Here is a 72,089-nt window from a genome sequence, read left to right as displayed (position 1 = left end):
GGAACTCCTCTTTCTGTTTTGATTTTTGGCCCCAAACTTCTTTCCCCTCCTAGTCCTTTGAACCCTCAACCTGGAACCATGAAGATCCACTGGTCTCCAGTTCAAAATTTTCAAACTACATCAGCTGCAAGTTTGGACCAGATTTGCCAAATTTGGTGAAATTCATTCAAAACTTTCTCCAAAAATTCCAAGTAAATTCATGCAGCCCCTGGGTGCTTTGAGTGATCATCTCACCAAGTTACAGCTCCAGCAAAATTCATCTCTTTACCAAAACCTACTGTCGAACACCTGCAATGCTTGGTCACTGTCAAAGTTCAGTTAACTTCAGAGTTAAGTCAGTGCTCACTGTCGTTTTCTTCAGAACGTGACATCGATCTCACCAGTGCCATCGCGTCGCCTTGCTCCTCGTCCTCGCCCTCTCGTTCCTGCACCGCACGAGTGCCTGGCATCTTGCGGGCGTCGGCGACGAGCAGCAGAAGGTGCGCCGCCCCGTGACCGATGCCGGCGGCGGCTTTGCGGACGCCAGCGGGAGACACGGCGCCGCCGACTCCACCCAGCGCCGCCCAAACCACCGGAGCCCGCCGCGTGGCCGTCCACTCCCCCGAATGCGCTGCCGCTCTCGTCGTGAACCCCAGGGCACGGAGCGCGCTCTCTGCCGCCGTTGAGCTCGTGCGGTCACCTCACCGTGGACAGACGCCGTTACGCCAAGACTAACCACGTTCAGCTGCAAATCAAGTCCAGCAACATCCACTGATGCTTCTCGACCGCTCAAACCCCCTGCCAACCCACTGCTCCGCCGTAATCGCTCGCCGGAGGTTCTCCGTTCACGGCCACCCCGTCGAGCTGCCTATAAATAGGGGCCCCGAGCTTCAACTCGAGCACCCACCAGCCCTACACTTCCCCTAGAGCACGCCCAGCCACTGGAAGAGCCGCGAGGGGGTCTCCTTCCTCGACTCCGGCCGCCGCGATCCGCCATGGGGTCCAGCCCGATTCGCCCCCATGTGTGCTCCGCAACCCCCATTCTCTTGCCAGTAGCTTCTCCTTGCATCACCCGTTCTGACCCGCGCCTCAATTCGTACTTTGCAGCCCTCCACCGGAGTTCCCCAACCTCACCCGAACCGCCGTCCGCCGGAGATAGTGTCGCCGTCGACGTGGTGCTCCCCGTTGGACGAGTCCACCACCCACCGACGCGGAAGAAGACACTGAAGCTCTTGGTACCCTCCGTTTCTCCTAACTCGCCGTGGTTCGACGCCGGCGTCCACCGCCGTCTTCGGGCGCCGGCGAGCTTTCAAACCTGACATGCGGGCCCCGCGTGTCAGCCTCTGTTTTATTTCCCCCGAACCGTTTTCTGTTGGCGCCTTCGGGCAAAATACGTTTTCTCCTTGCGCTTGCGCATTCCCAGCCGAAGCGTTTTCTGTTTTCTCAGTTAAAACCCTGGAACTTTTCTGTTTCATTACAGAAAGGTCCCTGGACAGAAATCTTTATAACTTTTTAATGAAAAGGTATTTTTGAGTGATTCTTTTTCTGTCCATCTCCAAATTTTGTCTAGTCTTTTATGGGATTTATTTGAAAAATATTTGGCAAAGTTTCTGTGCATGTGTTGGTTTTCACGTTAGTACCCCGTTTCGTGATTGCCGTAGGTTCCGGGAGAGGGGACGGAACCGCGAACTTCGCCGAGCTAGACTCCGACTTCTCCGAACCAGGCAAGCATGTTTGAACATTTGATATGGCAGATGTTTTGCATGTTCATGTGAAAGTTTGTGCGTGACATGTGAGCGTCGGTAAATACCTCGTTGCTTGTAAGGCAACGACCCGGTTGTTCCAAAGTGGCGATGACCTCTGATGAGAGGTGGCCTAATCATGTAGTGACATGAAGGGCAGCAAGGTGGTACTGTTGTAGCATGCCAGCCTTGCGTCAGCCGACTCTCCTCGGCGTTAACGTGGTTGGAGCCACGTTATCGATCTTTTTCCCGCATGTCCCAAAGTAGCGATGACCTCTGATGAGGGGTGGCCTAATCATGTGGTGACATGAAGGGCAGCAAGGTGGTACTGTTGTAGCATGCCAGCCTTGTGTCATCCGACTTTTCCGACGTTAACATGGTTGGAGCCGTGTTATCGTCCCTTCCCCTTTCCGTGCTACCACATGTCTCATTGCCAGGATACGGTTTAGTAAGTTGGTAACCTCTTTCCGTGTACACACCAAACAGAGAGGCCGGGATGATGGTACCTTGACCCAGGATTAAAGCCAGTCATTCGGTCAGGGGGCATGGGTGTTTCCGGTTGGGACCGAGAGGGGGGGCACCCCCTTATAGCGCGCGTATAGAAATTTGATCCCATGCTACGCGAGGTTGTAGCCTCCCCGACTCAGGGTTTTTCCTGAATGTTGCCGAGAGTGATCCCTGGCTTCGGATGGTTAAATTGGGTGTGTACTGGTTAGACGTGTTCCTTCCAGAACACCGTAGACGGAACTAGTCCCCGTGACTACTGAAATCCGTTGGCTGTGGTTAAGTACAAACTCTGCAGAGTCAATTCTTTCCAAATCATCGTATCCATAGTCAGAAATGTAGATCTTTATATCCAAATCTATCCGTGTGAAAAACTTGCCCCCGGTGAACAAGCTCAAGCGGTAAAGTCTCAGATTTATTGTTATTCCTGTGGATGGACCAACATTATATTTATCTCGTGCTTGTGATAAGTTATATTCCCGAATTATTGTATTGTTGTGTTACAATATAAGCCCTTTATGTGGTGTCGCCCCGACACCCGACTGCGGCATTATTATTCCGCATTTTCCTCTCGAGGAGTCTTTCAGACACTCGTTTGGCACCAGTATTATTATTCCGCATTTTCCTCTCGAGGAGTCTTTCAGACACTCGTTTGGCACCAGTATTATTATTCCGCATTTTCCTCTCGAGGAGTCTTTCAGACACTCGTTTGGCACCAGTATTATTATTCCGCATTTTCCTCTCGAGGAGTCTTTCAGACACTCGTTTGGCAACAGTATTACTATTCTGCAGTTTCCGCTCGAGGCGTCATTCAGACCCTCGCTTGGCACCCAGTATTTATTATCTCTATGTCTGATCGCACTGGTTAACTTATTCATGTGCTTCATGTTTGCATTTGTTATACCTTATGCCCGAACTGTCTTGCGAGTACTTTCATAGTACTCACCTGGCTTGTTGATTTGGCCAGATGTTGACGAAGGCGATCTCTTGGATGAAGAGTTTGATAGCGCGTCCGACGCCTAGAGGAGTCCCAGTCAGTCCTGCGCGATCCCGGATATTGGTCACTTATGTTGTTCACGCTTCCGCCACCCGCTATAAGTCTTCTCGAGCCTCACTCCGACGCTCGAAGAGCTGTAGTCTTCTGGAGTCATATCACTCGCCCCGCGGTGATATCTCCACCATCGTTATTATCGTGAGTTAGTAGTTTGCCACCCTATCCGCCGTATTATTTTATCGGCGTGCATGTAATAAATTGTTGGGCAGTCTCTGCTCAACTTTGTATTATATTTAGTACTCCTGGTACTTTTTCTTCTGTGACCAATGTTTTGTCTATCAGTGAGAAGGAATTCTTCCTCGCTGGTCCGTATCAGGGATTGGTTTCTCAATAATTATTTTATTGAAAAACCGGTCGTGACAAGCTTGGTATCAGAGCCAGGCTGACTGTAGGAAGCCACTAGGTGCGATCGCTAATCGGTTATTAGCGTCTTTAGTGCTTCTTCAGCATTTTGCAATTGTAGCTATTTTCTGTTGGTCATCATAAAATTTATGACATGACTACTCAGAATTTTTGCCTACTTTTGTAGATGGCTGGCAGCGGCTGTGAGAATCGGGTGTTCACCAACGTGCCCGAGGGGTTTGTCAAGCTCCTCGTCTCCATCACCAAACTCGCAATCGGGCCAGCAGCTCGCCCGGAGTTCACCCTCTATCAGCACAAGCTCAGTGACGACGTGTCTATGCACCAAGCCGTGGTGCAGTTCAGGGGAGGACGATCTGCTGCTCGCCATTTCCGTTTTACGGGAAGGTCCATGCCTACGGAGAGGCATGCTATGCAGATGGCTGCCCGCGAGGCGATAGCTCGCCTTCGGGACATCCTTCCTACGATGAAGACTCGTCGCTACCGCTACCTCCCATGCCATGTGCCTTACACCAGCCACTATGCGTTTGCCTGCCATCGGGGAGAAAGAGACGAAGCCATCGAGATGGTTGTGGAGTATCTCAAGGCTCTGGAGGAGTCTTTCGACAACCTCGTAGATGATCTTGTGGCTGCCCGCATGGACCTAGTCCGGGGCGGTCCTGCCAGCCGGAAGGAGCTCCTCCACACGGCGCCGCCTCTGACATTCGTCTCGTCTTCAGCCTCGTATGCACCGGCCGTTTTGGCCACTGCTCGCCGTCTGCCTACCACTGAGGAGTTCGACCGAGTCATCGCTCCTACTCCAGTCAGAGCCGCACCGCCTGCCGCACGCGCTCTACCACCAGTCGCCCCCGCGCCATCACCGCAGCGCAGCATCACGCGCCAGGAGCCAGCTAGAGAGGAGGAGGTTGATTCTCCTGGACCGCTGAGCCTTGCCATCGGCAAGGGGAAGGAGATCCTCACCATCTCCGACTGAGAGCACCGAGTAGCCGCGTGTTATGTCTGCTTGTATGATGTGCTGTTTTATCTGTACGCTAGTTTGTATTGGTGTGTTTGCTGCCTTCCGGAGTAGTACGCTAGTTTTAAATAACATGTCAGGATTGTGTACGCGCATCCTGAGTGCTGTATCTTGTGTTTGCTTTCGCATGTAAGATTTTATGTTAAGCACTTCTTCTCCGTGAAAATCATTTGTGTTGCCTTTGCAAGGGTTTTCCTCGTGCTACACAGTTTTTCTCATGGGTTTTGCAAATGATACCCCAGACTGGAAAAATGTCTCGCCCATGGACTCGCTCCATGCCCAATCAGCCAGAAGAGGTTTACGGGACACAGACCAGCAACAATTTCACTCAGGGTCAGTCCAGCCAACAAGACAGCGAAGCAGCACTGTCTCAAGTGTGCCGTCTCTTCGAGCAAAGCCAGCAACAGCACCAAGAGATGATGAACCATGTCATCAACATGGGAAACCACCGTGAACACTATCAACCACATTCCAAGTTATCCGAGTTGCAGAAGACTCGCCCCTCAACTTTTGCTCACACCGATAGGCCGCTGGAAGCCGATGATTGGCTTCGTGAGATTGAAAGGAAACTGATTATTGCTCAATGCTCAGATCATGAGAAAGTGCTTTATGCACCACACTACCTTACTGGAGCAGCCGCCGCATGGTGGGAGAACTTCCTACACATGCATCCCAGGGAACACGACATCACCTGGGAAGAGTTCAAGGAAGGTTTCCGTGGGGCACACATCCCCAGGAGCATCCTAAAGCTCAAGAAAAGAGAGCTTGATGACCTGAAGCAAAGAGGCATGTCCGTCACAGAATACAACGGCCAGTTTACCCAACTGTCTCGTTATGCCTACGACGAGCACATGACAGAAAACAAGAAGATGGAAAAATTCCTGGACGGCCTGGCACCAGCACTAAGATGCCAGCTGATTGTACACACCTTTCCGGATTTTAAGACGCTAGTGGACAAGGCCATCACCTTGGAAAATGAGCGCCGTAGTCTGGAAGATATCCGCAAGCGGAAGAGGGACAAGACGACTCTTGCCCGCAGCAACCGAGGCAAGGCTGAGGCCCCAAGGACAGACACAAGGAGATCCACGACTACTGAGCCAAGACCCGTCGGATATTTTCATGCCAGAGACAAGGAGTTCACATATCGTCCGGGAGTCACCTGCTATGCTTGCGGTCAGCAAGGGCACTATGCTAAACAGTGCCCGAAGCCAAGAGACTCGGCACCCAAGCCGAACAATGGTGGAAACAATCCCGCCCCCAAGCGCAACAACTTCAATCCCAACAACAACCACAGGAAGGGTCACCTGAACCATGTGACCAGGGAAGAAGCGCAGAATGCCCCAGACATCGTGCTCGGTACGTTCCCTGTCAACACAATACCTGCCATGGTTTTGTTTGATTCTGGTGCTTCCCATTCGTTCATTTCGAAGAGTTTTGTTTCGCAACATGGTTTTCCGATACTCCCCTTGGAGAATTCTATGATCATCAAATCCCCCGGAAACAAGCAAATTGCTCAGGGTTACTGCCAAGGAGTGGTCATTGAGTTCGAAGGACTACCATTCCACGCAAATCTCATCGTGTTGGAGAGTAAAGGACTGGATGTCATTTTAGGAATGGACTGGTTAACCGCCAACAAAGGATTCATCGACTGCTTCAATCGGACAGTGATTCTCACTCACCATCACGGCAAGACAATAAGAGTCTCCGCTCAAGAAAGGCCGCGGTCACAGAAACCAAAACTGAACAAGATGGGCATCGCAGAATTAAGAAAAGTGCCAGTGGTATGCGAGTTCCCTGATGTGTTCCCGGAAGAACTACCAGGTATGCCACCAGATCGAGAGATCGAATTCAGTATTGAATTAGCACCTGGCACCACTCCCATTTATAAGAAACCGTATAGAATGGCACCCTCAGAGTTGGTGGAGTTGAAGAAGCAGATAAAGGAATTACTGGACAAGGGGTTTATACGAGCCAGCTCCTCACCATGGGGTTCGCCCGTATTGTTCGCCAAGAAGAAGGATGGGACACTGAGACTGTGCATAGACTATCGAGCCCTCAATATGGTCACCATCAAAAACAAATACCCGATGCCACGGATAAATGATTTGTTTGACCAGCTCGCACAAGCTAAAGTATTTTCAAAGATTGATTTGAGATCAGGATACCATCAACTGAAGGTACGAACAGAGGATATCCCCAAGACAGCATTCACTTCCAGATATGGGTTATACGAGTTCACAGTGATGCCTTTTGGTCTAACAAACGCCCCCGCATTTTTCGTCCACCTCATGAACAAAGTGTTCATGAAATTCATGGACAAATTTGTGGTGGTATTCATTGACGACATTCTGGTTTACTCAAGGACACCAGAAGAACATGCTGAGCACCTCAGAATTGTTTTGGGAGAATTGAGGAAACATCAGTTGTACGCCAAATTTAGCAAATGCGAATTTTGGCTAAGACAAGTTGGTTTCTTAGGCCATATACTGAACCAAGAAGGCGTAGCCGTAGACCCAGAAAAGGTCAAAGCCATACTGGACTGGAAACCACCAGCCAACGTCACAGATGTGCGGAGTTTCCTAGGAATGGCCGGACATTACAGGAGATTTATTGAAGGATTCTCCACTGTGGCAAAACCTATGACCCAACTGCTCAAGAAGGACAGGAGATTCGTATGGACGGAAGCATGTGAGCAGAGCTTCCAAGAACTCAAGAAGAAACTGACAACCGTACCAGTTTTAACTGTGCCAGACATACACAAGAGTTTTGAAGTATATTGTGACGCGTCCCAAAAAGGTCTCGGATGTGTACTAATGCAGGATGGCAAAGTTGTCGCATATGCCTCCAGGCAACTGCGAAAGCATGAGGAAAATTACCCAACACATGACTTGGAGCTAGCAGCGGTCATACATGCACTCAAAGAGTGGAGGCACTTTCTATTGGGAAATCGTTGTGAAATATATACGGACCATAAGAGCCTCAAATATATCTTCACACAGCCAGAGCTGAATTTACGCCAACGACGCTGGTTGGAACTGGTCAAAGACTACGACGTCGGCATCCACTACCACCCAGGAAAAGCAAATGTAGTAGCCGATGCCCTTAGTCGAAACCCCAGCCCGGACAGTAACGGTCAGCAAAACTTGAGGCCTGAGTTTCAGCGAGAGTTCACTCGGCTCAACATGATGTTAGTCTCCGAGGGCAACGTATCGAACCTGGAGATACAACCCACCCTAGTGGAACAAATCAAGAAGGCTCAACAGGGACATCCCAGTATCGAAGGCATAAAGAAGAAAATGAACCGTAGTAAGACTTCAGAATTCGTCACGGACAGTGAAGGAACATTGTGGTACCGAAACAGACTTTGCGTACCTAACATTGAGGAACTCAAGCAACAGATCTTGACGGAAAGCCACACCGCTCCATATTCGATCCATCCTGGAGGGACCAAAATGTACAAGGACATCCAGGAAAGATTTTGGTGGCACGGTATGAAAAGAGATATAGCCACATTCATTGCTTGTTGCGATTCATGTTAGCGTATCAAGGCCGAGCATCAAAAGCCAGCAGGGCTACTCCAGCCAAACAGAATACCGGAGTGGAAATGGGATGAAATAGGAATGGACTTCATTGTCGGATTACCCCGGTCACAACGCGGAAATGACGCCATATGGGTCATCACAGACCGACTAACCAAGGTTTCTCATTTCATTCCTGTAAGGACTACCTACTCCACACAAAGACTGGCAAAGCTCTACCTATCTCGTATAGTTTGCTTGCATGGAGTCCCGAAGACCATAATATCAGATCGAGGCACCCAATTCGTCTCCAAATTTTGGGATCACCTACAACAAGCTCTGGGCACGCAACTGGCTTTCAGTACAGCATACCACCCTCAGACAGATGGACAAACAGAACGTGTAAACCAAATCCTGGAGGATATGCTAAGAGCCTGTGTGCTCACCTATGGAATCAGTTGGGAGGAGAGTTTGCCGTATGCCGAATTTGCGTACAACAACAGTTACCAAGCCAGCTTGCAAATGGCACCCTTTGAAGCATTGTACGGACGGAGGTGTCGTACCCCATTGAATTGGTCAGAAACAGGTGACAGCCGTATCTTCGGCCCAGATACGCTTAAGGAGGCCGAGGAAAAAGTTAAACAGATCAGGGACAGACTCAAGACAGCACAGAGCCGACAAAAGAGCTACTATGATCAGAAGCATCGTGAGGTCAGCTTTGAACCTGGTGATTCCGTATACCTCCGAGTATCTCCTATGAGGGGTCTGCAACGGTTCAAAATAAAGGGAAAACTAGCCCCAAGGTTTATTGGACCATTTTGTGTAAAGGCACGTAGAGGCACGGTAGCCTACCAACTAGACCTACCCAAGGAGCTGTCAGACGTCCATGACGTATTCCACGTCTCGCAGTTGAGGAAGTGTGTGAGTAACCCGGAGAAACATGTACCCCATGAGGACATTGATGTGCAACCAGATCTCGCCTACAGAGAAAGGCCAGTAAGGATTTTAGAAGAGTCTGAACGGAGGACCCGTCAGAAAACGACAAAATTTTTCAAGGTTCAGTGGAGCAACCACACTGAGGATGAAGCTACATGGGAAAGGGAGGATTTCCTTCGAGCAGAGTATCCATACCTGTTTGAGGATCAGCAGAAATCTCGAGGACGAGATTTTTCCTAAGGGGGTAGGTGTTGTGACACCCAAGTTTTTTTATTTGGATTTTTCAAAAAAAAAATTCAAGAGAACTCTCACTCTCAAATATCTTTCTTTATGGCAAAAATTTTATTTGGATTCACCCAAGATCTGCCTTTGACCTTGGAGGTTCTTGCTTTCTTTAGGACTCAAGACAAAATGGTTTTCATTTGGGAAAATAACTTTTGAAAACCTTTTCTTGAATTTGCACTATGGCTTTTGGAAAGCCTTTTGCCACTTTCAACAATTCCTCTTTGCCATGGCCCAAGTGCAAATGATCTCTCCTAACTCCTCCCTCACCTCTGGATCATGATTTACATCAAATCCAGCAAGTTGGACCTCCCCATGTATTTATTTTCCATTCAAATTCTATTCAAATATTTTCTGCCTTCTATTCTACCACTTGGAGATTTACAAAGGAACTCCTCTTTCTGTTTTGATTTTTGGCCCCAAACTTCTTTCCCCTCCTAGTCCTTTGAACCCTCAACCTGGAACCATGAAGATCCACTGGTCTCCAGTTCAAAATTTTCAAACTACATCAGCTGCAAGTTTGGACCAGATTTGCCAAATTTGGTGAAATTCATTCAAAACTTTCTCCAAAAATTCCAAGTAAATTCATGCAGCCCCTGGGTGCTTTGAGTGATCATCTCACCAAGTTACAGCTCCAGCAAAATTCATCTCTTTACCAAAACCTACTGTCGAACACCTGCAATGCTTGGTCACTGTCAAAGTTCAGTTAACTTCAGAGTTAAGTCAGTGCTCACTGTCGTTTTCTTCAGAACGTGACATCGATCTCACCAGTGCCATCGCGTCGCCTTGCTCCTCGTCCTCGCCCTCTCGTTCCTGCACCGCACGAGTGCCTGGCATCTTGCGGGCGTCGGCGACGAGCAGCAGAAGGTGCGCCGCCCCATGACCGACGCCGGCGGCGGCTTTGCGGACGCCAGCGGGAGACACGGCGCCGCCGACTCCACCCAGCGCCGCCCAAACCACCGGAGCCCGCCGCGTGGCCGTCCACTCCCCCGAATGCGCTGCCGCTCTCGTCGTGAACCCCAGGGCGCGGAGCGCGCTCTCTGCCGCCGTTGAGCTCGTGCGGTCACCTCACCGTGGACAGACGCCGTTACGCCAAGACTAACCACGTTCAGCTGCAAATCAAGTCCAGCAACATCCACTGATGCTTCTCGACCGCTCAAACCCCCTGCCAACCCACTGCTCCGCCGTAATCGCTCGCCGGAGGTTCTCCGTTCACGGCCACCCCGTCGAGCTGCCTATAAATAGGGGCCCCGAGCTTCAACTCGAGCACCCACCAGCCCTACACTTCCCCTAGAGCACGCCCAGCCACTGGAAGAGCCGCGAGGGGGTCTCCTTCCTCGACTCCGGCCGCCGCGATCCGCCACGGGGTCCAGCCCGATTCGCCCCCATGTGTGCTCCGCAACCCCCATTCTCTTGCCAGTAGCTTCTCCTTGCATCACCCGTTCTGACCCGCGCCTCAATTCGTACTTTGCAGCCCTCCACCGGAGTTCCCCAACCTCACCCGAACCGCCGTCCGCCGGAGATAGTGTCGCCGTCGACGTGGTGCTCCCCGTTGGACGAGTCCACCACCCACCGACGCGGAAGAAGACACTGAAGCTCTTGGTACCCTCCGTTTCTCCTAACTCGCCGTGGTTCGACGCCGGCGTCCACCGCCGTCTTCGGGCGCCGGCGAGCTTTCAAACCTGACATGCGGGCCCCGCATGTCAGCCTCTGTTTTATTTCCCCCGAACCGTTTTCTGTTGGCGCCTTCGGGCAAAATACGTTTTCTCCTTGCGCTTGCGCATTCCCAGCCGAAGCGTTTTCTGTTTTCTCAGTTAAAACCCTGGAACTTTTCTGTTTCATTACAGAAAGGTCCCTGGACAGAAATCTTTATAACTTTTTAATGAAAAGGTATTTTTGAGTGATTCTTTTTCTGTCCATCTCCAAATTTTGTCTAGTCTTTTATGGGATTTATTTGAAAAATATTTGGCAAAGTTTCTGTGCATGTGTTGGTTTTCACGTTAGTACCCCGTTTCGTGATTGCCGTAGGTTCCGGGAGAGGGGACGGAACCGCGAACTTCGCCGAGCTAGACTCCGACTTCTCCGAACTAGGCAAGCATGTTTGAACATTTGATATGGCAGATGTTTTGCATGTTCATGTGAAAGTTTGTGCGTGACATGTGAGCGTCGGTAAATACCTCGTTGCTTGTAAGGCAACGACCCGGTTGTTCCAAAGTGGCGATGACCTCTGATGAGAGGTGGCCTAATCATGTAGTGACATGAAGGGCAGCAAGGTGGTACTGTTGTAGCATGCCAGCCTTGCGTCAGCCGACTCTCCTCGGCGTTAACGTGGTTGGAGCCACGTTATCGATCTTTTTCCCGCATGTCCCAAAGTTGTGATGACCTCTGATGAGGGGTGGCCTAATCATGTGGTGACATGAAGGGCAGCAAGGTGGTACTGTTGTAGCATGCCAGCCTTGTGTCATCCGACTTTTCCGACGTTAACATGGTTGGAGCCGTGTTATCGTCCCTTCCCCTTTCCGTGCTACCACATGTCTCATTGCCAGGATACGGTTTAGTAAGTTGGTAACCTCTTTCCGTGTACACACCAAACAGAGAGGCCGGGATGATGGTACCTTGGCCCAGGATTAAAGCCAGTCATTCGGTCAGGGGGCATGGGTGTTTCCGGTTGGGACCGAGAGGGGGGGCACCCCCTTATAGCGCGCATATAGAAATTTGATCCCATGCTACGCGAGGTTGTAGCCTCCCCGACTCAGGGTTTTTCCTGAATGTTGCCGAGGGTGATCCCTGGCTTCGGATGGTTAAATTGGGTGTGTACTGGTTAGACGTGTTCCTTCCAGAACACCGTAGACGGAACTAGTCCCCGTGACTACTGAAATCCGTTGGCTGTGGTTAAGTACAAACTCTGCAGAGTCAATTCTTTCCAAATCATCGTATCCATAGTCAGAAATGTAGATCTTTATATCCAAATCTATCCGTGTGAAAAACTTGCCCCCGGTGAACAAGCTCAAGCGGCAAAGTCTCAGATTTATTGTTATTCCTGTGGATGGACCAACATTATATTTGTCTCGTGCTTGTGATAAGTTATATTCCCGAATTATTGTATTGTTGTGTTACAATATAAGCCCTTTATGTGGTGTCGCCCCGACACCCGACTGCGGCATTATTATTCCGCATTTTCCTCTCGAGGAGTCTTTCAGACACTCGTTTGGCACCAGTATTATTATTCCGCATTTTCCTCTCGAGGAGTCTTTCAGACACTCGTTTGGCACCAGTATTATTATTCTGCATTTTCCTCTCGAGGAGTCTTTCAGACACTCGTTTGGCACCAGTATTATTATTCCGCATTTTCCTCTCGAGGAGTCTTTCAGACACTCGTTTGGCACCAGTATTACTATTCTGCAGTTTCCGCTCGAGGCGTCATTCAGACCCTCGCTTGGCACCCAGTATTTATTATCTCTATGTCTGATCGCACTGGTTAACTTATTCATGTGCTTCATGTTTGCATTTGTTATACCTTATGCCCGAACTGTCTTGCGAGTACTTTCATAGTACTCACCTGGCTTGTTGATTTGGCCAGATGTTGACGAAGGCGATCTCTTGGATGAAGAGTTTGATAGCGCGTCCGACGCCTAGAGGAGTCCCAGTCAGTCCTGCGCGATCCCGGATATTGGTCACTTATGTTGTTCACGCTTCCGCCACCCGCTATAAGTCTTCTCGAGCCTCACTCCGACGCTCGAAGAGCTGTAGTCTTCTGGAGTCATATCACTCGCCCCGCGGTGATATCTCCACCATCGTTATTATCGTGAGTTAGTAGTTTGCCACCCTATCCGCCGTATTATTTTATCGGCGTGCATGTAATAAATTGTTGGGCAGTCTCTGCTCAACTTTGTATTATATTTAGTACTCCTGGTGCTTTTTCTTCTGTGACCAATGTTTTGTCTATCAGTGAGAAGGAATTCTTCCTCGCTGGTCCGTATCAGGGATTGGTTTCTCAATAATTATTTTATTGAAAAACCGGTCGTGACATGCCTCTCTTATCAACTTCAAAATGAGAAGAGTTTGTGCCGCCCTCAGACACTTGAAAAGGAACAGAGCGGGCTTGGACTTGCTGATAAAAACCAATAAGGATGTTTTGGATTATCTCAATGCTGTGGAGGAGCGACGCCTTCTGTCCTTGCTCGAGACAGTTTTGAGAAAGTTTGCGGTAGCCAAAGCCGACTAGTTAATACAATGGCAATCTGCCTTATGGTGAAGGAGAGCTAAATTACGATGGTGTGTCTCAGGTGATGAGAACTGCCGTTTCTTCCATGCTGCTGCCAATGGGCATGCCAACCGCAACAAGGTCTGTGTCCTTGTTCAAGGGGGAGTGGAGCACTTCGATGATCAACAGAAGCTACAACATGCCACCGCTTATTTCTCTTAGCTGCTGGGTCAGTCATCCCCCTCTCTACCTACTGTTGATGTCACTGCTATATACGAACCTGCAGATTTGTCTTGCCTTGCTAGGGAGTTTTCTTGGGAGGAGATTGTTCAAGCAATTAACCACTCGCCCAACAATCGCAGCCCCGGCCCGGATGGTTTCACGAATGAGTTTTACAAGGCTTTTCACAGTGTGATCAAGGAGGATTTGCAACTCTTCTTTGATCAGTTATACCACAACCAAGTGGATCTCTCTGGCATCAATTAAGCTCACATTTCCCTCTTACCCAAGAAGGAAACACCCCTGGAGCTGCGCGATTTCAGGCCAATTTCTATAGTTCACAGTGTTCCTAAGTTGGCTAGCAAGGTCCTTGCCCAAAGATTACAAGTGCAAATCCCTTCCCTGGTTCACTCTTTGCAATCTGGTTTCATCAAGGGCCGCTCCATAGTTGAGAACTTTGCTATGGCTGCTGACATGGTTCAAATAGCTCATAAGAGAAAATTGCCGATGGTGGTCCTCAAGTTGGATTTCCAAAATTTCCAAAATTGCCGATGGTGGTCCTCAAGTTGGATTTTCAAATAGCTCAAAAGGAGATGTACATAGCTGTTACGGCTTCACTAACATTAGCGCGAGAACAAGCCGATCATTAACATTTGCACTATAAAAAGATCTTAGATTTCACTGTAAAATCTACTACTACAATAGTAGCTCAAGAAAAAATTAGCGCGAGAACAATTAAATTTGAGCGGCACTAAAACCAAATCTGTGCAAAAAGGATGACATCGAATTTGAGCCTAAATTACAAAAAAAAATCCTAAACACTGTAACACAAGTAACATTTCAAGTCAGTGGAAAGTATATGAATGATTATATTGCACAAATTCTGATTTGCAGTTTACTATTACAATATGCGGATGAATCAAAGAAACGAAGCATACAACATTGATAAGCTGCTGCATGTAGGAAATTGAAGAAAGAACAATTTCTGAATGCAAGTAAAACTCAGCCGATAACAGTTGAAATTTTTATGAAATATGGATTGGGCTTGTTAAAGTAACTAACTAATTGTTGCTGCACGGTGCATGCTCACTGCTGAGCTACTGCGATCATACTCCGGTACAACCGTACAAGGTAATCACTTCATTCATTCATGTCAAACAAAAAACATAGAACTAGATTTCCTGGAAAAGTACCTGAAGAAAGTGAACGATGCACTTGTAACAGGATCAATTGTCAGCTACACCTCCTCAAAAAAAAGTTGTCAGCTACGCAGCCACGATTGCAGCAGGGCAAACAATACTATAAGGACAATCACTCCGATGTGATGCATGTGCGCGCGGTAAACGTCTTACCCTGTCGAGGGTGATGTGTCCATGTTTATATAGTAGGGGATCCAAACCCTAGATGGCTTACACATGCGGTTTGAGAGAGGGAGAGATAAGAGAGAATCTAAGATACATCTTGGGAGAGAAGAAAGGAGAAGATGGTTACAAGAATATCTCATACAAACTACCTCCTAGCCATATCTCTAGCCATATCTCTAATATGTGCCGTGACACACATATGTACCGCATATGTATGGTGTTTGGCACCCCCCCCCCTTAATCACAACTTCATCAGATTGAGATTATGCCTGAATTCTTCAAAGCTTCCGATAGGCAGGGCTTTAGTAAACCCATCTGCAACTTGATCTCTGGAATGAATGAACCAAATATCAAGCTATTTCCGTGCAACTCTTTCTCTAACAAAATGAAAATCTATCTCTATGTGCTTTGTTCTGGCATGAAAGACTGGATTTGCAGATAAGTAGGTAGCACTAAGATTATCACACCACAAACATGGAGCTTGAGAACTTTGTATACCAAGTTCTTTTAACATTGATTGAACCCATATGATTTCAGCTGTGGCATTTGCTAATGCCTTGTACTCTGTCTCTGTGCTAGACTGAGACACGGTGGCCTGTTTCCTTGCACACCATGAAATCAAGTTAGGTCCAAAGAATATTGCAAATCCACCAGTAGAGCGCCTGTCATCCAGACAACCTGCCCAATCAGAATCAGAGAAAGCACTGACAAGAGTTGAGGGTGACTTGCTGAAACTAAGGCCAATGCTCAAAGTGTGTTTGACATATCTGACAATGCGTTTTGCAGCAGTCCAATGCACGGTGGTAGGAGCATGTAGAAACTGACATACCTTGTTGACAGCAAAAGAGATATCAGGCCTTGTTAGGGTCAAGTACTGTAGTGCACCTACTAAACTCATGTACTTTGTACTGTCCTCTTGATTCAAGAGTTGCCCTTTTGTGAGAAATAGTTTTTCTGAGCTGGATAATGGAGTGAAGGAGGGTTTACAACCTTGTAGACCTGCCTTTCTTACCAAGTCAGTTGCATATTTCTCTTGAGAGAGATGAAGTCCATCCTTGTGTTTCTTCACTTCAATCCCAAGGAAAAAATGCAAATCTCCAAGATCTTTGAGAGCAAATTCTGCACTTAAATCCTTCAACAATGATGCAATGGCCTCACTGGATGAACTTGTAACAATAATATCATCAACAGATGAGAACAAATATGCATGTATTGAGCTTATTGTAAATGAACAGTGAGGTATCTGACTTGAAAGGGACAAAACCAAGTGATTGCATCTTGTGACTAAGACGGGAGTACCATGCCCTTGGGGCTTGCTTCAAGCCATAGAGTGCTTTATCAAGTTTGCACACAAATGAGGGATTAGATTTGCTCTCAAACCCAGGAGGTTGTTTCATATACACCTCTTCTTCCAGAACACCATGGAGGAACTCGTTCTGTACATCTAACTGTCTGAGACTCCATCCCCTAGAAACAGCAATAGACAGAACAAGACGAATGGTGACAGCTTTTACAACAGGACTGAATGTGTCCTCATAATCAATACCATATCTCTGTTTAAACCCTTTTGCAACAAGCCTAGCCTTGTATCTATCAACAGTTCCATCAGATTTTCTCTTAACTCTGAACACCCACTTGCAATCTATAAGTTTTTTACCTTGCCGTGGGGGAACCAAATGCCATGTTTTATTTTTCTTCAGTGCCACATATTCTTCCATCATTGCTTTTCTCCACTTTTCATCTCCGAATGCCTCATCCAGAGTTCGTGGTTCAGCTTGTTCATCTGTAGAGCAAACTAGGCCATATTTGCTTATATTTTTATAATTGAGGGGTTGAGTTACACCTTTTTGCAACCGTGTGAGTCGTCGAGGTTGCACCGCAGAGTCGGCCGGCATAGAGGATCCGGAACCACGCACAGGAGTTCCTGGTGCAGGTGATCCCGAGGTAGATCCGCCCGGCACCCGCACCGGATCCTCTGTGGCTTCAGCACGTGATGGCGAGGTTGCATCTGCCGCATAAGATCCCGGGTTGCCGACCGTTTCATCATGAGCGCGTGATTGCGCGGGGCCACGCGGATCAGCACCAAAGTCCGCGCCCTCCTGGCTGGGTGGGTCAGCGCTGGATCCTGCATCGGTCGGCCTCGCCTGGGGGCGCCGCTTATAGCAGCGTGATTCGTCGGGGAAGCGCGCACCGCCCAAGCCACCAGGACGTCGCCACGTGGCGTCTGGCGATTGGAGCGGAGCCGGCAAGGGGCTAGCGCCACCCGAGGGCTGGCGCGTGGCATGCGCGGAGCCGCGGGAGCCCGCACGAGCGGCAGATTCCGCTGCTGTCAGGTCTGGCGCATCTGCCAGCGTTGATCCCGGCGCGGATCTCCTGGACTGCTGCTGATTCGGCGACGATCCCGAGGAGGATCTGTTCCCCAAATTTGGACACAGCAAATATGGCACTTGGAGGCCAATTTCTTCATCATTTTTCTCGTTGTTTGCATCATTTTGCTCGCTGTTTCTTCCTGCAACATCACCAGAGGACTCATGTGTGAAGGAAATATGCCCTAGAGGCAATAATAAAGTTATTATTTATTTCCTTATATCATGATAAATGTTTATTATTCATGCTAGAATTGTATTAACCGGAAACTTAGTACATGTGTGAATACATAGACAAATATAGTGTCACTGGTATGCCTCTACTTGACTAGCTCGTTAATCAAAGATGGTTGAGTTTCCTAGCCATGGACATGAGTTGTCATTTGATTAACGGGATCACATCATTAGGACAATGATGTGATTGACTTGACCCATTCCGTTAGCTTAGCACTTGATCGTTTAGTATGTTGCTATTGCTTTCTTCATGACTTATACATGTTCCTATGACTATGAGATTATGCAACTCCCGTTTACCGGAGGAAAACTTTGTGTGCTACCAAACGTCACAACGTAACTGGGTGATTATAAAGGTGCTCTACAGGTGTCTCTAAAGGTACTTGTTGGGTTGGCATATTTCAAGATTAGGATTTGTCACTCCGATTGTCGGAGAGGTATCTCTGGGCCCACTCGGTAATGTAGATCACTATAAGCCTCGCAAGCATTGTAACTAATGAGTTAGTTGCGGGATGATGTATTACGGAACGAGTAAAGAGACCTGCCGGTAACGAGATTGAACTAGGTATTGAGATACCGACGATCGAATCTCGGGCAAGTAACATACCGATGACAAAGGGAACAACGTATGTTGTTATGCGGTTTGACCGATAAAGATCTTCGTAGAATATGTGGGAGCCAATATGAGCATCCAGGTTCCGCTATTGGTTATTGACCGGAGACGTGTCTCGGTCATGTCTACATAGTTCTCGAACCCGTAGGGTCCGCACGCTTAAAGCTCGATGACGATTGTATTATGAGTTTATGTGATTTGATGTACCGAAGGTAGTTCGGAGTCCCGGATGAGATCGGGGACATGACGAGGAGTCTCGAAATGGTCGAGACGTAAAGATCGATATATTGGATGACTATATTCGGACATCGGAAAGGTTCCGAATGATTCGGATATTTTCGGGGGTACCGGGGAGTTACGAGAATACGAGGAAGAAGCAATGGGCCTCATGGGCCAAGTGGTGGAAGAGAGGAGGCAGGGCGCGCGGCCCCCCTAGCCCAAACCGAATTGGACTAGGGGGCGGCCCCCCTTTCCTCCTTTTCCTCCCTCTCCTTCCTTCTCCTTCTCCTTCCCTTCCTTCCCCTCTCCTACTTGGACTAGGAAAGAGGGGGGAATCCTACTTGGAGTAGGATTGCCCCCCTTGGGCGCGCCTCCTCCCCTTGGCCGGCCCTCTCCTCCTCCCCCTTTATATATGGAGGAGGGGGGCACCCCATAGACATAACAATTGATCTCTTGATCTCTTAGCCGTGTGCGGTGCCCCCCTCCACCATAATCCACCTCGATCATATCGTAGCGGTGCTTTGGCGAAGCCCTGCGTTGGTAGCATCTGTTGGGTAACGTATTAATTTCAAAAAAATCCTACGCACACGCAAGATCATGGTGATGCATAGCAACAAGAGGGGAGAGTGTTGTCCACGTACCGTCGTAGACCGAAAGCGGAAGCGTTAGCACAACGCGGTTGATGTAGTCGTACGTCTTCACGATCCGACCGATCAAGTACCGAACGCACGGCACCTCCGAGTTCAGCACACGTTCAGCTCGATGACGTACCTCGAACTCCGATCCAACCGAGTGTTCAGGGAGAGTTTCGTCAGCACGACGGCGTGGCGACGATGACAATGTTCTACCGATGCAGGGCTTCGCCTAAGCACCGCTACAGTATTATCGAGGTGGACTATGGTGGAGGGGGGCACCGCACACGGCTAAAAGATCAAACAATCAATTGTTGTGTCTCTAGGGTGCCCCCTGCCCCCGTATATAAAGGAGCAAGGGGGGAGGTGCGGCCGGCCAGGAGGGGGCGTACCAGGAGGAGGCCTACTCCCACCGGGAGTAGGACTCCCTCCCTTTTCCTTGTTGGATTAGGAGTGGAGGGGAAAGAGGAGGGAGAGAGGAAGAAAAGGGGGGCGCCGCCCCCTCTCCTTGTCCTATTCGGACTAAGGGGGAGGGGCGCGCGGCCCTGCCCTGGCCACCTCTCCTGTTCTCCACAATGGCCCACTATGGCCCATTAAGCCCCCGGGGGGTTCCGGTAACCCCTCAGTACTCCGGTAAAATCCCGATTTCATCCGGAACACTCGACATCCAAATATAGGCTTCCAATATATCAATCTTCATGTCTCGCCATTTCGAGACTCCTCGTCATGTCCGTGATTACATCCGGGACTCCGAACAACCTTCGGTACATCAAAACTCATAAACTCATAATATAACCGTCATCGAAACTTTAAGCGTGCGGACCCTATGGGTTCGAGAACTATGTAGACATGACCGAGACACGTCTCCGGTCAATAACCAATAGCGGAACCTGGATGCTCATATTGGCTCCCACATATTCTACGAAGATCTTTATCGGTCAGACCGCATAACAACATGCGTTGTTCCCTTTGTCATCGGTATGTTACTTGCCCGAGATTCGATCGTCGGTATCTCAATACCTAGTTCAATCTCGTTACCGGCAAGTCTCTTTACTCGTTCTGTAATACATCATCTCGCAAATAACCCATTAGTCACAATGCTTGCCAGGCTTATAGTGATGTGCATTACCGAGAGGGCCCAGAGATACCTCTCCGACAATCGGAGTGACGAATCCTAATCTCGAAATACGCCAACCCAACAAGTACCTTCGGAGACACCTGTAGAGCACCTTTATAATCACCCAATTACGTTGTGACCTTTGGTAGCAGACAAAGTGTTCCTCCGGTAAACGGGAGTTGCATAATCTCATAGTCATAGGAACATGTATAAGTCATGAAGAAAGCAATAGCAACATACTAAACGATCAAGTGCTAAGCTAACGGAATGGGTCAAGTCAATCACATCATTCTCCTAATGATGTGACCCCGTTAATCAAATGACAACTCATGTCTATGGCTAGGAAACATAACCATATTTGATCAACGAGCTAGTTCAGTAGAGGCATACTAGTGACACTCTGTTTGTCTATGTACTCACACATGTATTATGTTTCCGGTTAATACAATTCTAGCATGAATAATAAATATTTATCATGAAATAAGGAAATAAATAATAACTTTATTATTGCCTCTAGGGCATATTTCCTTCAGTCTCCCACTTGCACTAGAGTCAATAATCTAGTTCACATCGCCATGTGATTTAACACCAATAATTCACATCACCATGTGATTAACACCCATAGGTCACATCATCATGTGACCAACACCCAAAGGGTTTACTAGAGTCAATAATCTAGTTCACATCGCTATGTGATTAACACCCAAAGAGTACCAAGGTGTGATCATGTTTTGCTTATGAGATAATTTTAGTCAACGGGTCTATCACATTCAGATCCGTAAGTATTTTGCAAATTCTATGTCTACAATGCTCTGCACGGAGCTACTCTAGCTAATAGCTCCCACTTTCAATATGTATCCAGATTGAGACTTAGAATCATCTGGATCAGTGTCAAAAACTTGCATCGACGTAACCCTTTACGATGAACCTTTTGTCACCTCCATAATCGAGAAACATATCCTTATTCCACTAAGGATAATTTTGACCGCTGTCCAGTGATCTACTCCTAGATCACTATTGTACTTCCTTGCCAAACTCTGTGGTGGGGTATTACAATAGATCTGGTACACAGCATGGCATACTTTGTAGAACCTATGGCCGAGGCATAGGAAATGACTTTCATTCTCTTTCTATCTTCCGGCGTGGTCGGGCTTTGAGTCTTACTCAATTCCACACCTTGTAACACAGGCAAGAACTCTTTCTTTGACTGTTCCATTTTGAACTACTTCAAAATCTTGTCAAGGTATGCACTCACTGAAAAAACTTATCAAGCGTCTTGATCTATCTCTATAGATCTTGATGCTCAATATGTAAGCAGCTTCACCGAGGTCTTTCTTTGAAAAACTCCTTTTCAAACACTCCTTTATGCTTTGCAGAATAATTCTACATTATTTCCGATCAACAATATGTCATTCACATATACTTATCAGAAATGTTGTAGTGCTCCCACTCACCTTTTTGTAAATACAGGCTTCACCGCAAGTCTGTATAAAACTATATGATTTGATCAACTCATCAAAGCGTATATTCCAACTCCGAGATGCTTACACCAGTCCATAGATGGATCGCTGGAGCTTGCACATTTTGTTAACACCTTTAGGATCGACAAAACCTTCTGGTTGCATCATATACAACTCTTCTTTAATAACTCCATTAAGGAATGCAGTTTTGTTTATCCATTTGCCAGATTTCATAAAATGCGGAAATTGCTAACATGATTCGGACAGACTTAAGCATAGATACGAGTGAGAAACTCTCATCGTAGTCAACACCTTGAACTTGTCGAAACCTTTTGCGGCAATTCTAGCTTTGTAGATAGTAACACTACTATCAGCGTCCATCTTCCTCTTGAAGATCCATTTAATCTCAATGGCTCACCGATCATTTGGGCAAGTCAATCAAAGTCCATACTTTGTTCTCATACATGGATCCCATCTCAGATTTCATGGCCTCAGACCATTTCGCGGAATCTGGGCTCATCATCGCTTCCTCATAGTTCGTAGGTTCGTCATGGTCAAGTAACATGACCTCCAGAATAGGATTACCGTACCACTCTGGTGCGGATCTCACTCTGGTTGACCTACGAGGTTCGGTAGTAGCTTGATCTGAAGTTACATGATCATCATCATTAGCTTCCTCACTAATTGGTGTAGGAGTCACAGGAACAGATTTCTGTGATGAACTACTTTCCAATAAGGGAGCAGGTATAGTTACCTCATCAAGTTCTACTTTCCTCCCACTCACTTCTTTCGAGAGAAACTCCTTCTCTAGAAAGGATCCATTCTTAGCAACGAATATCTTGCCTTCGGATCTGTGATAGAAGGTGTACCCAACAGTAACTTTTGGGTATCCTATGAAGACGCATTTCTCCGATTTGGGTTCAAGCTTATCATGTTGAAACTTTTTCACATAAGCATCGCAACCCCAAACTTTAAGAAATGACAAATTTGGTTTCTTGCCAAACCACAGTTCATAAGGTGTTATCTCAATAGATTTAGATGGTGCCCTTTTTAACGTGAATGCAGTTGTCTCTACTGCATAACCCCAAAACGATAGTGGTAGATTGGTAAGAAACATCATAGATCGCACCATATCTAATAAAGTACGGTTATGACGTCCGGACACACCATTACGCTGTGGTGTTCCAGGTGGCGTGAGTTGCGAAACTATTCCGCATTGTTTCACATGAAGACCAAACTCGTAACTCTAATATTCTCCTCCACGATCAGATCGTAAAAACTTTATTTTCTTATTACGATGATTTTCTACTTCACTCTGAAATTATATGAACTTTTCAAATGTTTCAGACTTTATGTTTCATCAAGTAGATATACCCATGACTTCTCAAATCATCTGTGAAGGTCTGAAAATAACGATACCTGCCGCGAGCCTCAATATTCATCGGACCACATACATCAGTATGTATGATTTCCAACAAATCTGTTGCTCGCTCCATTGTTCCGGAGAACAGCGTTTTAGTCATCTTGCCCAAGAGGCATGGTTCGCAAGCATCAAGTGATTCGTAATCAAGTGATTCCAGAAGCCCATCAGCATGGAGTTTCTTCATGCGCTTTACACCAATATGACCTAAACGGCAGTGCCACAAATAAGTTGCACTATCATTATTAACTTTGCATCTTTTGGCTTCAATATTATGAATATGTGTATCACTACGATCGAGATCCAACGAACCATTTTCATTGGGTGTGTAACCATATAAGGTTTTATTCATGTAAACAGAACAACAATTATTCTCTAACTTAAATGAATAACCGTATTGCAATAAACATGATCAAATCATATTCATGCTCAACGCAAACACCAAATAACACTTATTTAGGTTCAACACTAATCCCGAAAGTATAGGGAGTGTGCGATGATGATCATATCAATCTTGGAACTATTTCCAACACACATTGTCACTTCACCCTTAACTAGTTTCTGTTCATTCTGCAACTCCCGTTTTGAGTTACTACTCTTAGCAACTGAACCAGTATGAAATACTGAGGGGTTGCTACGAACACTAGTAAAATACACATCAATAATATGTATATCAAATATACCTTTGTTCAGTTTGCCATCCTTCTTATCCGCCAAATACTTGGGGTAGTTCCGCTTCCAGTGACCAGTTCCATTGCAGCAGAAGCACTTAGTCTCAGGCTTAGGTCTAGACTTGGGCTTCTTTACTTGAAAACTAGTGGTCTTGTCAACCATCAACACTTGATGTTTTTTCTTGATTTCTACCTTCGCCGATTTTAGCATGGCGAAGAGCTTGGGAATTGTTTTCGTCATCCCTTGCATACTATAGTTCATCACGAAGTTTTACTAACTTGGTGATGGTGACTAGAGAATTTTGTCAATCACTATTTTATCTGGAAGATTAACTCCCACTTGATTCAAGCGATTGTAGTACCCAGACAATCTGAGCACATGCTCACTGCTTGAGCTATTGTCCTCCATTTTTTAGCTATAGAACTTGTTGGAGACTTCATATCTCTCAACTCGGGTATTTGCTTGAAATATGACTTCAACTCCTGGAACATCTCATATGGTCCATGACATTCAAAACGTCTTTGAAGTCCCGATTCTAAGCCGTTAAGCATGGTGCACTAAACTATCAAGTAGTCATCATCTTGAACTAGCCAAACGTTCATAACGTCTGCATTTGCTCCTGCAATAGGTCTGTCACCTAGCAGTGCATCAAGGACATAATTCTTCTGTGCAGCAATGAGGATAATCCTCAGATCACGGATCCAATCCGCATCATTGCTACTAACATCTTTCAACATAGTTTTTCTCTAGGAACATATCAAAATAAACATAGGGAAGCAACAACGCGAGCTATTGATCTACAACATAGATATGCTAATACTACCAGGACTAAGTTCATGATAAATTTAAGTTCAATTAATCATATTACTTAAGAACTCCCACTTAGATAGACATCCCTCTAATCCTCTAAGTGATCACGTGATCCAAATCAACTAAACCATAACCGATCATCACGTGAAATGGAGTAGCTTTCAATGGTGAACATCACTATGTTGATCATATCTACTATATGATTCACGCTCGACCTTTCGGTCTCAGTGTTCCGAGGCCATATCTGCCTATGCTAGGCTCGTCAAGTTTAACCTGAGTATTCTGCATGTGCAAAACTGGCTTGCACCCGTTGTAGATGGACGTAGAGCTTATCACACCCGATCATCACGTGGTGTCTGGGCACGACGAACTTTGGCAACGGTGCATACTCAGGGAGAACACTTTTATCTTGAAATTTAGTGAGAGATCATCTTATAATGCTACTGTCAATCAAAGCAAGATAAGATGCATAAAAGATAAACATCACATGCAATCAATATAAGTGATATGATATGGCCATCATCATCTTGTGCTTGTGATCTCCATCTCCGAAGCACCATCATGATCACCATCGTCACCGGTGCGACACCTTGATCTCCATCGTAGCATCGTTGTCGTCTCGCCAATTGTTGCTTCTACGACTATCGCTACCGCTTAGTGATAAAATAAGCAATTACAGGGCGATTGCATTGCATACAATAAAGTGACAACCATATGGCTCCTGCCAGTTGCCGATAACTCGGTTACAAAACATGATCATCTCATACAATAAAATATAGCATCATGCCTTGACCATATCACATCACAACATGCCCTGCAAAAACAAGTTAGACGTCCTTTACTTTGTTGTTGCAAGTTTTACGTGGCTGCTATGGGCTGAGCAAGAACCGTTCTTACCTACGCATCAAAACCACAACGATAGTCCGTCAAGTTAGTGCTGTTTTAACCTTCTCAAGGACCGGGCGTAGCCACACTCGGTTCAACTAAAGTTGGAGAAACTGACACCCGCAAGCCACCTGTGTGCAAAGCACGTCGGTAGAACCAGTCTCGCGTAAGCGTACGCGTAATGTCGGTCCGGGCCGCTTCATCCAACAATACCGCTGAACCAAAGTATGACATGCTGGTAAGCAGTATGACTTGTATCGCCCACAACTCACTTGTGTTCTACTCGTGCATATAACATCTACGCATAAAACCTGGCTCGGATGCCACTGTTGGGTAACGTAGTAATTACAAAAAATTTCCTACGCACACGCAAGATCATGGTGATGCATAGCAACGAGAGGGGAGAGTGTTGTCCATGTACCCTCGTAGACCGAAAGCAGAAGCATTAGCACAACGCGGTTGATGTAGTCGTACGTCTTCACGATCCGACCGATCAAGTACCGAACGCACGGCACCTCCGAGTTCAGCACACGTTCAGCTCGATGACGTCCCTCGAACTCCGATCCAGCCGAGTGTTGAGGGAGAGTTTTGTCAGCACGACGGCGTGGTGACGATGATGATGTTCTACCGACGCAGGGCTTCGCCTAAGCACCGCTACAGTATTATCGAGGTGGACTATGATGGAGGGGGCACCGCACACGGCTAAAAGATCAAACGATCAATTGTTGTGTCTCTAGGGTGCCCCCTGCCCCCGTATATAAAGGAGCAAGGGGGGAGGTGCGACTGGCTAGGAGGGGGCGTGCCAGGAGGAGTCCTACTCCCACCGGGAGTAGGACTCCCTCCCTTTTCCTTGTTGGGTTAGGAGTGGAGGGGGAAAGAGGAGGGAGAGAGGAAGGAAAGGGGGGGCCCCCTCTCCTTGTCCTATTCGGACTAAGGGGGGAGGGGCGCGCGGCCCTGCCCAGGCCGCCTCTCCTCTTCTCCACAAAGGCTCACTATGGCCCATTAAGCCCCCGGGGGGTTCCGGTAACCCCTCGGTACTCCGGTAAAATCCCGATTTCACCCGGAACACTTCCGATATCCAAATATAGGCTTCCAATATATCAATCTTCATGTCTCGACCATTTCGAGACTCCTCGTCATGTCCGTGATTACATCCGGGACTCCGAACAACCTTCGGTACATCAAAAATCATAAACTCATAATATAACCGTCATCGAAACTTTAAGCGTGCGGACCCTACGGGTTCGAGAACTATGTAGACATGACCGAGACACGTCTCCGGTCAATAACCAATAGCGGAACCTGGATGCTCATATTGGCTCCCACATATTCTACGAAGATCTTTATCGGTCAGACCGCATAACAACATACGTTGTTCCCTTTGTCATCGGTATGTTACTTGCCCGAGATTCGATCGTCGGTATCTCAATACCTAGTTCAATCTCGTTACCGGAAAGTCTCTTTACTCTTTCCGTAATACATCATCTCGCAACTAACCCATTAGTCACAATGCTTGCAAGGCTTATAGTGATGTGCATTACCGAGAGGGCCCAGAGATACCTCTCCGACAATCGGAGTGACAAATCCTAATCTCGAAATACGCCAACCCAACAAGTACCTTCGGAGACACCTGTAGAGCACCTTTATAATCACCCAGTTATGTTGTGACGTTTGGTAGCACACAAAGTGTTCCTCCGGTAAACGGGAGTTGCATAATCTCATAGTCATAGGAACATGTATAAGTCATGAAGAAAGCAATAGCAACATACTAAACGATCAAGTGCTAAGCTAACGGAATGGGTCAAGTCAATCACATCATTCTCCTAATGATGTGACACCGTTAATCAAATGATAACTCATGTCTATGGCTAGGAAACATAACCATCTTTGATCAACGAGCTAGTCAAGTAGAGGCATACTAGTGACACTCTGTTTGTCTATGTACTCACACATGTATTATGTTTCCGGTTAATACAATTCTAGCATGAATAATAAACATTTATAATGAAATAAGGAAATAAATAATAACTTTATTATTGCCTCTAGGGCATATTTCCTTCAGCATCATCATCACCGTCATCACGCCGTCGTGCTGACGGAACTCTCCCTCGAAGCTCTGCTGGATCGGAGTTCGTGGGACGTCATCGAGCTGAACGCGTGCTGAACTCGGAGGTGCCGTTCGTTCGGTACTTGGATCGGTCGGATCGTGAAGACGTACGACTACATCAACCGCGTTGTGCTAACGCTTCCGCTTTCGGTCTACGAGGGTACGTGGACAACACTCTCCCCTCTCGTTGCTATGCATCACCATGATCCTGTGTGTGCGTAGGAAATTTTTTGAAATTACTACGTTCCCCAACAATGTGCAGCATTAGGAGAGTTAGTCAACATTGAATCATCACAAGTATTTCGTGTAAAATGCCTAGATGTGTCTACGGGGCGTGTTTATATCTCCCGTGATGTTGTTTTTGACGAAACCAAGTTTCCTTTCGCTGATCTTCATCCCAACGCCGGTGCATTACTTCACAAAGAAATTCTTCTCTTGCACTATACCCAAGAAACACACATTCCTTGGAGCGAAACATAAGTTTGCGTTGATTATATGGACGAAGATTTGGCCAACATGCACACCCAAAAACATGAAGAGACACGTAGTCTAGCTTGGTATGGAGTAGCCTTTCTACTGGAGTTTCATTATTGATAACACGACTAGGAAGCATGTTAATGATGTGAACAGCAGTGAGAAAAGTTTCATCCCAGAATTTGAGAGGCATGGAGGTGCCAGCTAAGAGAGCTAAACCGACCTCAACAATGTGCATGTGCTTGCGTTCAGCAGAACCGTTTTGTTGGTGAGCGTGGGGGCACGACACATGGTGAGAGATGCCGAGAGTTTGAAAGAAAGAATTTAATTTCTCATACTCTCCGCGCCAGTCTGATTGGACAGCAAGTATCTTGCTGTCAAACTTGCGTTCAACGAGTACTTGGAAGTTTTTAAAGACTTGAAAGACATCTGATCTTTTCTTAAGGAGATAAATCCAGGAGAATTTACTATAGTCATCTATGAAGCTCACATAGTACGTATGTCTACCAACTGAGTTGGGGGCAGGACCCCAAACATCTGAAAAAATTAATTGCAACGGTTTGGTAGACACGCTAGTGGATATAGGATAGGGTAGCTGATGACTCTTAGCTCGTTGACAGGAATCACAAACAGTTTCAACATTGCGCTCACCAACAAACGGGAGCTTATTCTTTCTAAGCAATTTTCAACTAAAGAAAAAGAAGCATGTCCTAGAAGATCATGCCATCATGTGGATGAAAGCTTGATAGCACCACAAGCTTGTTTATTCAGTCTCCTAAGCTCCGGAATCAACGGGTAGAGCCCACAAACACATCTACCTCGATAGAGAATGTTCTTTGTCGCCTGATCCTTGATCAAAAAGAAATAAGGGTGAAATTCAAGGAAGACATGATTATCAAGGGCAATTCTATGGACAGAGAGAAGACTTTTGTCGGCATTAGGAACATGCAAAAAAATTCTAAGATGGATTTTATGAGAAGGGGTACTAAAACTTGAATGACCAATGTGACGGATCTCCATACCTTCACCACTAGCTGTGTGGATTTGGTCCTTGCCGCGGTATTTCTCCTTCATGGTCACCTTCTCGAGCTCATTGGTGATGTGTTTGGTCGCGCCGCTGTCGACGTACCAGTTGGTGTCGATTCCGTAGGAGCCATCTGCAGCCGCCACCACCTTTTCATCATCTTGAGAGGAATCATCGTCCTCTTTGTAGCGGTACCAGCAATCTTTTGCTGTGTGCCCCAACTTGCCACATATCTGACAGCGAGGGGCATCAGGTCGTGCACGAGGGTTGCCTCCACCGCGGCGTGATCTGTTGTTGGCGGGAGTTGGAGCCGCCGCCGTTGCCTCCTCCACTGGACCTCCCCCTGCCACGGGAGAAGCCGCCGCGCCGAGAGGAGCCACCACGACCACGAGAGGCCGAGTTCGCCGAGGACTTGAAGCCGCCGCCACCGGAGCCGTGGAAGTGCACCATCCGTTGATCGAAGTTCGAGAGCATGGCGAAGAGCTCGTCGATGGTGACGGGAGTGACGCGAGCATCTAGAGCGGAGATCAGAGGCTGGTAGTCAGCGTCGAGCCCGTGGATGATGTAGGAGATGAGCTCATCGTCGAGGATCGCCTTGCCCGCCGCTGCCAGCTCGTCGGCGTAGCCACGCATGGTGGCGAAGTAGGAGGCGACGTAGAGGTTGCCCTTCTGCGCGTTGATGAGAGAAGTTCGGATGTTGTTGATGCGACTCGCCGATTGCGACGAGTACATGCCGGCGAGCGTCGTCCAGAGCGCACCCACGGTGGTGACCGTGGTCACCGTGAGTAGCACCTCCTTTGTGAGGTTGCTCAGCAGGTAGCCAAGGACCTGCTGGTCCTCCCGGACCCAGATTGGGTGGAGAGGGTTGGGCGTTGAAGTCTCCTTGTTATCCTTGGTGGTGACGAGGAGCTTTACCGGCTCCGGCTGGGTGCCGTCGACGTAGCCGAAGACCCCGGCGCCACGCAGTTGGGGTACGATCTGCGTGCGCCAAAGCATGTAGTTCGTGCGGGATAGCTTCTCGGTGACCTGGCCATTGAGACTGGGCTAGGAGGAAGCGTCGGAGGAGGAAGACATGGTGCGGCTTCGACACAGGTGGTTCTGGTAGCTAGATGAGTTGAAGAAGAGGGGCTCTGATTACCATGTGCGAGCGGTAAACGTCTTACCCGTCGAGGGCGATGTGTCCATGTTTATATAGTAGGGGAGCCAAACCCTAGATGGCTTACACATGCGGTTTGAGAGAGAGAGATAAGAGAGAATCTAAGATACATCTTGGAGAGAAGAAAGGAGAAGATGATTACAAGAATATCTCATACAAACTACCTCCTAGCCATATCTCTAATATGTGTCGTGACACACATATGTACCGCATATGTATGGTGTTTGACAATGCAGAGCTACGATCTTGTGGCTGCAAGATAAAAGATGGCGTGAACAGTTGTGTTTACTTTGCAAGTTATAATAGAGTATTCCACCACTGGGGAAGGAGGAGGGTAGCTGAACTCTGGTTGTACTAATGTTTTCCTTCCAGTAAAAGGCCCAACTGCACGGGGAGATTATTTGGATAATCTATCTTGGGAGGCAACACTTTGATGAAATAATTCACATGTCTTCTATTGAATCTTACATGTCCTGGTGATAAGCAAGTAAATCTGAACTGCATGTAGATAATCAAGCGTGCAGCGTCAACATTTCAATGGGGCACAGAAGACTACCATTCAAATTTTATTTTAAAATACTAAAGAATAATTGAAAGGTAAAAGAAAATATTACCAAAAGGGCAGTGTAGCCCATGGCTCTTCAAATTTTATTTTTGAAAGTTAAAATAATTCAAATTCAAAATTTTATTAAAATTTGGCAGGGGGCCGCGCGAACGCGTACCCCCTCTACCACAAATTATGACGTCCACTCTCCCGCTTGGGAGATAGTAAGCCAACGCATCCACCAAGTGCAATGTGGACCACTAGCCTAGGCCACGACTCTTCTTGATCAGCCGTCGACCCCGTCCAGGTAAGTATCTTCCAAGGTTGCGCCCTGCCTTGTTTATATAGCTGCCTCTCCTGCTCCAACCTTCTCAGCAAGCGATGTGGTACTAAACAAGGGTAGTGATCTGTGTTTAATGTGCTGCTCCCTGTGGGCTTCCTGGACGAAGCCTGCAGAGCGTGGGCTCGCGTGTTATCACCAGGCTGCCATGTTCGGGCCAAAACGTGGGCCATGAGCAGGCCTATAATGCCGTAAAAAGGCCTTCAGTAATATTTGCTTTGTCCTGACATCAAAACCATATCGTTGTTGCAGAATATGGAAATGGAAGTGAAGAACCACCTCATCATGATGCCAGTGGCTATCTATACTAGTAGTACGGATGCTACCCGCTTAAGCTCCCTTAGTTTTATCATCTAGTCCATGGTTAATCTTGTACTTATCTCACTGCTGGAGCTTAACCAGCCATAAATACAGTGAGGAGTTTATCTGTTGACTGAATTTGGGAATACCAATGAAAACTTCAACCACTAACTCAGGCTATTGGATCGTAGCGTCTCAAGCCTACAGTGTACGGCGAGATGCATCATTTTGTGTAGTTTGATAAAGCATGTTGTAGGATGCAGATTTCCTTTTTTTTCTTTTGCGAGAAGAAGAACGCAGATTTCAATCAGTCAGCTGAAATTGTTGGTCGGGTACTTCAGCACAACGTTGTTTCTTATTGACTTCGCTGCTAAGGAGGATGGTGAAACTAGCTACCCTCTGCACCGTCGATGCTATGCTGTAAACAGAGGTGGAATGGCGCCCCTTGATAACATCTAATCATATTTACTGCTGAACTGCAAGAGCCATCATCTTCATGATTATTGTTGTGTCTACTAAATCGTACTACCATAGAGAATAGTGACAAAACAGCGGGAGCGACGGTTCGGCACCCGGGCTCATATGCGCCCGAGGATGAATAGTAAATTCATGAAAATTAGAAAATAATTTCTAAAAAACTGATATTTTTTGTGCAAGATGTTCCTATGCTTGAGGCCCATGGAAAATTTGGTGAAGTTTGGACAATTGAGAAGATCATGGCAAAAAAGATAAATTCCGGGTGTCTATGAAACTTTTAACAATAACATTGTTCACCTCCGATTTTATCTTCTTTGCCACGAGCTCCTCGAATGTCTAAACACCCCGCAAAAAATTGCACGAACATCATTCAATTGAGCATCTTGCACCACAAAAAAATCAGATTTTTTTGCTTCTATTTATTTATTTTACTGTCCATCGGATGCATATGAGGCCCGGCTTATTATCGAATTATCGCAAAACTGTCGAGTTTACTTTGCCAATCATAACCGAGTATTAGACGGCAGGGTGTGCTCCACCGCACCCGGCTATAGCCATGTTTTCTATATACGTCTATGTGTCTTCTAGGCAAATCATATTCTCCAACCAAGGCGGAAAATAATAGCCTAATCGTCCATGTGAAGCGTCCATAGGTCAGCCCGTACATTCTGGCAATTTTTGAAGTTAGGCACATGCCTAGGGTTTCTTTCGGGTTTGTACCGCATTTGCTGGTTTTCTATCAAGTTTATCTTTTCTTTGCGATTTCTAGACTTTTCCCTTTTCTGAATACATAAATATTTTTAATGTGTGGACTTCTATAAAACAAATAATTTTTTAAACAAGAAAACACTTTTTAAATGCACGACCATCTTTCAAACACATGAATATTTTTAATTACACGAACATCTTTTAACACGTTGATATTTTTAAATAAATATATAAATATTTTTTAAACACAAAAAAATCGCCTAAATGTACAAACTTGCCTCTCAGAATACATGGACAGTTTTTGTAACTATGCATATTTAAGAAAAATAGATAAACAATCTTTTGAGTATATACTTTACATTTCCTTTATTACTCACGCAAAAAGACAGTGTATAAACATTTTTCAGAATAGAAATAAAACAAGATAAAAAAGGGAAGTAACCATGCACGGATGTGGCCATATGAGCCTGACACATTCTGTGTGCCCTGTGCTAATTCGATGATATTCTGCTTAAAGCGGAGAATAGGAGCACTCGTGTATCCAGGAGGTCTTCCTATTCACCGTCGATGGATTGCCACTAAAACATGCACGTTGGCCACATCATCAGCGACACAGGCCTACTTGTCAACCGCTTCAAATCATTTTTTAAACATAGTACAGATGCAGACGCTCATACATACATACATACATACATACATACAATCGTCTATATAAACACACATACACATGCTCTATCCCCATGAGCAGCTTCAAAAGATTGAACAGCCGTTGCAAATCTGCAGATGGTCTGAGTGTTGACATAGGTAGCCATGCTTAATACTTTCTAACATGTCCCTTCAATCACAACATCATCGAATTAGCACAGGGCACACAGAGATTGCTCGTGGGGTCTTTCAATTTTTGTTATGATACACACTTGGTAAAAGAAAGAAGTACATATTTTAACCCCAACTCTCGCCCTAGTTTAATGTACAACCATCAACTATGATACCATTTAAGAATCAACCCCAAACTCTTAAAACTGACCAGGATTGAACCCTCCCTCCCAATTACCCATTGACCATGCTGTCAGCAAGCCATGTCAGCAAAAAATCCAAAATTTCCAGGAAAAAATCATACAACTATAAATTGAAATATCTAGTTTGAAAAAACAAATCGATAAATAAATAAATAATAATATATAATATATAAATTTTAACAAAAATAAAAAACTTTAAAATCAAAAAATAAATTGCTGCATAAATTATAATTTTTAGTGCTATTACAATATGTGGGTGAATCAAGGAAACGAAGCATACAACATTGGTAAGCTGCTGCGTGTAGGAAGTCAAGAAAGAACCATTTCTGAATGTACGTAAAACTCAGCCAATAACAGTTGAAAATTTTACAAAACATACATTGGGCTTGTTAAAGTAACTAGCTAACTGTTGCTGCAGGGTACATGCTCATTTCTAAGCTGCTGCGATCATAGTCCGTCACAAGGCAATCACTTCATTCATTCATCCCAAAGAAAAAGCATAGAACTGGATTTCATGGAAAAGTATATGAAGAAAATGAACGATGCACTTGTAACAGGATCAGTTGTCAGCAAGATAAAAGATGGCGTGAACAGTTGTGTTTACTTTGCAAGTTAGGCGAAGGAGGGGCGCAGGTTGTAGTAATGTTTTCCTTTTTCAGGTTCCAATAAAAAGGGCCCAACTGCACAGGTAGATTATTTGGATAATCTATCTTGGAAGGCAACACTTTGATCAAATAATTCACATGTTAGTTCTGGCGTTGTCTCCTATTGAATCTTACATGTACTGATGATTTTGTAGTTTATCGTTTTGTCAGCTATAAACTTAACTGAAATACATCAAGAATAAAAGGTAAAGGAAATCTGAACAGAATGTTGATAATCAAGCGTGCAGTGCTGAACATTTCAAGGGAGCTAAGACTAACATTCAAATTTTCATATTAAGAATAACCAAAGGTAAAATATATATTAGCAAAATGACAATGTAGACCTTGACTCTTCATTTTTAATTTTTAATTCTAAAGTAATTCAAATTAAAAATTTAGATTAAATTTGGCAGGGCCGCACGAACGCGTACCCCCTCTATCACAAATTATGACAAATTATGACGTCCACTCTCCCACTTGGGAAGATGGTAAGCCAGCACATCCACCAAGTGCAATGTGGACCACTAGCCTAGGCCACAGCTCTTCTTGATCAGCCGTCGAGCCCCGTCCAGGTAAGTATGTTCAAAGGTTGCACCCCGCCTTGCTTATATAGCTGGCTCTCCCGCTCCAACCTTCTCAACAAGCGATGTGGTACTAAACAACGTGGTGATCTGTGTTTAATGTGCTGCTCCCTGTGGGCTTGGTGGACGAAGTCTGCAGAGCGTGGGCTCTCGTGCTAACGCCGTTCGGGCCAAAACGTGGGCCGTAAGTAGCCCTAGAATGCGATACAGGGGCCTTCAGGCTATACTCCACATGCTGCGAGTTATACGATCACCCTGATGAAGCACGGGCCCAGCAACTTCTACCACGTGAGACCTGTTGTACCAATACGGGAAAAGACCCTAAAAAAACCAATACTGGAAAAGAAGGGGCAAACGATTCTGAAAAAAAGTGACAAACGAAAATGTTCGGTGTAACACGTACGTGCATTCTCTCTCAGTCTGTTTTTTTTACCTTTTGTTTGCGTTTGTAATTCCCTATTCTTTTGGGTAAATAAAGGAAAATGTTTATGCATAATTTTCGTTAGCTTAATTTCTGAAAAATGTCGATAGCTTTCAAACAAAAAAAATTCTTTGTGGCATTTAAAAAAATTTCACGTGTTTCAAACAAATGTACGAGGTACTTCAAAAATGTTTATACAATGCAAAAATAAAATGTCCTGTAAGTCAAAGATAATGTTATGTACCATTCAAAACAATGTTATAATTTGCATTTAAGAAATGTTCCAAAAATGCATTTGAAATAAAATGAATCATGTATTTAAGCGCAGAATAGGAGCACTGGTGTATTCAGGAGGTCCTCCTATTCACAGATGATGGATTGCCCCTACAATATCCATGTTGGTACCCCTAAAAATTCCATGTTGGCCACTGCGTCAGCGACACAGGCCCACTTGTCAGCCACTGCAAGTCTTTTCTTTTCAACACAGTACAAACACAGACGCTTATACATACACACATATAGACGCATGCATATTCTATCCCTATGAGCACCTTTGGGAGATTGAGCAGCCGCTACAAATCTGGAGATGGTCTGAGTGTTGGCCTAGGTAGCCACGCTTAAACTTGTAGGGGATATATACCATATATGTGTATAATACTTTCTAACATGCCCCCTCAATCACAAGTTCACAAAGTTGAGATTGCCCTTGAGGTCTTCTAATTTTCGTCATGATAAACCCTTGGTAAAAGAGAGAAGTGCATATTCTAATCCCCAACTTTTTTTCTAGTCTAATGTACAGCCCTCAACTATGATACCGTCTTAATCAACCCCAAAATTCTAAACCTGACCAGGATTGAACCTCCCCTCCCCGTTGACCGGTTTTGATCCATTGACCATCCAGTCAGCAAGCCACGTCAGCAAAAAATTCAGATTTTCCAATACAAATTCTGTAAAATAAAAAATCTATAATATAAAAAAAAAATTAAATAATACTAATAAAATTATCTAAAATTGAACGAAAGTAAAAAAATATGTTGAATCAACAAACAAATTCTGTAAACCAAAAAAATAGTCTTGTGCAATTTTCTACCCCATTTTTGCCCCACGGTCAGGAAAACTATTTTTTTTATGAAATTTTGAAAATAATCTGTAAAATCAAGAAAACAATACTAAGCATACTGGAAAATTTCCAATTTTTTGTTTAAAACAATGAAATTATTTTCAAATTACATTTTCTACCAAATTTTTTCCAAAATTAAATATTTGTACAAAATAGGGGAAAATTCTGTAAATTTATGAAAATACTACTAAACATTCTAGGAAAGTTTCAAAAATTCTTCAATTAATGTAAATTTCTTCAGTTTCAATTTCTAGATTTTTTATTATTATTTTACATAATTGTTTTTTATTTTACAAAAAAATCAACTGATTTCTAGTTTTTTTATTTTACAGAATATTTTGTTAAAAAATAGCTGACGTGGCTTTATGACTAGATGGTCAACGGGTCAAAACATGTCAATTCGATCAAAATCGGTCAACAGGGAGGGAACGGTTGAATCCTGGCCGGTTTTTAGAGTTTGGGGTTGATTCTTAGACGGTATCATAGTTGAAGGTTGGAGATGATACTAGGGTTGTAGATTAGATTAGGGCAAGAGTGTGGGCTTGAAATATGCACTTCCCTCTTGATAAAACCATCTACAACTTGGTCACCTGTGACGATAAAACGAAATGTCAAATAGTCTCTTGGCTACCCTTTCACGCACAAAATGATAACCAATCTTAATGTGCCTAGTTCTTGAATGAAAAACTGGATTTTTTTAGAAATATGTGGCACCGATATTGACACACCATAGGCAAGAAACTGGAGAATGAATAACACCAAGTTCATCTAGTAAGGTTTGTACCCACATTAATTCAGCAGTAGCATTAGCTCAAGATTTATATTCAACCTCTGTGTTGATCCAAGATATTATTTGGACCAAAGAAAACAGTAAATCCTTAGTCAATCTTCTGTCATCAGGACAACCTGCCCAATTAGCATATGAGAAAGCACTTAGTAAGGTTAAGGTTGATTCGGCAAACTTCAGATATGTACTCATGGTACCTCTGAGATACCCCAATATTCTTGTTACTGTTTGTCAAGCCTCAAGTGTTGAGAAGTAGGGGAATGCAAATACTAGCATACTTTATTAACATGAAAATATATGTCAGGTCTTGTCAGTATAAAATACTGTAATGCACCTATCATACTTCTCTATCTTGTTGACCCCCCCCCCCCCAAAGAGTTCTCCCTCTTCCTTGGATAGTTTTCTGAAGTAGAGTGGGGCATGTTCAAAACTTTACAATTCATCATAAATGCACGTTCCAGTATTATGAGGCATACTTCTCTTAGGTCAAGAGAATGCCATCTTTCACCTTTTTACTTCAACACCCAAAAATAGTGTAGATCACCTAGATCCTTCAAGGCAAAGTCTTTTCTCAAATGTATGACAACTGCTACAAACTAGTATATCTCTTAACTATAAATGCTAACCATATGTTAGAACAGAAAATGAAATCAGATTACAACAAAGGCTAGATTACATCTAAGTGATAAACAGATAATGCACAAACTAGCAACCAAACCATCTGTCTAACTAGAAGACTATCAGCAGCAAATTTCAGAAGATGAAAAAATGACATATAACCATATAACACACCATCTTTTTTTTTTGAGAAAAATATAACACACCATCTAACTAACCTAAATCCATCCCTACTTCGTTGGGGCGACACTACAGACAAAAAAACACCTACAAAAATCCCATGCATAACTCAACGCAAAGACCCAACTCCTACAGGAAATGAGTCCATGCACTACACTAACACAATTCAAAGTCATATGCATGGAAAACAACATAACTACTTAAGACTGGACAAGGAGATGGGATTCTAGCCAAAAATTGCATCCAACCAGATCTAGAAATAGAGAACGAGATTGAGAGGGAGAAGAAATACATCAACCAACCATCGAGGAAAGAGTGAAACAAAGGGAGGAACACGTAGAGCTTCAAGCGCGCAAGGGGGGATCGAAGCTACTACCACTGGCCTACAAAAATGTCTTATATTTTGAGACGGAGGTGGTACTTACTTCATTTATTGGGATTTCAAAAGTTTTATCTATGTATCATTTCCATTTTCTTTAGGTGTGGAACAAGCCTCTCAGCAATGCTTCAGACAGGAAAAAGAGATACCAGCGCAAAAAAAAGGCAGGAAAAAGAGATGTACATACAACGCCTTGGACAAAAGCATGAAACAGTTTTCTCCTTCAATCTGGAGAAATGATAATAAAATGATAAAATCGCCACATACGGGTCCACCCGTCATAGGGACAAACTGAAACCACCGTGAGAAGCGCCGCGCGCGGTCAAACAGTCGACTCATCGGACGACTCGGATGACACGTCGTCATCGAGGTCGGAGAAGAGGTCCATGCAGAGGTCGCCGTAGAAGCGGCCGACGAGCCGGACGAACACCGGCGACCTGAGCTTCTCCCAGCATCCCAGCAGCTCCTCGACGTCCATGAGGTCCCCCACCTTGGCCTCCTCCACCAGCATCTCCATCAGATGCCTCTCGAAGCCTTTGCACGCCTCCTCCACGTCGCCGTCTCCGCAGGCGGCGGCCACGTCGCTGAGACGATGCACTGCGGTGGTAATCGGCTTCGTCGGCGACGCGAATACCGCGGCCGAGCCTAGCCGAGCCTGCAGCGCGAGCACCCGCGCGGCCGTCGTCGTCAACGCGGCTTGCTCGTCCAGCGACGGCGACGGGGCGCGCACGGCGCCAGATGCCGTGCTGCTCTGCTTGGCAGGGGACGCCGATGCGGCGGCCTCGCCGATCTGAGCCTGGATCGCGAGCAGCCGCGCGGCCGTGGTCGACGCGGCGCCGGGCGTGTCGAGGGACGGCGACGGCGCGCGCACCGCGGTGCCGCCGCTGTCGTCGGAGGAACTCCTGGGCGGCCGGTCGGCGACGAAGCTGCGGTCCACGTCCGAGCCCATGGACATGAGCGGCCAGAAGACCGCGCGCACGGAGCTGAAGCTGCTGGAGCGGTGGCGCCGGCGCCGGCGGTTGCTCTTCATCCTGCCGAACGCGCGGCGGAGCAGCGTCGGCTTCGGCGGCTGCGACAGCTGCTGCGCCCTCGGGCGCCCCTTGAAGAGCGCCAGCATGCCGCTGCACGGGTTGCACTCCCTCGGCATGATCGATCGGCGATCGAGTTCCTGACCTTTCCGCCGTGTGTTCTTGCTCGCTGCCGTCGATTAGAGTCGCCGGCTACGATGATTGCATGTGGCGGTTCTTGGTCGCGAAGGTCTTCGAGGATCCAGGATCGATCCGGGTGTTGATGATGATTGAAATGTGGGATTCTTATGGGTGGTGATGGCTGGAGACTTTGGACGTGGTGTTCACGTACGCAGCGAGGTGAGCAAAGTGGGAGGACATGATCAGCTGAAAGTCTGGAATTACAGGTGGCGAAAGCTAGGGCGAGAACATGATTTACGTGCAGAAAATGCGGAAATATTTGGATTCATGATCTTCGGGGGTTTAATATGAAGACTTACTTGATGATAATCGCAAAATGAGGTGATTAAGAAATGATGTAACAGTTGGTTGCAAGCTAGCTGCAGCCCTTGCAGAGTAATCGTAATGCTAGGAGGAGGAGGCGTCCATTGGTACGTGCAAAGCAGCAAAGTTCTTTGTATAACACTTGAAATTTTTTCTTTCCCCAGAGCGACGATCGTCTGACCTGACAATTCCTTTGATGTGTTCTTCTTTGTTTTTTTCTTTCCAAGAAAATGGTTTACTTTGTTGCTAAAAAAAATGTTTTTCTTTGTTCCTATAGGGGCGAATTAGTTTGACAGCATAGGGGACATGGCGCAAGGTCTTTGAAAAGTTTTTTTAGGCAAACTCCAAAGTTTTTTATTCAATCGTCACAATGTTTACAGGGACGAAATGAAGACCATTGGGCTGACCTAATCAAACATGGCAGCCAGCCCCTAGGGATAATGCGTGCTTCGCGAGTTTGTGAGCCTCGATAGGGCTGGACGAAAAGCTCGAAACTCGCGAGCATAATAAACGCTCGATAGTTCGACTCGTTTCGGCTCGTGCTCGTTAGTTAATGAACCAAGCCGAACAATGTTTTTGCTCGTTAAGATTAACGAGCTTAACGAGCGAGCAAATGAGTTTCACAAGCAAACTCGTTTAGCTCGTTAATTTTCAAAAATTTGACATGAGACCAGTTCAAATCAGCCCACTAACAAAAGAGTTGCTAGTTAGCCCAACCTACGGGCCCAGCACCCCAGCCCACTTCGGCACTTCACCTAGACCTAGGAGCTAGCCGCCAGCAGACCTAGAGTCAACTAGGAGCCAGTCGCCAGGAACCAAACGTCTTTGTTAAATTTATGTCGTTGTTAATTTTTGTTGGGATCATGGGATTTTCTTCTGTGTTGTTTATTACATTTACGTCCTTTTCAATTTATTCCATTGTGAATCTTTTATGGGATCATGGGATTCTTCTATGTTGTTTATTACCTTAAAGAGCACTCGTGAACACTCACAAGCATAACGAACCGAGCTGAACAGACGTTTTCGCTCGTTAATATTAACGAGCTTAATGATAACAAGCCGAACGAGCCGAGCAGCTCGTTAATCCAGCCCTAAGCCTCGACATTCGAACTCCTAAAATCATGGATAATATTACAGAAAGTAAAAAGAGTTTTCGAGTGTATGATTTCATGTATGATCACCCCGTAGAGCGTTGGGTTCTTCTGTCGTATATTGTCCACTACCACTTTGCAATCCGACGCCACTTGAATGCTCCTCTCGTACAAATCATCTGCTAAGGCCAACGCCTCCCTGATGGCTAGTGATTCAAGAGTCGTCGGCTCAGAAATATTTGGGAAAACCACTGCTGATGCACCAAGGAACATACCGGTTTGATCTCTGCAAATGGCACCGACAGCTCCATATGATCGTCCTCTCCCAACAGCGGTGTCAACATTTAATTTTGCTAGCCCAACAGGCGGCGCGATCCACTGTGTTGGCCTGTTCGGGGATGAAACAGGCACCTGAGTCACCCTGGGTTGGATTGCTCACAGCTCCCCTAGGTAATGTTGCACAAAGCTATGTACAGCAAATGGGCTTTGATAGATGTCCTCGTATATTGCTTTCCGTCGCGCTCCCCACACTGCCCAAAGAGTCACTACAAATCTTTGAATCGTGTTCAATATAGAAATGCTTATTGGGCCGTCCAAATGAGCGGCCTAATAACCTTAGTTTTCATAAAAGTGGGAGAAAGAGAAAATATGGACATAGTTTTTCCATAAAAGAAATGTTTAGTGTGTATTTAAAAAAACTGTATACATGTTCAAAAACTAGAAATGAAAAGAAACAAAACAAAGCAAATCAACCTGTGGTTACATGGTTAGGAGGACACAGTGGTATTCCCAAGCCCCCCAGGTCCAAGTCCTAGACTTACATTCGTGCTCACATTATTCCTGGATTTATTTCAGGCTTCCGGCGATGTTCATTTAGTGGGAGAAGACGTTCCGTCGACTGTGAGGCGCATGTGGTGACTTTATAAAACCTCAAGATGTTATGCTAGCTCAGTCTATCGAATGTGCTCATAGGGGTAGCGTGTTCGTGTGCACGTTCATAGGGGTAAGTGTATACCCGTGTATGTGAGAAACTTCAATTGTACTATGTTAAAAAACACATTGAAGAAAACCACAAAGCAGAAAAGAGAAGATAACCCAAAATCATTAATTAAGTGGTACCCCTATGTGGTGCGTCACTTTTCGCAACATGTAAGTTTTCTCTTTTTCTTAGATTTGTTTAGTTAAAATGTTTTATTTTTTCAATCATGCGTCCAAATAGATTTCTCGCGCCGAGATGTTTGAAACTAGATGTGATGGTAATAGGTTTGACGAACTTTTTTTCATGAAAAACCGGAAGAAAACAGGAAGGAAAAAAAGACCAAGCCGAAAGCATGAAGGCTTACCCCAAAAAATTTTCCTTTCAAAGAGGCACAACTGTGCCTCTCGCCAAAGCATATTTGTGCCTCCACGCTAGCAAATATGTGCCTCTTATGGAACAAGAAAAAACGTGTTTTTTCCTTTCCATGAGAAAAAATTATGCCTCTCGCGGAAATAAACCTATGTCTACAGGAAAAGTAAATTTGTACCTCTTGCGAAAATAAACCTGTGCCTGCACGACAAGCAAATGTGTGCCTCTCGTGGAAATAAACTTGTGCCTGCACGAGAAACAAACCAGTGCCTCCAGGAGAAGCAAATCTCTGCCTCTCGAGGAAGAAACAAAAAACATGTTTTTCTCTTTTTCGAGATCCATAGTTGTGTCTCTCGTGGGAACAAACATGTACCTCCAGGAGAAGCAAATATGCGCCTCTCGCGAAAGTAAACCTGTAGCTTCACGAGAAGCACATCTATGCCTCTCGCGAAAGAAAAAATATGCTTTTCCGCACACAAAAAAGATCAAAAAATTATGGTCCAAAACCTAGGAAAATTTTAAAAGGAAAAAAAACCAATATAAAACCAGAAAACATAAATAAATAAAAACCAAAGTCAGCGCCCATCATGCGACACATGGCGGCGGCTAAGAGCCGCCCATAAAAAATAACCCTTGAAGGGCTCTCACAAGGGCCACCCCTCGGTAGTTGCTCTCAAGAAAATGAAAGGAAAAAAGGGTCGCAAAACTGGTAATCCGCCTAGCCCATGATGCGCGCACCTATGCGCTATTTGGGCATTTTCGCTGAAATCAACGGTAGAGAGCTCCTCCCCAGCGCCTTAAGCGCCAAGGAGTGTAGTTGTGCTCACACGCCCTCCTTTATGGGCCGCCCCAAAAGGAGCGAGCGCTCGCTCGCCCGATTCCCCTGGTCGATTGATCAATTTGACCGTTCATGGTTGACCAGTCTGTTTGACTTTTGGAAAAACGAAAAAATGAGAAGAAATCATATAATCTAAAAAACATCGTGAATTTAGATAATGCTCACAGATTTTGAATTTCTTCACAAAGTTAAAAAAAGTTCATCATTTTATAAAAATGTTCGTCAAATATGAAATAAGTTACAGATTTTTAAAAAGTTCATAAATTTTGAAAAAAAAACTAATTTGAAAAAGAATCATCAGTTTTGAGAACTAATTTATCGAATTAAAAAGTTCATCAATTTTGAAAAAAAATCATCGTATTTTAGAAGAATAAAAAAAAAATAAAGAAAAAGGAACTATAGAAAAAATAAAAAAATAGGAAAGGAATAAAACCGGTTTGGGGGACGAGTATAGAGGGAAAAATATTTAAGTATTCACAAGGGGTGCGCTACTACAGCTTACATCGAACCAGTATGTCGAGGGTTCGATTCTTTTTGCGATTTTAAAACAGGAAGAAAAAAAAAGTAAACTGGGCCGGACCAGCGTGGCGAGGGGTGTGAGCTGGTTTGAAAATAACACATTAACAGGTGCAACGGGCGTCAAATAGGAGTTGGCGCAGCGGTAAAGAGGGATTCACATTTTGCGTGAGGTGACACTGAACATTTTTGTGGAGTTCATTGTGCTACCCGAAAGTATTTGGGTTGCCTTACATACAATTCATGCCAGTCCAATGTTTTTAGCACTTCCGGCGTCGAAATGTTTCTACGCTCTATAGAACATCCAAATTTTCTAGCCCAGGCCTTGGAAAACAAAACCAGACTCTTTAGAGCGAATATTCATTTATGAGCCAGGCTCATTTGCTCCCTGTGAACAGTAAACCAAAAAAATAGAAACTTTTTTAAAAATCTGATTTTTTTGTCAGCCAAGACACTCAAATGCTGATGGCCTCGTAAAATTTCATCGTGTTTGGACATCTCATGAACTCATGGTGAAAAAGAGAAAATTGATTTGAACGGTGCATGAACAATTGACTTTCTCATAGACCTCAACTTTTTTTACTGAGAGCTACTCATATGTTCAAGCACCATCAAATTTGGTATGAACATCATGCACTTGGACATCTCCCACACCAAAAAAAATTCAGATTTTTTTTTGAATTTACTGTTCAAGCAAGGGAGCAGATCGCGCTGTCCTCTTCGAAGGCCCATTTTGTGTTATCACGTGATGGGCTATCTCGCTCGGCGTATGGGCACCTCGTCATGGAGATCAAGGGGTTGATGATCGACATGGAGGTTATTCCTTAGAAGCTTCGGAGTGTTCAAAATGGTGTGGTAGATCGATTGACAAATTATAGTCGTAGTGATTATTTCACTGTTTTGCAGCTCAACCAAGACCTCCGTATGTTAAGGAACTTTTGTCTCTTGATTGTAACCCTATAATTTTAGAGTAAAACACCTTATAACCCCGCAGAAAAAAGATTATACCATGTCTCCGTGGATTAGTAATACCACGTAACCGGGGTTTGAACTTTGAACAGATTGTGTTGGAAAACTTGGGATGTCAACTTAAGTGAACCTAATATTGTTTGCTCATCTCGATATATATACACAGTTGACCTTCGGTTTGGCCAACGTGGCCGCACGCCAATGTGTAGACTTTCGAACCATCAAGAAGACTAAGAGTGAGCTAGAGTTTTGCTGCGTCATCTTGACTGACCTTGCCTGTTCGATCTTAATCACTCCCATGGAATCTGCAGCTGCCTGTAATGACGCGATTTGGGTCCGATCGATCGAGCTGGTCATGTGCGGGCACGATGACTTCTTCACCGTGTTTACAATATCGAGTTGACGTGTTGAATGGGTGCTACGTACCACTTGAAAAAGAACAGTGAGCGCTTGCTTCTAGGTCGATCCTGATCTCCTATTTGTGCCCCCGTCCGTGTAAAACTTCACAATCATCATTTGCTTAATCATCTGTTGCCTCCAAACCACCAAACCAATTCATGGACATGTCTACTTTCTCACCACCATCATTTCACGACGATTTTGGCAAAGAAGCCTCCAGCACCTTCAACTCCTTCCTCGCCGTCTTCGTTGGTGCGCTCCCGACAAATCTGACGCCACCATCAAGAACAAGAGTTCGACATGATTTATGTTTAACTCCGAATTTTAATTGTGTGCCATTGATGCAGTTATCGCGGTGTTGAGCATATTGGGAACCGTCGCCATAGCCTGCTTCGTGTACAGGTGCGTCAGGAAGAGCGGCCTCCCCGCCATCAACATCAACACCACCCCGGTCGCCGCGCCGGCTGCGCCGGGGAGCACGGGGCTTTACGCTGTCGTGCCAGACTCCCAGATACGGGACACCACCGTGGAGAGGTTCCTCAAGGAGATCGCCGGCGAGAAGCCCATCCGGTTCACCCCGCAGCAGCTCTCGGGCTTCACCAACAACTACTCCGCCCGACTCGGCGCCGGCGGCTTCGGCGCCGTCTACAAGGGCATGCTGCCCAACGGCCTCACGGTCGCCGTCAAGCGCCTCCACCCGGGCCAAGACGACAGGACCTCGCAGGAGCAGTTCATGGCGGAGGTGGGCACCATCGGGAGGACGCACCACATCAACCTCGTCAGGCTCTTCGGCTTCTGCTACGACGCCGACGTGCGCGCGCTGGTGTACGAGTACATGGAGCATGGCGCGCTCGACTCCTACCTCTTCGACCGGAGCCGCGACGTCGGCTTCGAGACGGCGCGCGCCATCGCCGTCGGCGTCGCCAAGGGGCTCCGGTACCTCCACGAGGAGTGCCAGCAGAAGATCGTGCACTACGACATCAAGCCCGGCAACGTCCTCCTCGACGGCGGCCTCACGCCCAAGGTGGCCGACTTCGGCCTCGCGCAGCTGCTGAACCGGGCCGACACGCACAAGACCGTCTCCGGGATGCGCGGCACGCCCGGGTACGCCGCGCCAGAGATGTGGATGCAGGCCGGCGCCAGCGAGAAGTGCGACGTCTACAGCTTCGGCATCCTCCTCTTCGAGATCCTCGGTCGGAGGAGGAACTTCGACGAGGCCGCGCCGGAGAGCCAGCAGTGGTTCCCGAAGCTGGCGTGGACAAAGTACGACAGCAACGAGCTAATGGAAGTCGTGGAGAGCTGTGACGAGCAAGACGAGAAGACGGCGCACAGGATGTGCGAGGTGGCGTTCTGGTGCGTGCAGCAGCAGCCGGAGGCGAGGCCACCGATGAGTGTGGTGGTGAAGATGCTCGAGGGCGAGATGGACATTGCCCCGCCAGCGAACCCGTTCCAGCATCTCATGGCAGCGCCGGCGGCGGCAAACCTGTGGATCACGACGACGAGCTCCGTGAACACGGCGTTGACTCCCGCAAATGGTGTTTCTCGTGGTAGCAACGAGATTGTTTAAGCTACGATACTCTCGTGGTAGTACGATTGCCATGCATGGAACAATACATATACTCACTGGTGAAAAATAAAGTCTTACATTTTGAGACAGGGAGTAAAATATAAGCATTTACTCCCTTAGTTTCTTTTTAGTTTGTATATAAGCTTTGGTAAAGTCAAGCTTTGTAAAATTTGACTAACTTTATATTAAAAAATATCAATATTTCCAACATGGAATCAATAGTATCAGATGCATCATGAAATGTATTTTCATACTATATAGTTTTAGTACTGTAGATGTTCATTTTTTTATAAATTTGGTCAAATTTTATATAGTTTGACCTTGACGAAATTTTCTACGCGGAGTAAAAAGAAACGGATGGAGTACTAAATAATGTTATAGAGATTTCGTCGGGAGTGGCTACTCATCAGTCGACTGAAATTTTGAAGTGGTCAGTCGATTTCATCCCAACCACCAGATCAAGATCCAACGTCTAGAAATCATCTTCCACCTCGTTCTCTTCTTCCTTACCCCATCTTTCCCCAGCCGCCACCACGGACCACCAGCCGGACCGCCGACCCCCACAGCCCGCGGCCGGCGGCGCTCCCGCGCTGCCTCGCCCTCCCCGGAACCACCCCCCACCGCCGGTCTCCCACCGCCCCGGCCATCCCTCTAGGCCCCGTCGCACTAAGTTTTTTCTCTGGCGAATCCCCCCACCACCGCCGTCCACCACCGCCCCACCCTGAACCCAAAGATAGATATCAGGGTGGCCTACCCAACGAGGTCCCCTCCGACAAGTTTCCTCCTCCCATCTGGCTATTTCTCCCTTTGACCAAAATTGATTGACCCAACTGTGAAAATTCAGTCGACTGAAATGCAACTATTGCGGATTTCATCTGTGCGGCCATTGCTAAGCATGATAATCATGAGCTCCTGTTTAATTTCCATGTTTGAGAATGACCCTCTCTTCTGTGTCTCCCTAGCCAGCCATGTCTTAGCGCCACCCGGCGTGGCTGTCGTGTTTTCCGGTCACCCCGAGAACTCAAACTACCCCCAAGCCGATGCGGCCTCACCCCCGCTTGGTTTCCCTACGCTCGTAAGGTCCTTGTCGCCTCCTCGACATATTTTCTGTCGAGCTTGTTGTCGATGTTCAACAGTGACCTGATTGAGTCGATTCCCATAGGCAGATTATTAGTGCTCAGTTGCTACCATGACTAATAGAATGTCCGTGCGTTGCCACAGGCCAATAAATGGATCTATCATGAACTGCTTAAATACAACCCCGCCTCCATGCCCGCGAGAAGAGCCGCGAACACCAGAGCCGTCAGCAGCTGTCGCCCGATGACCACGGGGTCACCAGACCGCGGCGCTCCCAGCTCACGCTGCAGGGAGCCTCTGCGCGTCAGATGCACCGCCTCCGCATCACGCCCCTGCACACACCTCCGCCCGACAAGCACGCCCGAACCCTGGAAGAGGAAGCTCGACGCGCCCCAGCCATCCACACCACCGGTAGGCCACCCCGCCCCGCGCCGCGGGAGCCCGCCCTTGCGCTACCGCCCCCTATTGAAGCTCCGCGCCGCCGCATTGGTGCACCATCCGCGCCGCCTAGCACCAAGGGGAGGGGAGGGGAGGGGAGAGAAGTCACCTCTGCCACCAACGTCGACCAGGCTTCACCTGGCAGCGCACCCCGACGTCCGTGAGGGGCGGGCGGGAGGGCTGGGAGGTGGCCCGGCAGTGGCTAGGGTTCGCCCTTTCTGTCGAGCGACGCGAGAGGGTTGCGGGGGAAGGGGGGTTCAGCTTCTGACTATACTTCACAACTATCCACACTTACCGAAGGATAACACAATGGAACAATTCAAGGAAGAATAAAAATACAGTTCATTAGCAAATGTCAGCTGTGTAGACCAGAGAATGGTAAACACTGAATGGTAGTTGCCGGTTCCATTACTTATTTTTCATTTTGTACGCCTTGTCGTCCCACTCATTAGTAACCGCAAGAAAATTCCGCATTACCATGGGGTGGAACCCAGGAGCTCAGGAAGAAGGCGGGATGGGACAAGGGAGCACTAGTAGGAAAAGGGGCTTTTACCCCGGTTCATAAGGGCCTTTAGTCCCGGTTCTGGAACCGGGACTAAAGGGTCGTTACTAATGCCCTAGCCCTTTAGTCCCGGTTCTTACACGAACCGGGACTAAAGGCCGTCCACGTGGCCGGTGCGGGGAGCCCAGGCAGGAGGGCCTTTGGTCCCGGTTGGTGCCACCAACCGGGACCAATAGGCATCCACGCGTCAGCAGCTGGCAGGAGCAGAGGTTTTTTTTGAAAGGGGGTGGTTTAGGGGTTTTGGGGGGTTAATTTAGGTGTTTCATATATTGTGTTAGCTAGCTAATTAATAGAGAGAAGTGTCCTCTCTTATCTCCGTGTTTGGTCGACGCTACGTACTATATACGTATGGAGAGGAGTAGACACGCTAGCTAGTAATCAAATGAAGGAAACAGAAGATCGTCATGAACATATGCATACAGAGAGAAGTGATATCGACCACCTCTCCTTCTCCGAGATATTGGTCGAACAACAAGTTCTCGTATATCTATCCGACACTACCGGCTACATATATACAATAATTATCTCTTACAATACAATCTCCTAATTAAATTGTAGGAACACAGGGTCCACATAGTATTCTCCAATTTCAGCGATCACGTGGTCAAGGAAGAATGCCGCCAATTCCTCTTGAATTCCTCGCATACGATCTGGTGCTAGGAGTTCATCCCGCTTCCGAAACATCTAATTTGAAGAAGGGGGTCAATACATATATATATGAATAAATGAAACTCAACACAAATGATGGTAATAAAATAAAATTGTGAATATTATTGCTTACGCACTTCATATTGTTCTTCAGTGTAGCCCCGCTCACAGGTCGTGTAGCGGATGGACTCGCAAACGTAGTATCCACAGTAATTATTCCCGGGTTCCTGCCACAACCACTTTACAAGAAATAGAGGTCAATCAAACTGATAAGCAAGCATGCTAAATGGTATTGATGAAACTAGCGCTTGAATCACTAGGAGATGCGCGGAACATGCTACTATAGTACTTACTTTCGGGTGATTAAATTGCAGCTTCTTCGGCAGTCCCGGAGCTTTTGAGGTGAATTTTCTCCAAACCCTGCCAGACAAAGAAAACAATTACTTGATATCAGGAAATGAACAAAGTTGCTGATATGGTGGATAATGATCGATTTAACTTACTTCTCGAGCATTTGAGTCATGTTCGCATAGTCCTGGGGATCTTTTCGTCTCGAGTCTAAGACGGTTACTACTCCCTACTCAAGCTTAATCTCTAGGAGAATATAGTGGAAGCTGCGCATGCATGCATAAGTCATCAATTACATTACCATAACCTGGACTAATAAGGGAAACCGAATATGCACAAGACAGTAACACTCACTTGAAGTTCTAAGGAAAGAGTATTATATCTTTCTTTTGATTTAATACCAACGATTGTAGCAAGTTGGCCTCGGCTTCTTTGGGATGTTTTTCAACCGTATATGCATCTATGAGATTTGTGTTAATGAACCCAATATCACCGATTTGTCTTTTTTTCAATTCGGCGATCTTCAATCTGCATAATATAGTGAGGATAAGTATAAATACATGCAATGAAAGAGCTGACCTATATATAGAGACTTAATGACAGAAGTAGTACTACTTACAGACAGTAGCAAGTGATCGTTGTTTTATCGAGGGCCTTTTGATTGTAAAACTGGAAGAAATCCTCAAATGGAACATTCAGCAGATCAATTCCAACGAGGTCATGCTCCGGTTTAACTCTCAGCGTCAAAGTATCCATCCCATCAAACTCTCTGCAGGTTTTCATGTACCAATCATGTAGTCTTCGCATCATCGTGCTTAGAGATCTTTCATCTTTGACGAGAGGCTTCCCGTAATGGTATTTGTGTTCGTCCACCTCCATGATTTCATAATGTACATCGTCGGGCAGGTAATCTCCAAGATTGCTATAACCGGGCACCATACTCGGATCATTAACGACGATGTCTTTTGACACCTTGAGCGGGGGGCACGATTGGTTCGCTTGTTCGCTGAGCTGGGCAATTTTTTTCCCAGCTCGTCGTTCTTTTAACCTTTTATCACTGACAGTACTTCCCGACCGCTCCACTTCGGCATATGTCTTTGCAAGAATGCGCTCATAGTTGCCTCTCGGCGAAGACTTTGGTGGTTTTGTCAGGGCAGCCAGAGTGCGCTTTGCTTTCACCGGATCTACCTTCTCCTCCGGAGGTGGATGTTTCTTTGCTTTCACCCCTTCAAAGAAGTTCTTCACTTCGGCTCGCACGATCTTCGCGTTCTCCTCCTCGATCCTCTCGTATGGTAACTTCTCTGGAATCTTCAGAGAAGGACCGAATCTATATTGCCTCCCGCCTCTGGCAGCTGTACTGCTAGACGCCGGCAGAGCAGACGGAGCGGCTGCGGCTGTCTTCTTTCCTTGCTTACGAGGCGGAGGAGAAGGACTACGACGCGCCAGAGCAGCCGCAGCGGCGGCGGGTCTCTTCCGCCCTTGCTGACGAGGCGGAGAAGGAGGAGGCTGGTTGCTCTGGCGCGCCGGCGCTGGCGGAGAAGGAGGCGGAGTGCCGCCACGCGCCGGAGAAGGAGGCTGAGTGCCCTCATCACTCGCCGGAGGAGGAGGCGGAGTGCCCTTACTCGCCGGAGCCGTCCAGTTCGGAAGCTTGATGAGCTCCTTCCGCCATAGGCATGGAGTCTTCAGAGCAGAACCCAGCCGAGTCTCCCCTTCACCGGTTGGGTGGTCAAGCTGGAGCTCCTCAAATCCCTCCGTTATTTCATCCACCATCACCCTAGCATATCCTTCTGGAATCAGCCGGCAGTGGTAGGTTGCGCCGGGTTCAGGAGGTAAAACAGAGCCAACAGCTGCCTTGACTTTGAAGTTCTGCCATTCCGCCGTAAGGTGGCAATGTTGAGACTCCGTGATAGCATCCACGAGGTAGCTAGCAGGAGCCGCATGCTCCAGCTGAAGCAGCTCGGTGGAAGCCACGCTGCTTCTCCGCTGAGATGGCGGTGTAGCTTCGGGGGCAGTTTCGGCATGTCGATTGCCGTCTCGTTCCTCTAGCGCTTGAACCCTTACGTGCAGCTTCTGAATTTGGATCTGCTCCACTTTTTTCCTCCTCTCCTGGCTTTTGTAACCGCCCGCGTCCGGAAAACCAGCCTTTCACGGAACGGAGCCTGGCGTGCCTCGTGTCCGTCCAAGGTGCTCAGGATTCCCGAGGGCCATTGTGAGCTTGTCGTTCTCTCTGTCTGGAACGAACGTCCCTTCCTGCGCTCTATCGATATATTGCTGAATCTTCTTGGCTGGTATTCTCAAAAGCTCGTTCGTCCAAACGCACCTCCCTGATACAGGGTCCAAGGTTCCGCCAGCCCCGAAGAACCAAGTCCGGCAACGGTCTGTCCAGTTCATTGTCTGTGGTTCGATCCCTTTTTCAAGCAGATCATTCTCAGCCTTGGCCCACTTAGGTCGGGCTTTGAGGTAGCCACCTGACCCCGTGCGATGGTGAAGCTTCTTCTTCGCAGCATTCTTCTTGTTTGTCGCTGACATCTTCTTACTCTTTTCCGATGTCTTGTGGGCCACAAATGCGGGCCAGTGATCTCTGATCTTCTCATACCGGCCGATGAATTCTGGTGTCTCTTCTTTGTCGACAAACGTTTTCAGCTTATTCTTTGAATAGGTCTGCCATCTTCTTAAGAGCATGAGACTTGATTAAGTGCTCTATAACTGGCTTCTCCGGATCCTCCTCTAGCGGTAGGGTGAAATTTGCCTTCAGCTCAGTCCAAAGATCATCTTTCTGCATATCATTGACATAAGACACCTCAGGGTCTTCCTTCTTAGGCTTATACCATTGGTGGATGCTGATCGGGATCTTGTCCCTAACTAGAACCCCGCACTGAGCAGCAAATGCATCCTTTGTCCAGAGGGGTTCAATCGGTTGGCCGTCGCGCGCGATTGCTGTGATCTCAAACCTTTCATCCGAGCGCAACTTTCTCTTCGGGCCTCGTCTCTTTACCGAAGTTGTGCTCGATCCGAAGGGCTAGAAAAAAGAAGAAAGACGAGTGTTAATTAATATGTGTACATACCAAAACAATGAATGCATCAATTAGCTAGTCAGCACAGGCTTAACTAATATATTTACCTGGCCGGACTCTGTTCGGTCACCGGAGCCGTCACCACGGGCTCCTTCTTGCACCAGCATTGGGTCACCGGAGCCATCATAATCATGTCTTTCCTCCTCCACTCTTCGATCACCGTAGCCTGCTACTTCACCCTGTTCTTCCAGACCATCATTGTCGTTAAGATACGACAAGATATCACCTCCGGCTAAGATTATGTCCCCCAACACCTCTTCTGCTTGCTCATCTCGTCCGTGCTCCATTGTTTCTGCAAATATTACAACATGGCAATTATTACACAAACATGACAGCAGGTGGATATATTAGTGCAAACGTAGACCTAGCTTATTCCGGGTTTGGGGTGCCTAGGCAACGCTTCAAGGGTAGGGGCACGGCGGGAGGGGGTAGGAGACCGACATCGTTTTTTTCTAGGGTTTGGGTGTCCTCGAGAGTTTTGGTCGAGCGAGAGGGCCGGGGGGTGCTCCCGTGGTATAAGTTATCACGGTCGAGAGGGGGCATAAATATCGACCGTCCATCATGTCGAAGTTATCTGGGAGGGAGTTATATATATCGACAACGACGACATACATACATGGGAAAATAATGTTATCGGGGAGGGGGTATATCGACCCCCCCACGTGTTGAAGTTATCGGGAGGGGGTTATATCGACAACGACGACATACGTACATGGGAAAATAATATTATCGGCGGGGAGGGGGTATATCGACCCCCCCTCATGTTGAAGTTATCGGGAGAGGGGTATATCGACGACGACAGACCCGATAAAACATAAGAAAACGAAGAAGAAATAAAAAGAGGAGAAGAAGAAAAGGAATAGAGGAGAAGATCGAAGAAAAAAAAGAAGAAAAAAAAGAGGAGAAGAAGAAAGGAATAGAAGAGAAGAAGAAAAAAATAGAAAAAATTCTATTTTTTCTTCTTCTCTCCTCTATTCCTTTCTTCTTCTCCTCTTCTTTTTCTTCTTTTTTCCTTTTCTTATTTATTTCTCCTCTTCTTCCTCTCCTCTTCTTCTCCTTTCTTCCTCTTCTTATTTTCCTTTTTATATGAACATATCATCATATATATGAACATACATTTTCTTTGCATATGCATATGAACATACATTTTCTTTGCATATGCATATGAACATACATACATACATTTTTCTTTCATATGAACATACATACATACATTTTCTTTGCATATGACCATACATACATTTTTCTTTGCATATGACCATTCATACATTTTCTTTGAATATGCTTTGCATATAAACATACATACATATGAACATACATACATACATATAAACATAACATACATACACAAAAAATTCTAAAAATCTGCCTAAAAAATTCTAAAAATCTGCCTAAAAAAATTATATGAAAAAAAGCACATCATCCATCCATCCATATAATGAACATATACATCATCCATCCATCCATATAATCAACATATGCATATGAAAAAAATTATATGAAGAGGATCGAGGGGATAGGGAGGAAAGGGGGTCGCCGGAGCCGGACCGAACGGGGAGGAGGGGCGGCGTCGAGGCAGGGGCGGCAGTGGGGGCGGGCGCCGGCGACGACGACAATGGTGGGGGCGGGCCGGGGCGCGGCCGTGCGTGCTCGGGGACGGGGCAGGGGCACGGGGCGGCGACCGGTGTGGGCTCGGGCGCGGGGCAGGGGCACGGGGAGACGGGGATGGCGGCTGGCGGCGGCGACGGCGACGAGGAGCGCGCGAGCGATTTGGGCAGCCTGGCGGCGGGGGCAACTGGCGAGGGAGATGTGAAATTTTCACAAGTCCTGGTTATATAGCAAGGGCATTGGTCCCGGTTCGTGGCACCAACCGGGACCAATGCCACCCTTTAGTCCCGGTTGGTGCCACCAACCGGGACCAAAGGGCGGGAAGCGGCGGCCTTTGGTCCCGGTTGGTGGCACCAACCGGGACTAAAGGGGGGCATTGGTCCCGGTTGGTGCCACGAACCGGTACCAATGCCCCCTTTAGTCCCGGTTGGTGCCACCAACCGGGACCAAAGGCCTTGCGCTGCCCGCGGCCAAAAGTTTAGTCCCACCTCGCTAGTTGAGAGGGGCTCGGAGTGGTTTATAAGCCCCATTGCGGCTGCCCTCTCGAGCTCCTCTCAAATGCAGGCTTACGGGCCTAATGTCACACTGTGCTGTCTGTGGGCCCATTGGGCCTTCTGCGGGCCTGAATCCTGGCCCAGGTTGGGTTTCTAGTCGTATTCAGGCCGTGGTGGCCCAATAGGTGGCAGTTTTTTTAATTTTTTTCCAGTTTTTTGGTTCTGTTTTTTGCATTATTTATTTTCTTTTGTTTTTTTGCTTTATTTTTTAATTCTTTGTGCTTTTAGGTCAGAAAATTTATAAACTTTCTGTTAGTGCCATTAGTTTTCAAATTTAAATAGTTAAAATTTGAATTCTATGAAATTTGTGTGAATCAGAAGTTTGTGATTAACTTTACTATAAAAATAGTTTTTTTTTCGGTTTTTTTGTTTTGTTTTTTGCATTATTTATTTTCTTTTGTTTTTTTCTTTATTTTTTTAATTCTTTTTGCTTTTAGTCAGCAAAATTATAAACTGTCTGTTAGTGCCATTAGTTTTAGAAAAAATATAAACTTTTCTATTAGTGCCATTAGTTCTTTATGAAAATTCTTTTTGCTGTATTTAGTTTTTTTTGTTTTCTTTTTTGCTATATTTATTTTGTTTTGTTTTTACTTACAACAAAAAACTTATTTATTTTATTTTATTTTGTTTCTAATTACTTATTTATTTTACTTTATGATAATTCTTTTTGCTATTAAAGTTTCTATCAAAAAAAGTTCTTTATGAAAATTCTTTTTGCTTTTAATGTTTTTGAACAGAAAATACTTCGATAATTTTAGTTGCATCAATTTTATATGATTTTAGTTTCAATAATAATAGAGGTTTCTTATAATGTTTTGAACAGAAAATACTTTGTTAATTTTAGTTTCATAAATTTTATTAAAGTTTATTTTATTTTGTCGGAACACAAGAAGTCCGGAGTTGTAATAAGTTATTAAAAATAAAAAAGAGGCGCAATGCTCGTTGATTTGCTTCAAGCCTTTCGGAATAGTGTAGACTGCACTGCACATAGCTCGATGCAGTCTACCTTATTCCTCAAGGCTTGAAGCTAAGCAACGTGAGCATTGCGCCTCTTCTTCATCGTCTCTGCACTCAGGGCTTATAAACCGCTCCTAGTGCCTCTCAGCTAGCGAGGTGGGACTAAAAAACTGCTTAGTAAGAAACTCTAGTACCGGTTCGTACCACGAACAGGTACTAAAGGTGCTCGTGGGGCCACAGCCTCATTAGTACCGGTTCGTGGCACCAACAGGGACCAAAGGGTGGATTTGGTCCCGGTTCATGCCACCAACCGGGACCAATGGCCTTGCACAGCGGCGTGGTGGTGAGTTTAGTCCCACCTCGCTAGCTAAGAGAGAGCCGCACCTGTTTATAAGGTGCGGTGCGCCTGAGCTGTCGAGCTCCTCTCTAAAGCAGGCTTACGGGCCTAACCTCTCTGTACATGCCTGTGGGCCTTCTGCGGGCCTGAATCCTGGCCCATGGATGGGTTTCTAATCGTATTCAGGCCGTGGTGGCCCAGTAGGTGGCATAATTTTTAATTTTTGGCCTGTTATTTTTCATGCATTTACTAATTATTTTGAGCTATAAGACCCTAAAATTGAAAAGCATTTCAAATGAACTCTGAAAAGGTTGAAAGTTGGCATCGTATTATCATTTCATCCACATAGCATGTGCAAGAAAGTTGAGAGGGTTACGGCAAAAACTAGATGCACTTCTTGTACAAAACGGACAATGGTATCATACTCGTCTATTACAAAGTTGGCATGGTATCATCATAATAGTTGCGGGAGAAAGTCTTCACTTTTTCTTCGCTTGTGTCATTTGCTTATTGCGCCGTAACCATGGATAATCTTCATCGTTTATCAGGATGCTTGGGTCAGCCGTGACTTTGAAGGGAGGAATTTCATGAAACTTTTCATAATCTTCAGACATGTCTGTCTTGCCCTCCACTCCTACAATGTCCCTTTTTCCTGAAAGAACTATGTGGCGCTTTGGCTCATCGTATGATGTATTCGCTTCCTTATCTTTTCTTTTCCTCGGTCTGGTAGACATGTCCTTCACATTGATAACCTGTGCCACATCATTGGCTAGGACGAACGGTTCGTCAGTGTACCCAAGATTGTTCAGATCCACTGTTGTCATTCCGTACTGTGGGTCTACCTGTACCCCGCCTCCTGACAGATTGACCCATTTGCACTTAAACAAAGGGACCTTAAAATCATGTCCGTAGTCAAGTTCCCATATGTCCATTATGTAACCATAATATGTGTCCTTTCCCCTCTCGGTTGCTGCATCAAAGCGGACACCGCTGTTTTGGTTGGTGCTCTTTTGATCTTGGGCGATCGTGTAAAATGTATTCCCATTTATCTCGTATCCTTTGTAAGTCAATACAGTCGAAGATGGTCCCCTGGACAACGAGTACAACTCATCACAAACAGTGGTGTCACCTCTGAGACATGTTTCCAACCAACTGCTGAAAGTCCTGATGTGTTCACATGTAATCCAGTCGTCACACTGCTCCGAGTGTTTGGAGCGCAGACTGTTCTTGTGTTCATCGACATACGGGGTCACCAAGATAGAGTTCTGTAGAACTGTGTAGTGTGCTTGAGACCAAGAATATCCGTCCCTGCATATTATTGAGTCCCCCCTCCAAGCGTGCCTTTTCTAGTCAGTCTCCCCTCATACCGCGATTTAGGGAGACCTATCTTCTTAAGGCCAGGAATGAAGTCAACACAAAACCCAATGACATCCTCTGTTTGATGGCCCATGGAGATGCTTCCTTCTGGCCTAGCGCGGTTACGGACATATTTCTTTAGGACTCCCATGAACCTCTCAAAGGGGAACATATTGTGTAGAAATACGGGCCCCAGAATGACAATCTCGTCGACTAGATGAACTAGGACGTGCGTCATGATATTGAAGAAGGATGGTGGGAACACCAGCTCGAAACTGACAAGACATTGCGCCACATCACTCCTTAGCCTTGGTATGATTTCTGGATCGATCACCTTCTGAGAGATTGCATTGAGGAATGCACATAGCTTCACAATGGCTAATCAGACGTTTTCCGGTAGAAGCCCCCTCAATGCAACCGGAAGCAGTTGCGTCATAATCACGTGGCAGTCATGAGACTTTAGGTTCTGGAACTTTTTCTCTGGCATATTTATTATTCCCTTTATATTCGACGAGAAGCCAGTCGGGACCTTCATACTGAGCAGGCATTCAAAGAAGATTTATTTCTCTTCTTTCGTAAGAGCGTAGCTGGCAGGACCTTCATACTGCTTCGGAGGCATGCCGTCTTTTTTGTGCAAACGTTGCAGGTCCTCCCGTGCCTCAGGTGTATCTTTTGTCTTCCCATACACGCCCAAGAAGCCTAGCAGGTTCACGCAAAGGTTCTTCGTCACGTGCATCACGTTGATTGAAGAGCAGACCTCTAGCTCTTTCCAGTAGGGTAGGTCCCAAAATATAGATTTCTTCTTCCACATGGGTGCGTGTCCCTCAGCGTCATTCGGAACAGCTAGTCTGCCGGGACCCTTTCCAAAGATTACGTGTAAATCATTGACCATAGCAAGTACGTGATCACCGGTACGCATGGCGGGCTTCTTCCGGTGATCTGCCTCGCCTTTGAAATGCTTGCCTTTCTTTCGACATTGATGGTTGGTCGGAAGAAATCGACGATGGCCCAAGTACACATTCTTCCTGCTTTTGTCCAGGTATATACTTTCAGTGTCATCTAAACAGTGCGTGCATGCATGGTATCCCTTGTTTGTCTGTCCTGAAAGGTTACTGAGAGCGGGCCAATCGTTGATGGTTACAAACAGCAACGCGTGCAGGTTAAATTCCTCCTGTTTGTGCTCATCCCACGTACGTACACCGTTTCCATTCCACAGCTGTAAAAGTTCTTCAACTAATGGCCTTAGGTACACATCAATGTCGTTGCCGGGTTGCTTAGGGCCTTGGATGAGAACTGGCATCATAATGAACTTCCGCTTCATGCACATCCAAGGAGGAAGGTTATACATACATAGAGTCACGGGCCAGGTGCTGTGATTGCTGCTCTGCTCCCCGAAAGGATTAATGCCATCCGCGCTTAAACCAAACCATACGTTCCTTGGGTCAGCTGCAAACTCAGCCCAGTACTTTCTCTCGATTTTTCTCCACTGCGACCCGTCAACGGGTGCTCTCAACTTCCCGTCTTTCTTACGGTCCTCACTGTGCCATCGCATCAACTTGGCATGCTCTTCGTTTCTGAACAGACGTTTCAACCGTGGTATTATAGGAGCATACCACATCACCTTCGCAGGAACCCTCTTCCTGGGGGGCTCGCCGTCAACATCACCAGGGTCATCTCGTCTGATCTTATACCGCAATGCACCGCATACCGGGCATGCGTTCAGATCCTTGTACGCACCGCGGTAGAGCATGCAGTCATTAGGGCATGCATGTATCTTCTGCACCTCCAATCCTAGAGGGCATACGACCTTCTTTGCTGCGTATGTACTGTCGGGCAATTCGTTATCCTTTGGAAGCTTCTTCTTCAATATTTTCAATAGCTTCTCAAATCCTTTGTCACGCACAGCATTCTCTGCCTTCCACTGCAGCAATTCCAGTACGGTACCGAGCTTTGTGTTGCCATCTTCGCAATTGGGGTATAACCCTTTTTTGTGATCCTCTAACATGCGATCGAACTTTAGCTTCTCCTTTTGACTTTCGCATTGCGTCCTTGCATCGACTATGACCCGGCGGAGATCATCATCATCGGGCACTGGTTCCTCTTGATCTTCAGCAGCTTCCCCCCTTGCAGCATCATTGGGCACATCGTCTGGTTCCTCTTGATCTTCAGCAGCTTCCCCTGTTGCAGCATCACCCTATTCAGGGGGCACATAGTTGTCATCGTCCTCTTCTTCTTCGTCGTCTTCCATCATAATCCCTATTTCTCCGTGCCTCGTCCAAACATTATAGTGTGGCATGAAACCCTTGTAAAGCAGGTGGGTGCGAAGGATTTTCCGGTCAGAGTAAGACTTCGTATTCCCACATATAGGGCATGGACAACACATAAATCCATTCTGCTTGTTTGCCTCAGCCACTTCGAGAAAATCATGCACACCCATAATGTACTCGGAGGTGTGTCTGTCACCGTACATCCATTGCCGGTTCATCTGCGTGCATTATATATAATTAAGTGTGTCAAAAACCATTACAGAACATCATGAATAGATAATTAAGTGACCAAATTAATAGAAGTTCATCATCACATTAAAACCAAAGTACATACATAGTTCTCATCTAACAACATATATATATAGCTCTCCAGAGCATCTAATTAATTAAACCATACATTGAAACTATGTAAAACATTTCAATGCGAAAACAAATGCGATCATAATCGCAACCAAGGTAACAATTGATCCAACGGCATAATGATACCAAGCCTCGGTATGAATGGCATATTTTCTAATCTTTCTAATCTTCAAGCGCATTGCATCCATCTTGATCTTGTGATCATCGACGACATCCGCAACATGCAACTCCAATATCATCTTCTCCTCCTCAATTTTTTTTATTTTTTCCTTCAAGTAATTGTTTTCTTCTTCAACTAAATTTAACCTCTCGACAATAGGGTCGGTTAGAATTTCCGGTTCAACCACCTCCTAGATAAATAAAATCTATGTCACGTTGGTCGGTATATTTGTCATAAACAATAAATGAACCAAATAGTTATAAAAAGATAATATATACCACATCCGAATCATAGACAGGACGAGGGCCGACGGGGGCGGATACCAAAACCATCGCACTATGTAATAAGAAGGAATAATAAAAGTAACAAAATTAGACAAGTAACTATCTAAAGTAAGAATTTTTTCCTTTCAGAAAGAAGATAAGAACAAGAGGCTCACCATGGTGGTGCTGGCGACGAGATCGGCGCGGGCGATCGTCGGCGGTGAAGACGGGGACGAGATGTGACGGACTGCTAAACCTAGACAAATCTCGGGGAAAATGGAGCTCGGAGGTCGAGTTTCGAGAGGACAAAGATTAACTAGTGTGGCTCAGACATTTCATCGAACACCTCGTGTGCATAGGAGGTGAGCTAGAGCACCCAAATGCCCTCTCCTCGCCGGCCAGAAAAAACAGAGCACTCTGGAGTGCTCTGCTGTGGCGATGGGGTATATATAGGGAACTCATTGGTCCTTTAGTCCCGGTTGGTGCCACCAACCGGGACAAATGCCCCCTTTAGTCCCGGTTGGTGGCATCAACCGGGACCAAAGGCCTTATGCTGCCCTGCGTCAAAAGTTTAGTCCCACCTCGCTAGTTGAGAGAGCTCGAGAGTGGTTTATAAGCGCTGCTGCGCCCACCCTCTCGAACTCCTCTCAACTGCAGGCTTTCGGGCCTAACTGTTCTCTTTGCCTGTGGGGCCTACTGGGCCTTCTGCGGGCCTGAATCCTGGCCCATGGATGGGTTTCTAGTCGTATTCAGGCCGTGGTGGCCCAGTAGGTGGCATAATTTTTTTCCTCTGTTTTTTTTCTCTTTTGCTTTATTTGTTTTGTTTTGTTTCTACTTATAACAAAAAACTTATTTATTTTATTTCTAATTACTTATGTATTTTACTTTAATTATTTTATTTTTATTTATTTTACTGCTGCTATTTTTATTTATTTTACTACTGCTATTTTTACTTAATTTATTAATGTTTATTTATTGTAGTTACTATAGTTTATTTTATTTTATTAAGGTTTATTTAGTTTTATTTATTTTATTAAGGTTTATTTATTTTTAAATATAAAAAAATGAACATAGATGCGCTTATAGAGAAAATTAAACCTAAATTCACAGTAAATTTCAATTTACTGTGAATTTAGGTGAAATTCCCTGTATAAGGGCATCTATTTTCACTTTATGAGAAGCTCAACAAGGCATAGAGGGACGGGCTTATAAACTGGTGTGAGCGCCTTTCGGTTGGCGAGGTGGGACTAAACACTGGCCGCAACTAGGACCAGCCCTTTAGTCCCGGTTTGTGGTATGAACCGGGACTAAAGGGTGGTGGGCCAGGAGCGTGGCCCATTGGTCCCGGTTTGTCCCACCAACCGGGACCAAAGGGTCCGGACGAACCGGGACCAATGCCCCCACGAGGCCCGGCAGGCCCCTGGCCGCACGAACCGGGACCAATGCTCACATTAGTCCCGGTTCGTGACTGAACCGGGACTAATGTGAATATTACCCTGTGACCAAGGCCCAGTTTTCTACTAGTGGAGGTTGTGAAACCTAGTTGCCCTGTTATGTGGAGAATGGAATGAGAGAGAGAAAGGACATAGCATTCTGTGGAGAAATTTGTATATGACCATTGTGTAGGCACTATTCCAAACTAATGAGCAAACAAAAATGTTAACATTTTGCAACATGATAATTGCCATGGTGTACTGACCTAGAACTATTTACTTACTGAAGATCACATATGTGCGAATTTTGGCATTCAACGAATGAAACAAAATTTATTCACAATCAGAGAGGTATGTTCCATTTCTTACACGATTATGGGTTATAATTTGACCGTTCTTATCATGGGTTACAAAACGGAAAACGTTATTAATTGTATGCATAAAAAAAAGAAATGAATGTGAAACATCATTGTAAGTTCATCTTTGCCACTCCACATTAATAATGGATCCAAAAAAAGAAATGATAAATCCCGAACATTTGGGATGTAACCATGGCAAATCGAATGTTTTCGATGGCAATTTTAGTGATGCGAGGATGACAAGTTTAGTTGACCCACACGACAATTTCCTGGAAAAAAACTGAGCACAAATTTGCCATACGTGTCAACTAAACTTGTCATCCTCGCGTCACTAAAATTTCCATCGAAAATGTTCGACTTCCCATGGTAAAAAAACGAACATTTTCCTATGTCTAGTTGATGCATGAGGCAAGCGATGGTCTGGAGATAGGAGGGTCAGAGGCGGGCGACGAGACTGGTCTTCTAGTACGTTCCTATGTCTAGTTGCAGAAGGAGTTCACTTCGTGGAGCTCAGCGATGTGACGTAAATTCAGAGGTAAAAATAATCAAGTGGATTCTTCCTAAATCAAATTGTCCGAATAAGAATATCAAACAAATCTAGTCAGAAAGTTTTACAGTTAAAGATTATTGACATACAAGAGCATACCTGTTGGTGATGGCAACTAATCTGAAATCCAAAAGCTTAAGTAACTTCAAAGTTGAAATATTGCATCCTTGCAGCTATATCTTCACTAGGAAATTGACTTCTTGGTAATACAGAAGCCCAACGATTATTGGAAAGCAATAAAAATGCCCACAATATGGTTACTACAGAGATACTTTCTTGTTGATCATATGACCACCTTACTGTACAGTAACATATTTACCGTATCCTTACTTCTTCTGCATTAATAGCAGCAATAAAATTTAGCAGCAACAAGCATAATTTATGTATGGCAAATTTTATAGGCTGTACAATCTTTTATTTTGAGGCAAACATTATACAATCTATACTACTTGCCCATTCACGAGATATACATTGCAGTAGCAGCAATAGATCCTCATTCTCTGCTCATCCTCTTTCTCTGGACCAGAGCAAGCACACTGCCAATCAACCAATCTTATATAAGGCCCTATTGAAAAGTGAAAACTAGGAAGAAAGAACATCACCTACAATAGTTAGACTTGGGTACCAACCGCAGTAACAGAATTTTCCACGTCAACATCAACAACAGCCCAGCTGAAGCAGGATGACTAATCAATAGATTTATTGGGTATCATACCCAGCCTAGAATCATTTAAAGTATTTTCCATGTTCTCGTAACAACCCAATTGAAGCAGCATGACTAATCAATAGATGACCATGTCTTGTTACCATATGAAGAGTATCTCAGTGCAATCTCATGGAATTCGAGGGTCGTGCAGAAATTCTCATCCACTTCCAGCTTGCATGCCTAGTATAAAATATAGCACAAGGTCGGCAGGAAAGTAATTATAGGAATCCAGCAGATATAAACCTTCGTCCATGCATGCCACAGACCTGATCTACATGCTATGTCCATTGGACAATCTAATAAGTCGATCTAATTGAGAAAAGTTGATTAGAAAGCGTGACCTCGGCAAAGCTGATGCTCATGGAGTCATGGTCAACATGGAATAGCATAGGTAGGTCGAGATCTAAATTGACGATGAGGCCGCCCGCTGTTGCCGCTACTCTCCCAAGTCCCAACCATGCCCCCCTTCGAAACTCCTCCACCGCTCCATCCAGCTCCGTCGTCCACCACTGGTACACGCCTTCCAAGCTGCCTCCCTCGTCCACACCGCTCAAGCTTCCCGTCTTTACCCAGCCGCCTTGATCCCGCGCCCGCCTCGAACGAGCCACCGCCTCTATAATGAACAGAAAAGAGGGCGCTGAAGCTTGGAGTAGAGAGAAAGAGAGGGAAGGGCGAGGGGTGGGGGATGTCCAGCCCCTACAGCTGCATACCCTGCCCCGTTCAGCATGCTGCGGGAGCGCCTTCTTCCTGCCATGGTACACTAGTAGAAAAAGGGTCAAATGTGAAGCACATTAGTGCCGGTTTGATTTTGAGCCGGCACTAATGTGTCCATTAGTGCCGGTTCCAACGGCTAGGCGGGCGGAGATCATTAGTACCGGTTCGTGAGCAACCTTTAGTATCGGTTCGTGTCACGAATCGGTACTAATGAGGCTGCGTCAGGCTGTCGTCAGGCTGGGGCCCACAGGCACCTTTAGTACCGGTTCGTGCCATGAACCGGTACTATAGTTTCTTAGTAAGCTGTTTTTTAGTCCCACCTCGCGGAGAGAGAGAGGCACTAGGAGCGGTTTATAAGCCCTGAGTACAGAGACGATGAAGGAGAGGCGCAATGCTCATCTGCACGTTGCTTAGCTTTAAGCCTTGAGGAATAGTGTAGACTGCACGGAGCTATGTGCAGTGCAGTTTGCACTATTCCAAAAGGCTTGAAGCTAATTAACGAGCATCGTGCCTCTTTTTTATCTTTAATAACTTATTACAACTCCGGACTTTTTGTGTTACGGCAAAAACTGGACGCATTTCGTGTACAAACTGGACAATCTCTTTCGAAGTATCAGGGTTTCTGACAAGAACTCATCTGTTACATGGGCACTTCATTTTTTTAAACTTATTACAACTCCAGACTTTTTTGCGTTCCGTACACACCATTCAAAGCGACGTCATCAATTTTCAAAACTTTCTGACATCATTTGCTATTTTTTAGTCATTTACCGATTTGTTTAGAGAGCTAAATGATCGTGAAATTGAAAATCACTAAAAAATGAACTCTGAAAATGTCGAAACTTGGCATGATATCATCATTTCACCCACATAGCATGTGCAAAAGAGTAGAGAGGGTTACGGCAAAAACTGGACGCACTTCGTGTACAAACTGGACAATCTCTTTCGAAGTATCAGGGTTTCGGACGAGAACTCATCTGTTACACTGGCACTTCAAAAATTATTACAACTCCAGACTTTTTGCGTTCCGTACACATCATTCAAAGCGACGTCATCAATTTCCAAAACTTCCTAACATCATTTGCTATTTTTTAGTCATTTACCGATTTGTTTAGAGAGCTAAATGACCGTGAAATTAAAGATCACTACAAAATGAACTCTGAAAATGTCGAAACTTGGCATGGTATCACCATTTCACCCACATAGCATGTGCAAAAGAGTAGAGAGGGTTACGGACAAAACTGGACGCACTTCGTGTACAAACTGGACAATCTCTTTCGGAGTATCAGGGTTTCGGACGAGAACTCATCTGTACACTGGCACTTCATTTTTTTAAACTTATTACAACTCAAGACTTTTTTGCGTTCCGTACGCATCATTCAAAGTGACGTCATCAATTTTCAACACTTTCTGACATTATTTGCTATTTTTCAGTCATTTACCGATTTGTTTAGAAAGCTAAATGACTGTGAAATTGAAAATCACTACAAAATGAACTCTGAAAATGTCGAAACTTGGCATGGTATCATCATTTCACCCACATAGCATGTGCAAAACAATAGAGAGGGTTACGGCAAAAACTGGATGCACTTTGTGTACAAACTGGACAATCTCTTTCGGAGTATCAGGGTTTCGGACGAGAACTCATCTGTTACACTGGCACTTCATTTTTTTTAAACTTATTACAACTCCAGACTTTTTTGCGTTCCGTACGCATCATTCAAAGCGACGTCATCAATTTTCAACACTTTCTGACAGCATTTGCTATTTTTCAGTCATTTACCGATTTGGGGAAAAGAAAAAAACTATATAAAAAACTAATCAGAAATAAATAGAAGAAAATAAAAAAAGCAGAAAAGAAAAAAAACTATATAAAAACTACTCAGAAATAAATAGAAGAAAATAAATAAGAATAAAAGAAAAAAACTATATAAAAAATTATTGGGGCGCTGCCCAGTTGGCCTGCTAGACCATGGGCGTGGAAATTCAGGGCAGCGTGCCATAGTTAGGTCCAGAAGCCTGCTTTACAAGAGAGTTCAAAGTAGCATCCGCGGCTGGGTTTATAAACCAGTGCGGCTGCCCTTCGCCCGGCGAGGTGGGATTAAACTTTCTACACTGCGGGTGGCAGCGCACCCCCTTTAGTACCGGTTGGTAGCCCAACCCCGTACTAAAGGTGGGTCTTTAGTACCGGTTGGAGCCACCAACCGGTACTAAAGGCCTGCTCTTCCCGCCTCTTGGCCTGGCCAAAATAGGCCTTTAGTACCGGTTGGTGGATCAAACCGGTACTAATGGCCACCGCTATATAAGCACCACTTACGAATATTTTTAGTTTGTTTCAGTTTGTTCTTCGCCCCCGTCGCCGCCCCTGTCACGCCCCAGCCCGTCCCTGCCGCGCCCCAGCCCGTCCCTGTCGTCGTCGTCGTCGTCGCCCCCGCCGCCGCCGTCGCCGCCCCCGTCGCCGCCGTCGCCGCCCCCGTCGCCGTCGTCGTCGCCCCCGTCGCCGCCCCAGCCGGCCCCCGTCGTCGCGCGACCCACCGCGCCGTCGTCGCCGTCTCGCGCCGTCGCCCTCGGCCCGCCGCCTGTCTTCGCCGTACCTGTCGCCCCCGGCCCGCCGCCCCGTACGTGTCGCCGTCTCGCGCCGTCGCCCCCGGCCCGTCGACCGTCGCGCCGTCCCCGCCGCCCGTACGCCGCCGCCCCGCTCGTACACAGACACAGACACACACACACACACACATACACACACAGAGACACACACACACACACACACACACACACATTTTTTTACTTATTTTCTGTTTTCTGTTGTTTAGATTAATGCATGTCAAATTTTCTGTTGAATTAATATAACTAGTTTATTTTTAGTAAATGCTTAGTTGAACTAGTTGAATTAATAGAACTAGTTTATGTTTAGTAAGAAAAATTAGGTATATGAGATTTGATGATCTAATTAAAAAATAATATATATAGCTACTTTATATATTTTAGTAAAAAAATTAATATAACTACTTCATTTTTAGTAAATTCTTAGTTGAATTTGTTGAATTAATAGAACTAGTTTATTTTTAGTAAGAAAATTTAAGTATATGAGATTTGATGATCTAATTAAAATATTACTATATATAGCTACTTTATATATATATTTTAGTAAGAAAATTAATAGAACTAGTTTATTTTTAGTAAATTCTTAGTTGAATTAATAGAACTAGTTTATTTTTAGTAAGAAAATTTAGATATTTGAGATTTGATGATCTAATTAAAATATTACTATATAGAACTAGCTACTTTATTTTAGTAAGAAAAATAATAGAACAAGTTTATTTTTATTAAATGCTTAGTTGAATTAATAGAACTAGTTGAACTAATAGAAGTAGTTAAATTAGTTGAATTAATAGAACTAGTAAGTGTTTAATGTTTCACCTATATGAACATAGGAAATGTCGTCTGACGACGAAAAAGATTTCATTAAGTGCGAATTCTGTGAAGACCAGCGCGGCCTGTGCGACAGAAATTTCCTTGTTGATGATAGGCGCTTCAGCATCAAGCTGGATGAGACCTTCGAAGTGGATACAGTAAGTCACAACGACAAGTCTTTTTTCGTAATTAAGCATGACTTATATATGCTTCATTTGCTTCAACTTATAATTTTAAATTTTCACTATTCTACTAGCGCATCCCCTGCCATGCAAGAATTTTTGTCTTGGATAATATAGGTTTCAGTGCTATGAAAACTATGGAGGTAAAGAGAGTTTACCTGAAGACCGAGCATGGTTATACTTTCAACGTCAAATTATACAATGCAGACACGTACACATATTTTGAATGCAAAACTTGGCAAGCACTATGCAAGGCTTATGCATTTGAGCCTGATATGGTTATCACCTTTGATATTCGTCCGGAAGGTGATATTGAAGGTAATAGAGACATCTGGGTCGATGTGCAGACGCCTCCAGTTCTATCATTATGTGAGTTTCTCAACCATATTTATGTCTTTGATATTGTTTATTCAAAAATAGTTGACAACTAATTTCTATTGACAGCTTATTTCCATTCAAGCAAACATGTCCGGCGCTTGGTAGACATGACCCACTACTGTCCCAGAGCTGAACTAAACTGCGAGGAGATAAATCATTATGTTTCATGGCTTGAGGATCTTGATGCTGTTAAGAGAAATCATTTTCCTGAATTTGAAAATCTTAGTACTCAAAACTTGCGACCAATAGTGATCGTATTGAACTACGGTCACATGTATTTAGGAAACATGATAAGATTTTTACTATTAGTCCTCAGTGCATCTTTTGCATACATTATTTTTCAAGCTAAACTTTCATTGCTAAGTATATTAATTACTATCGATGTTCTTCAACAGGGACTCCCGATGACAGTTGTACCTCAGTGGATCGAGACTAAAGGTCGCATGTCAATTGTTAGCTTACGGCCAAGATATCGTACAATGCACATGAGTGCATTCAGGATTTCTGAAAGCGATGAATGCTTAATAGTGAAAGATTGGAGCAAAATTGTTAACGATCGCAGAGAAGTACTAGGGGGCAGCAATCAGAAGCGCAACCCACGATTAGGAGACAGGTTCATCTGCATGCTCCAATATGATGAATCAGGAGAGCTATACATGTTCTATGCTATTTTACCTGAGAGAGAGAGAGCAGCAGGAGTGATTTAGCTAGTTATCATGCTCTTAGTACTTGTTGTCCTCTCATGCGTGTCCGTGTTCTTCGTCCTGAACTTAATCTTAAAGAGTGATTTGCTTTTGTGGTGTTATGAACGCTTATAATATCATGACCATGTTGAACTCGATGATATCTTTGCTAGCTAGTATATACTGTTGTTGGTGATGATATGATGCAAGAGTTTTTATATTAATATGATGATGATGATGATGATGATGATGAGTTATTATATCATTTATGAAAGAAACCGCATATTAGTTTCAACTGGATGGATCCTAGCTAAGTGATCAAGTATATGCCATATCCATATTACTTAGATCACTAGTGATCTAAGTAATATGGATATGGCATATACTTGATCACTTAGCTAGGATCCACATGCATCCAGTCGAAACTAATCTGCGGTACTTTCACCTAATGATTTAACAACTCATTATAATGTAAAACAATCACTAAATTAAATTGAAAACACAAAACTAAAGGAAAAATAAAAATTAAAACCAAAACACACCCAAACATTTAGTACCGGTTGGTGTTACCAACCGGTACTAATGTCCTACACGCACCCGGGCCTGGCTCGTGCCACGTGGTGGCACGTTAGCGCCGGTTCGTGCCGAACCGGTACTAAAGGGGGGGGCTTTAGTCTCCACTCTTTAGTGCCGGTTGCAGAACCGGCACTAAAGGCCCTTACGAACCGGTGCTAAAGCCCGGTTCTGCACTAGTGGTAGCTTCTTGGCGGCGGATCGCAAAGGGGAGCAAGCAAGCGAGAGCATGGGAAGCGGCGGCGATAGGATGAAAGGGAGAGGAAGATTGGATAGAGGGGCGAAACATCGTCGTGATCGTGGGGCAGATGGGGTATGGTTGCCTTTCATGAGATGGGAAGAGATGGGCTGGGCAGGGTTGAATCGGGAGGGGAAGGCGCGATGATTGCGGCGACGATTGGATCATGAGCTAGACAGAGCAGGTTTGACCAATTTTTTGAGTGAAAATCGGTGGAAGAGGAGATCGTGCGAGCAAAAAATTCGGTGGAAGGGGATGAGGTCGTGCAAGGGGCAGCCAACGAATGAAATGACCTACAAACTGCTCCTTTAGGAGTAGAGAGTTTTCTGACACTTGGGCCAGCTTCAAATGACGGCTTACCCGCTCCCATCCCGTTGCGGGAGATAATCTAGTCGCAGGAATGAATCCCACGATTGGTCGTCTGGCAAAACGCGCCGCGGAATCAAGGACGTGATCATAGGTACTAGTACTACACACATATATACTGAATGATTCGTCTGCAAGCTCGCTCATTGCGACCACTAATTTAATCCCAAGGGAGCGTCCAGCACGCGAGCACGTCAAGTGACGCGCTCTCGGCCCATCCAAAATGACCCTTAGTTGCTCCAAGAAAATCAAAGGAAAAAAAGGGTCGCAAGATTGGTAATGGGCCTGGCCCCTGATGTCCTCCCCAACGTCTTAAGCACGGGAGTGTAGTTGGCGCTCACACGACCTACTGTATGGGCCGAACCAACGACGAGCGAGCACTCACCTGGTTTTCCATGGTTGCTTAATTGAGGTTGACCTGTTTGGAACAACGAAAAAAATAAAAAAATGGAAGAAATCACAAAAATAAATAAAATGAATTTAGATAATGTTCATGGATTTTAAAATAAAAGGTTCAAAATAGTTCATCAATTTTGAAAAAAAAATCATTGGTTTAACAAAAAATCATCAAATTTGATAAAAGTTCATTAAATTTGAAAAAAGGTTACAAATTCGAAAAAAGTGAATCGAATTTTTAAAAAATTTATTTAAATTTGAAAAAAGGTTTATCAAAACTGGTGAAAAGTTCATCGATTTTGAAAAAGCATCAAATTTGAAGAAAAATCAATAACACATTAACAGGTGCAACGGGCGCCAAATAAGAGTTGGCGCAACAATAAGTAGGGATTCACATTTTGCGTGAGGTGACACAGAACATTTTTGTGGAGTTCATTGTGCAGCCTGAAAGTATTTGGGTCGCCTTACATACTATTCATACCAGTCTAATGCTTTTAGCATTTCCGACGTCAAATTTTTTTTGCACTCTATAGAACATCCAAATTTGCTAGCCCAAGCATTGGAAAACAAAATCAGACTCTTTAAAGCGAATATTCATTTATGAGCTCAGGCTTATCTGCTCCCGGTGAAGAGCAAATTTAAAAAAAGTAGAGAAAAATAAAAAAATCTGAATTTTTTGTCAACCAAGACACTCAAATGCATGATGTCCTCGCAAAATTTCATGTGGTCGGACATCTCATGAGCCCGTGGCAGAAAGAGAGAGAAAATCGGTTCAAACAGCGTGTGAGCAGTAAACTTCCTCATAGACCTCAAATTTATTTTGCTGAGAGCTACTCAGATGTCCAAACACCACCAAATTTGGCATGGACATCACACACTCGTACATCTTCCACGCCCAAAAAAATCAATTTTTTCTTCTAATTTTCTAGTATATTTTTTTAATTTGTTGTTCACGCAAGGGAGCAGATGAGCTCGGGAACTGAATCAGCCTGTCCTCTTCGGAGGCCCTTCTTGTGTTATCACGTGATGGACTATCTCATTGGGCGTATGGGCACCTCGTCATGGAGATGAAGGCGTTGATGATTGACATGGAGTTTATTCCTTACAAGCTTCAGAGTGTTCGAAATGGTGTGGTAGATCGATTGACACACTATAGTCATAGTGATTATGTTACTGTTGTGTGGCTCAACCAAGGACCTCTGTGTATTAAGGAACGTTTGTCTCTTGATTGTAACCCTATAATTTTGGAATAAAACATCTTTTCACCCCGCAAAAAAAAGGATTATACTATGTCGCCGTGGATTAGTAATACCACATATTCTATCAACCGGCCTCAGTTTGTCAAAAGCACATACCCCATTATAAACAAGG

At 45.4% G+C, this 72,089-nt stretch overlaps 3 protein-coding genes, 1 non-coding gene and 1 pseudogene across 4 annotated transcripts; 1 reads left to right on the top strand and 4 right to left on the bottom strand.

Moving 5' to 3' along the window:
- Positions 1-17,430: 17,430 nt before the first annotated feature.
- On the bottom strand, positions 17,431-30,206 carry LOC141040736 (uncharacterized). Its single transcript, XM_073506853.1, has 4 exons — positions 29,534-30,206; positions 29,209-29,418; positions 17,625-17,686; positions 17,431-17,589 (listed from the first exon to the last, which is right to left on the bottom strand). Exons 1-4 carry the CDS (start codon positions 30,204-30,206, stop codon positions 17,431-17,433), a joined length of 1,104 nt encoding a protein of 367 aa, XP_073362954.1.
- Positions 30,207-31,065: 859 nt separating this feature from the next.
- On the bottom strand, positions 31,066-31,225 carry LOC120975189 (U1 spliceosomal RNA). Its single transcript, XR_005771016.1, has one exon. It is a non-coding gene; the product is annotated as a U1 spliceosomal RNA (small nuclear RNA).
- A 3,581-nt stretch (positions 31,226-34,806) lies between these two features.
- Positions 34,807-34,978, bottom strand: LOC120975191 (U1 spliceosomal RNA; annotated as a pseudogene).
- A 3,603-nt stretch (positions 34,979-38,581) lies between these two features.
- LOC123497327 (uncharacterized) lies at positions 38,582-39,997 on the bottom strand. The gene has a single exon (XM_045233747.2). The coding sequence runs from the start codon at positions 39,629-39,631 to the stop codon at positions 38,807-38,809; it is 825 nt and encodes a 274-aa protein (XP_045089682.1). The 5' UTR covers positions 39,632-39,997; the 3' UTR covers positions 38,582-38,806.
- A 5,245-nt stretch (positions 39,998-45,242) lies between these two features.
- LOC109779918 (G-type lectin S-receptor-like serine/threonine-protein kinase SD2-5) lies at positions 45,243-46,812 on the top strand. Its single transcript, XM_020338523.3, has 2 exons — positions 45,243-45,408; positions 45,504-46,812. The coding sequence occupies exons 1-2, from the start codon at positions 45,315-45,317 to the stop codon at positions 46,721-46,723; spliced, it is 1,314 nt and encodes a 437-aa protein (XP_020194112.1). The 5' UTR covers positions 45,243-45,314; the 3' UTR covers positions 46,724-46,812.
- Positions 46,813-72,089: the final 25,277 nt, after the last annotated feature.

This window comes from Aegilops tauschii, chromosome 2 (genome assembly GCF_002575655.3).
Source record: "Aegilops tauschii subsp. strangulata cultivar AL8/78 chromosome 2, Aet v6.0, whole genome shotgun sequence".
NCBI classification, from domain to species: Eukaryota; Viridiplantae; Streptophyta; class Magnoliopsida; order Poales; family Poaceae; genus Aegilops; species Aegilops tauschii.
This window is presented reverse-complemented; position numbering and strand designations above follow the sequence as displayed.

What these genes read in the sequence shown, in the direction of transcription:
- LOC141040736 (XM_073506853.1), bottom strand. Translation starts at nt 30,206, where the DNA reads ATGCTTTGGCGCACGCAGATCGTACCCCAACTGCGTGGCGCCGGGGTC. An exon ending in CCACACAGCTAGTGGTGAAG is followed by an intron (nt 17,687 to 29,208) that starts GTATGGAGATCC and finishes GTGATGTTGCAG; the next exon opens with GAAGAAACAGCGAGCAAAAT. An exon ending in ATGAAGAAATTGGCCTCCAA is followed by an intron (nt 17,590 to 17,624) that starts GTGCCATATTTG and finishes TTTGGGGAACAG; the next exon opens with ATCCTCCTCGGGATCGTCGC.
- LOC123497327 (XM_045233747.2), bottom strand. Translation starts at nt 39,631, where the DNA reads ATGCCGAGGGAGTGCAACCCGTGCAGCGGCATGCTGGCGCTCTTCAAG.
- LOC109779918 (XM_020338523.3), top strand. Translation starts at nt 45,315, where the DNA reads ATGGACATGTCTACTTTCTCACCACCATCATTTCACGACGATTTTGGC. An exon ending in CTTCCTCGCCGTCTTCGTTG is followed by an intron (nt 45,409 to 45,503) that starts GTGCGCTCCCGA and finishes CCATTGATGCAG; the next exon opens with TTATCGCGGTGTTGAGCATA.